The sequence below is a fragment of the Pleurodeles waltl genome, chromosome 1_1 (assembly GCF_031143425.1).
Source record: "Pleurodeles waltl isolate 20211129_DDA chromosome 1_1, aPleWal1.hap1.20221129, whole genome shotgun sequence".
NCBI classification, from domain to species: domain Eukaryota; kingdom Metazoa; phylum Chordata; class Amphibia; order Caudata; family Salamandridae; genus Pleurodeles; species Pleurodeles waltl.
Genome location: NC_090436.1, coordinates 981282713 through 981354801, shown reverse-complemented (window position 1 = coordinate 981354801; position 72089 = coordinate 981282713). Strand labels below are relative to the sequence as shown.

The following is a 72089-nucleotide window of genomic DNA, read 5'->3' as shown; positions in this document are numbered from 1 at the left end:
GGTCCATTATAACTAACAGATGCCTCCTTTTAACACCTGCTTTGAGCAGGTGTTAAAACTGCCAGAAAAAAATGACGCAAAGAAATCTGTCTAATGTCTTTTCGACATTTATTTGGCCCCCCTAATGGGCACTGGCACAATGTAGCACAAAGGGATACAAGTGGCGCAATGCATGCATTGCACCACTTTGTAAATATGGCACAGCGCTTTTGGCCTTCTAACGCCACAGCGTAAAAAATGATGCTAATGTGGTGTTAGAATGGCACTAGGGTCTCTTAAATATGCCTCTATATTTTATGTGGCTAGCTGAGTGGATTAGTAAAGCCAGTCTTTAGAAGTGCTTTAAAACACATGAATGTATTTAAAAGGGAAGCCATGTAGAGATGAGGTGCACATTTGCCGTGGTAGCGAGTGAAACCGAGGAGGAGGTCATGGGGTTGGGGGCGCCACAATAAACTGTTGCACAGGGCGCCATCAGTCCTAAAGGCGGCCCTGATGGGGGGTGAATGATTGGTTCTGCATTCCGTCGATCAGTTGTGCTGTTTGCTTACGGATAATACTGTCAGGTTCAGGGCCGGCCTTAGCGCTGGTGGGTCCTGCTGCAGCAATAGTTTTGGCACACCCTCCTTTCCAATGACCTCTTTCTCCACAAATTCCATCACTACCCACCTCCAACAGTGCCCCTTATCTTGCCATGGTCCCTCTCAGACATACAATTCATTTTTATAGCGCTACTCACAGTTCATTCACTCTCAGTTCTGTGATCTGCATAGCACCCATTTTTTACAGCAGTCACATTAACTCTCTGGGCTACTTTAGGTTGAGTCCAAACTGCCAGTAGGCAAAATTTCATCTATCTCCAGCAGGAAAATCAATCACCAGAATTGTACTGACATGTTTATTGTTGCCTGAAAACTGCTGGACATACAAGGAACGCTGCAGCACCAGCTTTTAAAGCCCTACCTTATTTTTAAGTACAGTGCTACCCCACCCCCAGGTTAGCACTGGGTGCGGCTGCACAAGTTGCATCGCTCTAACACCGCCCCTGGTCAGGTTCATAGCAGACCACCATACACCCATATACATAGGGACAATATACAAATACGGATCGTTTACAGCGTCATCATGCTTCTCTACATCTCAATGAATGCATATCAAAGGGTATACCTCACAATGCAGCCCTTTATAACTTTGGACAGTGCCAAGGCAGCCAGAAGATTAGCCATGCTGCACGGCTCACACTGATATTCTCTATCATATTTAGATTTGGTGCATTACTGGTCATCCAGTTCACCCCATGTTGCAGTTATGCTGCTAGGAAATATTCCATATCTATTGTCTATAGACTTCACGGAAGTAGTGTATCTATGACAAGGCCTCTAGTGGGCTGGGAAGGTGAGTGGGACACTACCCATCGTCAGGCTCGAGACGCAGGCTGGCAGAGGCCTTGCAGCAGTGCTTAATATGAGTCGGTGTTTTCCGGTGCGGAGCACCAGTGCTTAATTTTGAGGGCCGGCACTTATGTTTTTTTCCTCCAGCATTTACTGCACACAAAAGACACATCCATTACCGTCACTAAGGTGAAGCAGGTCCTTCATGAACTCACCCAAAACAAGACCCTGAGGCTTGACGGGCTCCCTATAGAATATTATGACGGATTTGCTGTTTTTTTTTAGCTCCACGCCGAGTCAAAGTCCATAACGAGGACCTTACAATGGGCTCCTTCCTGACCTTCATGGAGGAGTCTTTACTGGTCTCCATCCTCAAACCTGACAGGGACAACTCCTACCTGACCTCCTATCATGCAATTGCCATACTGGGAACCGATTATAAGAATTTTGGCAAAGTTCTAGTAGAGCGGTGCTAGAAGGTGCGCCCGATCTGATACACCTGGACCAAAATGACTTTTGGCGAGCACACAGCACGTTCAATAACATATGCCGCCTGCTCCGTGTCTTAGACCAAGCTTTGCTGTTGTACCCGCTGTGGGATGCAGCATCCTCAGCATTGAAAAGGCCTTTGACTCCTTATTGTGGGAATACCTTTTTGCAGTCCTGCGAGCACTTGGGCTGGGTCAGCGCCTATTAGCTCAAACCAAACTCCTATATACTAACCCCACTTCTAGGGTTCGAGTAGGGTGTCTGATCACACTCTCCTTTCCATTTGGATGCAGAACACCACAGGGATGCCGCTAATCCCAATCCTGCTTTTTATTACAATGGAACCTCTGGCTCACTGCCTCTGGAAGGAGGGCAAGTCATAGGGGATCCCGCTAAATGACATAGTGCATGCAGTATCCCTTTACGCAGATGATGTTATCTTACACATCCGGGACGTATTTTCTAACACCACCTCCCTAACGACAATCTTACATGACTTTGTGGCAGGAGCAAGTCTCCGTGTAAGCTGGGAGAAATCCTATACATTCCCGTTCTGCAGTGATGTTCTGCCACACTCGATTTCTAAAGGTCTGACCCCTTTGAGCAGGTGCACCACGGCTCCCCGATATCTGGGGGTTAGGTTCCATCATTCCCAGGTCGAGGGAAATCTGAAGTGAACCTTTACTGGTTTATGATCCCAGGTACGCTTTTGGCAGCAACTTCCCCTAGCCCAGTTCATGTTGTTTGCTTCTCTCCTATTTCACTTTATATCAAGATTTAAGCATGCAACGTTGCCAGAAACATCTTGCAATGCTCTTCCACGTGTTCTATAGTGTCAAGTCCTTAGAAAAGTGTGAAGATGTACCACATATTGATAAAATGCAATAAAATCTGTTTTTAAAAAAATGAATAACTTTCTGGCACACTAGTTGAGCACAGCTTGACACTTTTCCCATTTGCAAGTTGGAAAATCCGAGGCAAGTCACATTCCCCTTATAAAGTCATTATTCAGAGGGCCTGGTAGCAAGTCAAAGAAGGGCTTCTTGTCTTCGTCATCATGGTGTGTATCCACAAGGCTGGATGCCACCTCCACCCTGTAGGTTTCTCCACAAGTATCTGGGTCATCCAAGTAGTTGATCTCAATAATCTTTTTTCAGGATAGTCACAGCTCTATCCACATGCCCAGATCCTACTGGTTATTCTGGTAACCAGTAACTTCAGCCTTCCGGTCATTTCAGTCCTTCATCAGCTTCTGGTTGGCTTGAGGGTTGCCTTTCTCTTTGCTCATCATCAAGGCCATCTTCATCCACAGCCCCTACTTAAGTCCCATCTCATGTGTAGGTGATATCAGGTTCTGCTCCCTGCCCTATATTACCAATGCATGGGAGTCACAGATGGGGTGCCCTCAGACAAATCTAAATGGAGTAAAGCCCATGTCTTTCTGTTCCACTAAAAAAAGCATGTAAGCATACCCACCTGTGCCAGACCAAAGACCTCCTTACCTTCAGGAAATGTCTCAAGACCTGGCTGTTCGAGCAGTAGCAGCAGCTCCCCTGCCCCACCTTCTCCCCCTCCCCTCCTCAGCACCTTGAGACCCTCACGGGTGAGTAGTGCGCTTTACAAATCCCTGACTGATTGATTGATTGAATGTTAAATTATAAAATATTTTGTTTTAGCAATATCTGGCAGTACCACAGCACTATTGCAGTACATAGCGATGACAAGGGATTATCTGATTGGCTAATGTGTTATTTTCTAAAACAGGAAGCCAGACATGTTGTTTTATAGAGCAGTTTGCTTGTGTTTTGTGATACACAATAACAGTTCTGTGGTGTACTTTTATTTAGTTTTAGTTTAGTAAAGTGGTGATGTGAAGGAAATGATATATGCAAATAACTATTTTTTTTATTTAAAAAAATATGGTGTGCCACTGTAATACTGTGTGTCTCTAGAGAATACTGCAGTACTGTAAACTTATTTTTAATAAATGAACCCATATATTTAGGCACTTACTCATCTTCCTGTTAGGTTGCCTCTTAAAAGAGCCTTTGATTAGAAGTGTGTACTTTGAAGTTAAATATGCTTCAACAGCAAGTTAAATATGCTTCAACACATTAATGCCATCTGGGGTAGAAAGTACACCATCTGCACAATGTAGGTAAGTTTTTGAAACCACAATGTTTAGGTGATATATGGAAGGCATTGTGGTCTCCTAGCAAGGTAGACACTGTTTTGTTTATATGTCTGTATATTTTCTAATACTGTCCCACATTTTCTAATAAGCAATTCTATTTTATCCTTAATACTTTCTAATGCTTTGAGGGATGTCTATTAGATTTCTTATATATTTGTGTTTTCTGTTGGATTTTTTTGGATTCATTTACTTCCTTTTTTGTGGATTACTATTTTTTGTTATGTGGAGATGGTGAAAGATCTGCAGCTACGGAACAGTACGTTTTCTCTTTGGTGGGAAATGTGATAATATATTGTTTGTTATGTTTATGTGATCATTATGTGGAATTGTTTGGAATACGTGTTGATTTATTTGATGTGATGTTTTGAGTTTGCTTTTAGTTTTTTTGGTTGCTGATTGTTATTTATTTTTAAACAATTTATATACACATATATATATCAGCATATATATCAGTGATTATTAACATTGCAATTTTAAATAATTGTTTCACTGACAGGCTTTGGTAGATTAGCATTCATTTTATAGTTTGGTTTTGGCATTCATTTGCAAGTAGGTAACTCCTTTGTTAATCTGGAAGAGTATAAATATTGTATTTCTAATATTTGTGTAGTTTAAATGTGCTGCGTAATAGCGTAGTATTATAGTAACCCCTAACTATAACTGATTTCTTACCTTTGCTTATATATACCTGAATCCCCCATAGAACGTTGGAGAACACAGTTTAAATTGAACATGCCATAAGTAAATTTGTCAGCAAAACATACAAATCATAAGTGTAGAGAACTCCATGCAGTTTAAGCAAAATCCAGCATAGATTCACATTCTAAAAGGTGGGGAAAAGGGTGTCTGTTCAATACAGAAATCCACATCCTTTTATAGGACTTTAAACAAAGACATTCATACATTATACACAAGTACATGGTTCGCAGGTTATGAACCAATAGGTAACAAGCCAGTAGAAACAATTACTAAAGAATACATTTGAAGAATCTCTCAAAGGAGTAATGTTTGCAGACATTCTCACAATTTCTTCAAGCAATTCAATGGATACATTGTATAGCAATAGCCGGGGATAACTGAGATGTCCTTGGTTAGGTACAGTGACCAAATGTTTCTGGGAATGCTCTCTGTTTATTAGAGTGGACCCCAGTAATGCTTTATTTAGAACAAAAAGAACCACAATTTTCATCATGGGATATTTTGTGACATTGGTGCAAGATGGGTGACAGTGTAAACACAAGCCATGTTAGCAAAAGTTCAGTTTATGATGCGTTTATTATGACAGAAGAAAAAAATCTCGCATACCCATTCTGATGATTTAGAAATCATCACTCCAATTCTTTATTACAAAACATAATTGGTTAACTTTGGATTCTTCTTCTTTGTTTCTCCCAGATCTTTCAAAGTGTTGCAAAGTTAGTTCACTTTGTATTTCTTTGACTTTTATATCATTCCTCTTGTTTCTGACAGCTTCTTATAAATACAATCCACAGCAAACCATGATGAAATTCCTTTTCAAAACTTCAAGAAAATAAGCACACATGCAGTGCAAATTAATATGAGTAAAAGAGGCATTAGAAGCAATTTGAGGGCTCCTTCTACACCACTAAGCCATTCTCACTCTTAACAAATACCTTTCCAAGGGATCCAAATGTAGATTCTCGCCCTTTTCAGGCACCTGACTCTTCCAGCTCAATAAATTCATACATTATATTTGTAATGTTAGTGATATGGCCATTGAGCTGCACATCTATATGTGGTATAAAAGCACAACATTCTCGAGCGTGAATGCACTTGCAAACTCCCCCTTTCGTTGTGAGCAGTAAATCCAACGCAAGGCAATTTTGCATAATCATAGCTCTCATTGCAAGCAACTCTTTATTGATCACCGTTAAACCACCTGCAATGTTAATGGCTAGCTGATCAACTAAGGTGGACACCTTTCCAATATTTACATCATTCACTGCCACTCCTATGGATAGGATGAGCGTTCCAAGAATATCACTAATGATCTTTTTAAAGCTATGGTTAATCATCCTTATGTATTGCTCAAGAGGAAATCTAACTCATTGGTATGATAAATCCTAGGGAAAAGTAGTGATGCATAACCACTACCTGTCCAGTTGTGCGGTAACTGAAAATAAGCTGACTTCCCACATACATAAGACAATCCCTTTATACTTACCTCCAGAGTTGAAAATGCCTTTCCCTTAATTAAATAGCTGTGCTCACATTCACTCCATCTTAATTTCTCAACAGTTTAATTTACCCCTGGCTGCAGTATGATACATAAAGATTCCTTCTTGGTGGCATCAGTGCTTAACATAGGGGGTGGTTCCTTCAGAGCCTCTACACCTTTCCCATTGATGTGTTCTGCACTTGTCCTTCCTTCACCCCTTTCTTCATCTATCCTTATCCTCTTGTTCAGTTCATCTGTAAATACCCTCTTATCTTGGGTAATTTCACAGGTTACTTCATGCATGCTCTGATTAGTAGTGCTCATGTTAATCACAAGGGTAAGGAATGTAATCATATTCTCAAACTGATCCCTTGATTGGAACCTTTTGTAAGAGCAAGAAACATGTTTAGTGGCCAACAAATACAGATTTTCACTGCTGACAATTGGCACATCGTCTAATAGATCATCAGAGTAAGACTAAAACAATGTCTATCTTTGCTGATAGAAAAGATTTAAGTAAACCCAAAAGGAGGAGTGAGAAGATGGCAAGTGAATGTATGCTGCTCCCTCGGCTGCAGAAGCTGAAAAATAAGAGCAGACAAAGCAATTTTCCATTTCCATCACTTTCACATATTCAGCTAACATCTGATGATATATATTGTAACTATACACACGCTCATGCTGGGGAATATGTGACACCTTACTCTTGGTTAGAGAAGATTAAGCTATAGGTTGAAGAGTGGACATTGTCGAAAGATGAGCTATATCTCCTCCAAACAAGTAAACATCCAACAGCCATCCAAACCTGGAAACAGAAATGGCAACTGCCAGGCTCACAAGCAAAATTTTGCAGCTGCACTTTGCCATGTTAACTTAAATCAGATTAGGGAAATCTCTGAAACTTCACTGAAAAACTACTGTGTTCTTTATTCTCCATCACAACCCACAGGATCTATTGTCCTATGACCATTACCCTAACTCTCTGTCTGTCCTTCCAACATGTCAGTAGTTTATTGCGAAGAGGCTCTCACTGTAGCTTGTTGTAGTCTTCATGGTGGCTTGCCAATGTCTGTTAGGCAGTTGTCAGAGTCAAACTTGATTTTGGCAAGGTATGTCAAATTTGGGCCTGAATTCTTCAGACTAACCTTTCTCTCTCTCTTTCTGACCGTTTCATATTGATCAAGTCCGGACTTGTATCCACAATGTCAATTTGATCAACCTGTTCTTGTTCTTATAACTGTCTTCCATAATCATCTCAGGTCTCTTCTTAGGCGTCAACAGTTTTTTTTGAGCGGTTGTAAATTTCACACAACCGCCTTCAGGTGGATCTCAGTCAATGGAGGTGCTTGTGATTTCTGGCTCTAATGAGGCTGACTCACTCTCAGAAGTGGAGCGTCCTTGTCTCCCCCCAATAGCTACTCTTTGTGGGGTTTGCAGAGGCAGATTTGTATTGGCCTTCCATGAATTGTCACTATTCCGGTGTATGCGAATTCTCAATCAAGGGGTTGGTATCATAGTAGTCACTGGAACAACAGCACTCTCATCAACCTCTTGCTCCGAGTGAGGATCATCTGATGAAAACTGTGGACCCTCAGCCTGGTCTTTCACAGCCTGAGACACCTCAAACTTTAGGCACCCCAGAAAGGAATTAGGGGATGTTGGCTCCACTTTTTTCCTCTTTGTGCCTTTGCCCTCTTGGTATGGGAGGTGTGTATCCAGTTTGGCAGACCAACACAATTGACAGCAGTGTTGGTGACCAGGATCACCTGGTAGGGCCCTCTCCAGGGATCCTCTAAGCAAGACTTGCAGACATGCTTCTTGATGTGAACCCAGTTGCCGGGGTTCAGAGCATGTCCTGGAGCACCTTGGGCGGTTGGAGGATCATTGTCAACCTGATGAGTGATAGGATGCGCCACATCAAATAATCCCTTGCAGTACTCGAGGACCAGGCCATCTGTGATATTCACAAGAGCAGCTACTGCGATCAAGGGTATTCACATAGCTCTCCCCATTAGCACCTCCTGAGGAGACAGTCCAGTTCTTTTACAGGATGTATTTTGAATGCTCATTGGCACCAAAGGAAGAGTGGTGGGCCATTTGGGCCAGTTAAGCTTTGATTGTCCCGTTTAGTCTCTTCATGACACCTGAAGTCTTAGGTGTGTAACTGCACTGAAATCTCTGATCAATCCCATAAGGCTGTGCACAGTAACTGCATTATCTCACTTTTGATGTGAGTTCCTTCATCTGATTCTAGATGAACTGTCATCCTGAATTGCAGTATCACCTCCTGCAGCAATCGTTTGGCTACTGTTAGGCTGTCAGGTCTTCAGGTGGGATATGCCTCAACTCATCGTGAAAACAGAAACAATGAAGAGCTTATACCTCATATGGTTAAATTGGGGTATCTCTACTAAGTCAATTTGGAAACAGTTGAAGGGACCATCACACTTTCCAATGTTACTCACGGTCACGACAACTCTTTTGCCCATGTTTTATTTTTGGCAGGTAAAATAGCACTGGCAAAAATCTCCTGCCATTGTTCTGAATAGAGGATTATATCAATATTATCGAAAGGTGAACACCATTCCATCTTGGCCCACATGTGTTGGACCATGCATGTGTCGCACCATCGTGGGCAGGAGGGAATAAGGAAAGACTGGCTTTCCTTCACTGGACACCAAAAAGTGTCACTGGCGCCTCACACATCCCATCTTTTCCCATTTGGCTTTCTTTAGCTCTGGGGCAGGATGTTGCAGTCCCCTCAGCTCATTGAAAGTATGTACAGTATTCAGTAACATGTTGGATACAGTTTCTCTTTCTGCATTACATAGTTCATCCAATTGGAAGGTGCTGGACTCAAAAGTGCAGTACTGAGCAATTTCATCTGCTTAATGGTTGCATCTGGTAACAAAATCACTGCCTCTCTTGTGTTCAGCACATTTCACTACAACAATGTCCTTTGGCTTTTCTAAAGCATTCAACAAGCTTGAAACATACAGTCTGTTTTGAATGAGGTATCAGCTGATGTCAGAAATCCTCGCTATGACCATAGCTGGACGTGTTTGTGCACAACTCTGAAACCATACTGTCTTTAGTAACCACTAAATGGTGACTCACAAGCCTTCTGAGGTGCAGCAGGCTCAGATAGGACCAATGAGTTCAGCCACTTGCACAAATGTTACATGGCACAAGTTAGGCAATTCTACAACTCATTCTATGTATAGCATAAGCAGCTGCTAAAATACTACTTCCGTCTCTCATCCTGCCAAGGATTGGGTGAGTGGATGCATATCTCCACTGGTTCTGGAGGGGGCTTTGTACCCAGTGTGCTTCATCCTGCCAAGGATAGAGTGAGTGGATGCATAACTCCACTGGTTCTGGAGGGCGCTTTGTGCCCAGTTATGCAACACTTGGGGTGTGGCAGTTCACAGTCCCTCACCTGGGTGTCTGAGGCACGAGATTTGCAGGGACCAGGTTGCATGATAGTCCTTGAAAGCAGGGGTAGACTTCATCCAGCTACGGCTTCAAACTGGTGGTAGTGCTGGGGCCGGTGGGGGTGCTGCCACTGATGGAAGAAGGCTCCAGCCCTTCTCCTACAGCCTCAGACGGCTGCCCACTGGGGCTGCTGCTGCTGACAGTAGTGGTGCTTATGGTGGTGCAGGTGGCGGGGCTTGCGGCGGTGCTAGCGGCGGGGCTGCTGGCAGTGCTGGCCGCAGTGCAGGTGGCGGTGCTGGCGGTTGTGCTGGTACCCACCAGGCCTTCACCTGCAGCTTCGGACGGCTGTAGTGTCTTGGCTGGTGTTTTCTGCCCCTTCCTCACCTTGGCAGATGGTGGTGTGACCTTGGGTCTGGCAGCTGGAGTCTTTGAGGTGGCCTTGCTGGGTGGTTGTAGCTCCTTCCCCTTGCTGGATCCTGTCCCCCTCTTCACCTTGCCAGGTGGCAGAATGGTTTTGGCCTTGGCAGGGGTTGGTGGCACACTGGCTGGGCTGACGGGTGCCCCCTTTGAGCCTTTTATAGCTACAGGAAACACAGTGGACGACAATTTGGTGGCTGAGATGCTGGGCTGGGTTCTGGCCACCCTGCCCCGAAGGGAAGGGGGGGGGAAGGGTAGGAAAAAAGTCAAAGTTGGCCAGGAAAAGCTTCTTAGGGACACTGGGGCGGGAAGAGGGAGAGGGCTTAGGAGTGGTTGTAGGAGGTGTCTGTCTGCTGAGTTTGGGTGCAGGTGCATGGGCAGGATGCTGTTGTGGATGTTGGTGTGTCTGCATGGGGAGGGTGCTTGTGTGAGTGCCTGTGAGATGGTGTGGTGCTTGTGTTTGTCTGAGCCAATTTTGTGCAGTGATTTGGGCGAATACTGGTCTGAAGGTGTGCTTGGGATAGGTTGAGGTTGAGGGGGTTGGGACTGGGTAGAGTAAGTAGGAGGAGGGAGGCTAGAGACAGGGACAATGGCTGCCATCAGTGCTGAGGCCAGAGCCTGAAATGCTCTCTGTTGGCCCGCCACGCCAGAGTGAATGCCCTCCAGGTATGCATTTGTTTGTTGCAAATGCCTCTCGACACACTGGATGGCATTCAGTATGGTTAACTGCCCAACAGTGAGGGATCTCAGGAGGTCAATAGCCTCCTCACCAAGGGCAGCAGGGCTGACTGGGGCAGGGCCTGAGGTGCCTGGGGCGAAGGAGATGCCCACCCTCCTGGGTGAGGGGGCAGGGGAAACATGCTGAGGGGCTGCTGGGAGGGCGGTGCTGGTAGGGGGGAGGCGGCTGTACCTGTTGTTGGGATGGGCACAGAGGTGTCCGCCACTGCTAGGGAGTGTCCATCGGAGGAGGAGTCGCTGTCTGTGGTGTCCCTTCATGTCCCCGTTGTGGTGCTCCCCTCGCCATCCGTCCCACTGGTGCCCTCATCATCAGTGGATTCGGCCTCCAGACCCATGTGGGATGCAGCTCCCTCTGTCACCGGTGCCTCTGCTCCTCCGCCAGATGATGCTAATGCACACAAGGACAGGTTGACAAAATAGAAAGGGGGGGAGAGACAGAGGATACACTTGGTCAATGCCAGCAACAACACTACTGTTGGCGTAGACAACTCACAGGGAGCAGCCCTATGCACTAGGCCATGCACTACCAGTTACTAAGATAGTCACCAGCCCATGGGGTACAATGCCTAACGCCATTAGCTGCACACCTAAAACCCACAGGACCCTGCCACATAGTAGATGCCCACTAACACTATTGGGGGTGGAGTGCTTCAGAGCCTGCCCAACAAGGGACCTATCGTGCCATGTTCGCCCTGGCCTAGGGGCAACCACAGACCACATCCCCCACCCAGGTAAACCTTAACACGCGCACAATCATGAATCTGAATCTGTATTCACCCCCTTGTGGCTGCTGTGATGCCTTCAAGTGCACATCCAACTCTGGATAGGCCACCGCCAGGATGCGGAACATCAGGGGGTCAGGGTACGATGGGCACCCCTTCCTTGTTTGAAGCCCAGCCCCAGCTGGGCCTCCGCCGTCTTCCTTGCCCAGCGGTGCATGTCCTCCCACCGGCAGTGGGTGTTCCGCCTGTCAAAGACCCCCAGGGTCTACACCTCCCTGGAAAAGGCACGCCAAATACGATTTTTCTGATGGGCGCTGACCTGCATGGAAAAGACAGCAGAAAAGGGAATTAGTTAACCGTTCAGACTGTAACACTCATGGCCTACCAGATCCCTCCCATCCCCTGACGCACATACATTGACCACCATACATGCAGCAACCTTGGCCAAGAAGCCTCAGCCCCCCCCACACATGTGGCTTACACACACAGCAATCCATACATTCATGGCCCACGTATCATGCTTACAGTGTACTCACCTGTTTGTCTGGATGACCGTAGAGTAACGTGTACTGGGGTAGAACCCCATCCACCAGTTTCTCCAACTCCTCCGCAGTGAAGGCAGGGGCCCTTTCCCCAGACACATGAGCCATTGTGACACAGGTCACAGCAGCACTTGCAGTGTAGGTCCTCTCCTGTTGAAGGTCAGGTAGCAAGTGAGTGCACAGACAGAAAATGGCGGTCACGTCCGCAGCGGTGCGTATTGTCACCGCCGGCGTACATCACCATTGGCTCCTGGAACGCATAGGGCACAATGATAACCAATGCGAATTTGCGTGGAGGTCGTCGACTGCCTACCGCAACGGCGCACAACGCCAGTGGAATTACCTCATTTCCACTTGTCCCTCCTCACAGGTCAGGCAGCCGCCGTTTCATGGGGGCACAGGCCATGGCACCTAACTGCGTCACAGCAGACATTGGCACAGCAACTGACTCTCAGATTCACATACAGGTTCTGTAAAGGAAAAGATGCATCATTGCATCATTATTTCAATTGATGTGTGAATATGACCCTCTACTCACCGTTTTCCTCAATAGGCTTCTGCGGCTGAGGATGAATATGAGATGGCGACATCTTCTGGTGTACAGACCCCTGATGGACCTTGCGACTATGGAGGACAGACACATTATCCTAACCTACAGACTTGATCGGGCCACAATCCAAGGCCTGTGTGCCCAATTGGAGCCAGACCTGATGTCAGCTATCCACCAGCCCACAGGTATCCTCCCTCTAGTGCAGGTCCTGTCAGTGCTCCATTTCCTGGCAAGTGGTTCCTTCCAAACAACAGTGGCCGTGGCATCAGGGATGTCTCAGCCAATGTTCTCCAAAGTGTTGACCAGAGTGTTGTCAGCCCTTCTGAAACACATGCGCAGCTACATCGTATTCCCCCAGGTGGAGGATTTGGCCACAGTGAAAGCTGACTTATATGCCCTGGGACATATCCCCAACATCACTGGTGCCATTGATGGTACATATGTAGCATTTGTCCCCCCCAGAGAAATGAACAAGTGTTCAGGAATAGAAAAAGCTATCACTCTATGAATGTGCAGATGGTGTGTTTGGGCGGACCAGTACATCTCCCATGTGAATGCCAAGTTTCCTTGCTCTGTGCATGACACCTTTATCTTGAGGAATAGCAGCATCCCATGTGTGATGGGCCAACTCCAGAGGCACCGGGTGTCCACCCAGTATAAGTTGGTGTCTGGGTATAGGGTTGTCCCAAAGGGTTAGTGTGTGTCTAACAGGTATCCCTTGATATTTGCAGTTGACTCTGGTTACCCCAACCTCTCATGGCTACTGACCCCAGTGAGGAATCCCAGGACAAGGGCAGAGGAACGTTACAATTAGGCAAATGGGCGAACAAGGAGGATAATTGAAAGAACCTTTTGCTTCCTGAAGGCCAGGTTCCTGTGCCTCCATGTGACAGGTGGATCCCTGTACTACTCACCCAAGAAGGTGTGTCGGCCTTGAGACGCCAGGTGCCTTTTCTGCAGGAGGATGAGCGTGGAGATGGTCTTGTGGCAGCGTTGGAGCCTGTGGACAGTGAGGAAGAGGAGGCAGAGGAAGAAGATGTGGACAACAGAAGTAATATAATACAGCAGTACTTCCAGTGAAACAGGTAAGACACTGTAACTTCACTTTACATTTCAGTTTTCTGTTGGACATTGTACATGGCAGCCTGATTTCCCTATGTCTGTGGCCACTTACTGTACCCTTTGGCATCTCTATTTTCAGATCTCTGTGGCCCACTCTGGCTCCTGGTATGTTTACTGCTGCCCATTAAAGGTCCTACCAATGTATAAATGACTGTACATATGACTTGCAGTGTTTTCAGAATATTGTACTAATACATAATTCAATCATTTCACAGACTCAAGATTTGTATTTGTTCCAAGGTGTTTATTTAAGTGTTCATGCGTACAGGGGGATGTGCAATGGGCTGGGTTGATGGTGGAGGAAAGTTCAGGGTAGAGTCCAGTCTCTTGGTATCACAGGTGCATTGTCCAATGGGGCATAGGAAGGGGAGTAATGGCAGTTCAAGGTGGACAGCGTGACAGAGTGGGACAGAAGGATGACAATCAGGAGAATCTTATTTCCTGGTGGGGGTCTTGGCAATGTTCTCTGGCTTCTGCCTGGATCGCAGGGACCGTTTGTGGGGTGGTTCTCCTTCTGCAGGGGGTAGGGGGGCTGGTGGCCTGTTGGTCCTGTGGTGGGGCCTCCTGCCCACTAGAGGAGGTGGAGGACTGTTCATCAGTGTGGCTAGTGTCAGGGGCCCGTTGTTGTGCTACTGCCTCCCTCATGGTCTTGCCCATGTCTGCCAGCACCCCTGCAATGGTGGCCATGATGGTGTAGATGCTTTTGAGGTCCTCCCTGATCCCCTGGTACTGTCCCTCCTGCAGCCGCTGGGTCTCCTGCAACTTGTACAGTATCTGGCCCATGGTCTCCTGGGAATGGTGGTATGCTCTCAGGATGTTGGAGAGTGCCTCCTGGAGAGTGGGTTCCTTGATCATGTCCTTCCCCTGTCGCACAGCAGTCCTCTCATCTTCCCTGTTGTCCTGTGCCTCTATCCCCTGAACCGTGTGCCCACTGCCACTGACCCCAGGTCCCTGATCGTCCTGTGTTTGTGGGGTTGCCTGGGGTCCCTGTAGTGGTGGACACACTGCTGACTGAGGTGTCCTAGTGACAGTGGCATGGGCCCGCTGGGTGGGTGCTGTGCTGGTGTTTCCCGAGGGGGAGGCTCTGTGGTGGATTGGGACTGTGGCAGGGTAACTGACTGTCCAAAGGTCCAGGATGGGCCAGGTTGGTCATCGTGATCCAGGCGTGCAGAGCTGCTGCCATCACTGTGGGCCTCCTCTGGGGGGGGGGGACTGGATGGTGGTGGCAACTCCTCTCCGGTGAAATTGAGTAGGGGTCCTGTGGGGATGAAAATGTAGTGTTATTGTATCTGCGTGTGCCATCTTGTGCATGGGTTTGTTTCCTTGTGTGGTTAGGATAGCCCTGTCAGCTTTGCCTTGTGTGCGTTGTGATTTCGTGGTCTAGGTGATTCTCTCTAATGGGCATGCTGTGGTGGTGGGTGTCCATGCAGGTCTGTGATGGGGGTCCATGGATTAGTGTTACATGCAGGGCTTGGTTTTGGGATGGGTGGGGTATATGCGAGGTGGTGGAGTGGTGAGGGTAGGGGTAGGAGTTTGTGATGGCATGCAGGTAGGGTGGGGGATATAGTAGTAAAAAGTTGACTTACCAGAGTCCAGTCCTCCTGCTACTCCTGCAAGGCCCTCATGATGCATTATTGCCAAGACTTGCTCCTCCCATGTTGTTAGTTGTGGGGGAGGAGGTGGGGGTCCACCGTCAGTCCTCTGTACAGCTACCTGGTGTCTTGCAACCACGGAACGCACCTTCCCCCATAGGTCGTTCCACCTCTCCCTGATGTCATCCCTTGTTCTTGGATGCTGTCCCACAGGGTTGACCCTGTCCACGATCCTCCGCCATAGCTCCATCTTCCTTGCAATGGATGTCTGCTGCAGCTGTGATCCGAACAGCTGTGGCTCTACCCGGATGATTTCCTCCACCATGACCCTTAGCTCCTCCTCTGAAAACCTGGGGTGTGTTTGGGGTGCCAGGGATGTGGTGAGAGTGATGTGTGAGGATGTGTGGGGTGATGTGGTGTGGTGTGTGCTGTGAGATGCGTGAATGGTGTATGGGTGATGGTGTTCCGTGGCTCAGATTGAGTGGGTGCTCCTGGCTTGTGTCTCTTTGTTGCCAATCTTTTTTTTCATTGAAAGGGTTGTGGGTAATGTGGGTGGGTGTTTTATAGTGGTCTGAGTGTGTGGATAGGCTGTGTGGATGTGTGTCAGGTATGTGTAGTTTGAATAGTCAAATGTGGTGTAGTTTTGAAAGTGTGTGTGTGTATTTTGAGCACGGCCGTGTGTACCGCCAATGGTTTACCGCAGTTGAAAGACCACCGTGGTGATTCGTGGGTCCTGATACTGTGGGCGTATTCCTGTTGGTGTAAAGGTGTGGGTTTTGGTACTGCCAATTTATCACTGACCTTTGGTCTGGGGGACTTGTGTGGGTGTCTGTATTGTGGTGGATTTCTCTGTGTGGGTCATAATAACGTAGCGGAATACCACCGTGGTCATGGTATGTTGGCGTCCGTCAGCACGGCAGTAGGTGGCATTTACCGCCAGGGTTGTAATGAGGGCCTTAGTCTTCCTATGGGCTTGTGTTAGTACAGACACAGCACACCCATATCCTTCATGACAAAAGAGCACAAATTCTTTCATATTGTTTGGCATTCCCAGAGCGGGTGCTCTACAAAGCAAATGTTTGAGCTACTGAAAAGCTTCCATGCTTTTGTCATCCTTTGGTAGTGGGTTGCTGACATCAGTGTGCATCAGTCATATTGAAGGCTTTGCCACAGAGGAAAAGTTTGGGATTCATTGTCAGCAGTAGCCAACCATGCTCAAGAACCTTCTCACTCCTCTCTGAGAGGTGAGGAACTTCATCTAAAGAACTGTCTCGATGCGCTCATAGGACACCTGCCTCACTCACTTCTCTATCTGATGTCCCAGGTACATGACTTACCTCTGACAGTATTTTAATTTCTCAGAAGAGACATTGGCCCTCATTACAACATTGGCGGTAAAAGCCGCTTACCGCCGTGCAGAAGACCGCCAACACACCGCCGCGGAATTCCGACACAGCTATTATGATCCACATTTCGGAATCCGACAAAATTCAGACACCCACACAAGTCCGCCACACCAAAGGTCAGTGATAAACTGGCGAAAACAAAACCTCCACCGTCACGCCAACAGAAATACGCCCAAACTGTCACGACACACGAATCCATGCGGCGGTCTTTCAACCGCGGTATTCCATTGGCGGTACACACCGCTGCGCTCAAAATACACACACTCTTACAAAACACTACCACATTGGACAATTCGAAAGACACACACCTGATACACATACACACACCACTCCCACACACCCATTACAATATAAAACACACACCCACATCACCCACAAACCCCCACAACCACAAATTCTGAAAGAAGGCCAGAGAGAGACACCACCAGCAAGAACAACAGCATCCACAGGCACACAACACCATCACCCACAGAACTTCCACGCACCTCACACAACACACCACTACATATCAGCACACTTATCACCACACACTCCACCCCACACATCACCTACACCACCCCATGGCACGGCAAAGACACCCCAGGTTCTCGGAGGAGGAGCTCAGGGTCATGGTGGAGGAAATCGTCCGGGTAGAGCCACAGCTATTCGGATCACAGGTGCAGCACACCTCAATTGCAAGGAAGATGGAGCTATGGCAAACAACAGTGGACAGGGTCAACGCAGTGGGACAGCACCCAAGAAATCAGGAGGACATCAGGAAGAGGTGGAACGACCTACGGGGGAAGGTGCGTTCCGTGGTCTCAAGACACCACCAGGCGGTTCAACGGACTGGTGGCGGACCCCCACCTCCTCCCCCACAACTAACAACATGGGAGGAGCAGGTCTTGGTGATTCTGCATCCTGAGGGCCTTGCAGGAGTAGCTGGAGGAATGGACTCTGGTAAGACAAATCTTAATTATTAATTATTACATCATTATTACATCATTATTACATTACCCTACCTGCATGCTATCACATACCCCCACCCTCACCCCCAGCACCTCAACTCCTCACATATGTCCCAACATCACAAACCACCCATCCCAACACCAAGCCCTGCATGCAACAACAAAGCATGGACACTCATCACTAAAGCATGCCCACTGCATATACCCATACAACCCCCTAAACCATCATCACACAAGGTCCCACACAGGAATGCAAGCACTGGGGTACACGGTCACCCACCCATTGCACACCATGCCACACACAGATGTAATAACCATCCTTTTATACCCCTGCAGGACCCCTACCCAATGTCACCGGACAGGAGGGTCCACACATGTCCACACCACCAGAAGAGGCCCACAGTGATGACAGCACCTCTGTCCAACTGGATCTAGATGACCAGCCCGGCCCATCGGGGACCTCGGGACAGTCGGTTCCCCTCATACTGGCACAGGCCACCACAGACCATCCCCCCTCTGGAAACACCAGCACAGCACCCACCTAGCGGGCCCATACCTCCGTCCCCAGGACATGTCAATCAGCTTTGTGTCCACCACTACAGGGAACCCAGGATAACCCACCACCCCAACAACAACAGGGACCTGGGGGCAGTGGTAGTGGGCACGCGGTCCTGGGGACGGAGGCCCAGGAACACAGGGGAACTGGGTGGGCTGCTGTGCGACAGGGGGTGGACAGGCCAAGATAACCCACACTCCACGAGGCCCTCTCCTCCATCATGGGAGCCTACCACCACTCCCAGGAGACTATGGCAACGGTACTGGCCAAGTTTCAGGAGACCCAGCGCCTGCAGAGGAACAGTATTTGGGCTTCAGGGAGGAACTCAGAACCATCAGCTCCACCCTGGGCACCATCGTAGGGGTGCTGAAGGAAGTACTCAACACCAGGAGGGACACTGTGGCACTACAAGGGGCCCCTGACACTAGCATGGACGATGAACTGCCCACCACCTCCGCCGGCGCTAGTGGACAGGAGGCCCCGCCACAGGACCACCACACCAGCACCCCACCCCACCCCACCCCCTGCAGAGGGAGAACCACCCCGCAAACGGTCCCTGAGATCCAGGACAAAGACAGAGCACGATACCAAGACCTCTGCCAAGAAATGAGACCACCCTGATTGTCATCCTACTGTCCCACTTTGTCACCCTGTCCATCCTTAAACTGCCCCAGCTCCACTTCCAATGCCCATTTGGGCAATGCACCTGTGAGACTAATAGACTGGACTCTGCCATGGACATTCCTCTGCCATCACCCCTCACCATTTCACTACCCCCTCCAATATTGAGCACTAAAATAAACACACTTAAAGCACAAAACAGTCTTCTGGAGTCTGTCTGTGATTTAGAAATAGTGTATTATCAATTGCAGTGACAAAATGCTCTTTCAATTATAATGTCAACATACCTATGTCACACAGCTCTAGTCCATGAGGAATCTAAGCAGATGTCACACAGTGGGACCCACATCTGTGAAATCGTAAGGCAAAGTGACAACTCAGTGATCATACACTGGGTGAAACCGACAGACAGTAGACAGGTAGTAGTGTTAAAGTACATGTAGTAGGCAGGTCTGTACTCTTACCTGTGTCTCACTGGAAATATTGCTGGATCACTGAGTCCCTGTTGTTCATGTCTTCTTCCTCTGCTTCCTCGTCTTCACTGTCCACAGGCTCCACAGCTGTAACAACACTGCCATCTGGATCATACTCCTGCAGAAAAGGCTCCTGTCGTCGCAAAGCCAAGTTGTGAAGCATACAGCAGGCCACGATGATCTGGCACACCTTCTTTGGTGAGTAGAATAGGGATCCACCTGTCATATGGAGGCACCTGAACCTGGCCTTCAGGAGGCCGAAGGTCCGCTCGATCACCCTTCTAGTTCGCCCATGGGCCTCATTGTAGTGTTCCTCTGCCCTTGTCCTGGGATTCCTCACTGGGGTCAGTAGCCACGACAGGTTGGGGTAACCAGAGTCACCTGCAAATGGCGAGGCACAACTGTTAGACACGCACTAACCTGGAGGGATATACCCAGACAACCATTCCCACTGACTTGCCTCCAGGTGCTGACCTAATAGCCACACACGGTGCCTCTGGAGTTGACCCATCACATAAGGGATGCTGCTATTACGCAGGATGTAGGCGTCATGCACTGAGCCAGGGAACTTGGCATTCACATGGGAGATGTACTGGTCTACCAAACATGCCATCTGTACATTCATAGAATGATAACTGTCCCGGTGTCTGTACACCTGTTCACTCCTGTGGGGGGGGACCAAAGCCACATGGGTACCATCAATGGCACCTATGATGTTGGGGATGTGTCCCAGGGAATAGAAATCACCTTTCACTGTAGGCAAATCCTCCACCTGAGGGAAAACGATGGAGCTCCGCATGTGTTTCAGAAGGGCAGACCACACTCTGGACAATACATTGGAAAACATAGGCTGGGACATCCCTGATGCTATGGCCACTGTTGTTTGAAATGACCCACTTGCAAGGAAATGGAGCACTGACAGCACCTGCACTTGAGGGGGGATTCCTGTGGGATGGCGGATTGCTGACAACAGGTCTGGCTCCAACTGGGTACACAGTTCCTGGATTGTGGCACGGTCAAGCCTGTATGTGATAATCACATGTCGCTCCTCCATTGTCGACAGGTCCGCCAACGGTCGGTACACCGGAGGATGCTGCCATCTCCTCACATGTCCCAGCAGACGGTGCCTATGAAGGACAACAGCGAGCACAGAGTTAAACAACTCAGAGGTACGTACCCACAGTTTACCCAGAACACCAATCATACACAAAAGGTGGCCTGTATGTCTGTTGAGTCTAGGCCTAGGTATGTGTAACGCAGTTGGAAATGAAGCCATGTGGGCACCTAAAATGGCGACTGCCTGACCTGTAAAGTGGGACAATGGGATGTGAGGTACACCGTCGTGGTAGGTGGTCGAAGACCGCGGCGCAATGCTGCGTTGGGTATCATTGTGCCCTATGGGTCCCAGGAGCCAATGACGATGTACGCCATCGGTGACAATACGCACCGCTGCGGACGTGACCGCCATTTTCTATCTGTTCAATCACTCAATACCTGATCTTCGACAGGAGAGGACCTACACTGCAAGTGCTGCTGTGACCTTGGTCTGGAAGAGACAATGGCTCGTGCGACTGGGGAAAGGGCCCCTGCCTTCACATTGGAGGAGTTGGAGAAGCTCGTGGATGGGGTCCTCCCCCAGTACACGCTACTCTACGGTCCTCTAGACAAACAGGTAAGTACACAGGGAGCATGTTGTATGGGCTATGCCTGTGTGGAGAGGGCTGGATGTAAGAAGGAAGGGGGGAGAGTGCGGCGTGCATGAAAGACGGTGAATGCATGTGCCACATGGCAAGGGTAGGGATGGGGGCCAATCACTTTGATGGTGCAGCTGGTAATAACTTCTCTTTTACGCCTGTACATTTCATGTAGGTCAGCGCCCACCAGAAAAAAGATATTTGACGTGCCATCGCCTAGGACGTCCGGACCCTTGGGGTCTACCACAGACGGAGCACCCACTGCCGGAAAAGATGGGAGGACATTCGCCGCTGGAGCATGAAGATGGCGGAGGCTCAGCTGGGGATCGCCTCCCAACGTGGGAGGGGTGCCCGTCGCACCATGACCCCCCTGATGTTCAGGATCCTGGCGGTGGCCTACCTGGAGTTGGATGGGTGCTTGAGGGCATCACAGCAGCCACAAGGGGATGAGTACACTCTCATTCTGATGACTTTGCGCGGAGTGGAGGTGTCTGGGTGGGGGAAGTGGGCTGTGGGTTTCCATAGGCCAGGGCGAGTTCCGTAGGCAAGGCCTCTCCGTAAGGCAGGCCATGTGGCACCCCACCCCACCTCTGTAGAGTGCCAAGTACACCTATTCATGCCCCTGTGTCATCTATGTGTGCAGATGTCGTCCATAATCTTGTAGGCCATTTCCCAGGAATTGAACAGTGGAGCCCAATAGCGCGGCGTAGTGCAGGGGGCTTCTGTGTCTGTCGTGTCCGCCAACAGTAGCGGTAATGCATGCACTCAACATGTCTTTCTTCGGTCCCCCCCCCCCCCTTTTGTGGTCTCCCTGTTCTTGTGTGCATTAGCATCATCAGGCGGAGGAGCAGTGGCACCAGAGCATGAGGGAGCTGCATCCCACATGGCCCTGGAGGGCGAGACTAGGGACTCAGAGTTCACCAGTGGGATGGAGGGGAGCTTCACGGCGGGGACAGGAGCTGACACCAGCGACACGGACTCGTCCTCTGATGGGAGCTCCCTTGTGGTGGCGGCAACATCTGTGCCCCCCGCATCTATAGGTACAGCCTCCACCCCCCCTACCAGCACCGCCCTCCCAGCAGCCCCTCAGCCTTCGCCCCGTGCCCGCTCACCCAGGAGGGTGGGCATCACCTTCGCCCCAGGCACCTCAGGCCCCGCCCCAGTCACCCCGCTGCCCTCAGTGAGGAGGCCATTGACCTCCTCAGGTCCCTCACTGTTGGGCAGTCTACCATTTTGAATGCCATCCAGGGTGTGGAGAGGCAGTTGCAACAAACCAATGCATTCCTGCAGGGCATTCATTCTGGTCAGGCGGCCCTTCTGTGAGCTTTTCAGACTCTGGCATCAGCACTGATGGCAGCCATTGTCCCCGTCTCTAGCCTCCCCCCTCCAACTTCCTCCACCCCGACCCAATCCCCTGTACTTCTGCCTATTCCAAGCACACCTTCAGACCAGCATGCACACACGTCAACACACAAGGGAAGGTCAGGCAAACATAAGCACCACACATCCCACAGGCACTCATGCAAGCATCACACACATGCAGACACACCAACATCCACTGCCTCCAATGTGTCCCCCTACTCCCCGTCTCCCTCCTCCCTCCCAGTCTCGTCTACACTCACACCTGCATGCACTACCTCTACAGCTACTACATCCCTCTCCAGCACACCCACCATTACACACCGCTCACGTGCAGTCACCACCCCCACTACCATTCACACGTCCCGTGTCCTCTCCCAGTGTGTCTGTGACGCCCCCTCCCAAGATACACAAACGCAGGCACACACCCACCCAACAGCCCTCCACCTCACGACAGCCTCCAGCGCATGCACCTTCACCCAAAGTCACCAAATGTACACCTCCTGCAACCACCACCTCTTCCTCCACTCCCAAACCCCCTCCAGCTACCCGTCCCAGTGTGTCAAAAAAACTTTTCCTGTCCAACTTTGACCTCTTTCCCACACCTCCCCCACCCCGTCCGTCTCATAGGTCCCGAACTAGCACCTCAGCCACATCTCCGGGACCAGTGGTGCCTGTGGTCACCGGAATCTGGAGTGCACCGGCCACCAGGGCAGCCAGTGTGGCACGGAGCCACAGCAGACAGTCCCCCACCTGTGAATCATCAGAAGTTGGCCAGTGACCGGCGGGACAGGGGGAAGACTCCAGCCACCAAAGCCGCTCCCAGGGGTCCCGGTGGGAGTGTGGAGTCAGCTGTGACACCTTCCAAGGTGGGGAAGGGCCACAAGAAACCCGGCAAGTCTGGGAAGAGCAGCGCAGCGGAGAAGACCGCCATCATCCCCGATGCAAGGGCACGGACGCAACTGAGTCCATCACGGGGTGAACGATGCACTATGGGCACCAAGCCCCCTCCAGAACCAGTGGAGAAAAGCATCCACTACCCCAATCCTTGGCAGGATGAAGCACTCTGGGCACCAAGCCCCCTCCAGAACCAGTGGAGAAAAGCATCCACTACCTCAATCCTTGGAAGGATGAAGCACTCTGGGCACCAAGCCCCCTCCAGACCCAGTGCAGACTGTCATCCACTTGTGAGACTGTGGCTTTGCACTCCCCAGGATATGGCAGTGGGCAACACACCCACTGTAGAGATTTGAGAGACTGTGGCTTTGCACTCCCCAGGATATGGCAGTGGGCAAACCACCCACTGTAGAGACTTGAGAGACTGTGGCTTTGCACTCCCCAGGATATGGCAGTGGGCAACCCACCCACTGTAGAGACTTGAGAGACTGTGGCTTTGCACTCCCCAGGATTGAACAGTGGGCATGTGGCCCCCTCATGGATTTGGCGTTGTGCACTCAAGCGGCTGAGGTGCCCCCCCTTTCCCTCCCCCTGAGGTGCCTGTTTAGTTGCTCTCTGATGCCCCTGCAGTGTTCTCTCCGTCATGGTCAGGGATCTTGTGTGGGCCTCGCCCATACCGTGTGGTCCCAGTGTTCCACGAACTTTCTTAGTGCACTACCTGGACTACTATGCTTGGTATATATTATGTACATGGTGTATATATATATTTCTGTCTACTTGCTTTTAATATATTACAATGGTTACACTCATTTTCTATTGTCCTTGCATTCTTCCGGGGGGTTTGGTGGGTGTAACTGTGATGTATTGATATACATTAGTGTGTGTGTTGTAGTAGGTGAGGGTGGGGGTGTTGTGTGTGTGTGTCCCTGTTTTTTGCCTACCCCCTCCCCTGTGTCGTAGGTGCAGTACTCACCGTGGTCTTCGCCGCCGGCGTTTGTGCTCCTGGTAGAGAAGCAGGAAGACTATTGCAGGGAGAATTTGGAGTTCCGGGTCCATGGCGACCTTGTTCCTCGTGGGGTGTGTAGAGGTGAGCGTTTTCCCTTCGGGATTCCTGTTTCCGCCGTGTTTTTATCCGCGGTGAATCCGCCCCGGAAAAGGTGGCGGATTGGCCTGTCATAATAGTGTAGGCGGTACATTGTCTCCCGCCTGTCTGTTGGCGGTGACCGCCGCACTGTTTGTTTGTACCGCCGTGGCGGTCGGAGTGTTAAAGTGGCTGTCTTTGTTGGCGGTTTCCGCCACGGACATAATTGCAAATGTTTTACCGCCGGCCTGTTGCCGGTCTTACCGCCGCTTTAACACCGACTGCCAGGGTTGTATTGACCACCATTATGTCCATTCTCAGTCATTTGGCTGAGCAAGATAATTGTGCTTTGTTTGCAAGCTTCTTTAGTCACACAGGCGAATTGAAGATAGTCAATATATTGTGTTAATGTCCATTGTAACTGCAGAGACTAAGCGCCAGATGTAGCAAAATTTTGCAAGTCGCAAATGGCCCGAATCGCAATTTGCGACCCCGCAAAATCGGAAATGGGATGCAAAAATCCCATTTCCGTAGTGCAAATTGCGATGTGAGCCATTAACGACTCGCAAAAATTGCAACCTGATTTTGCGACCCGCAAATAGGAAGTCGCAATTTGCGAGTCGCAAACCATATGCAAAAGCCAGTCACAAATTGCGACTAGTCGCAAAAAGCCCATTTTGCACACCCAAATTACCACTACGTCAGAGCAGGTGGTAACCAGAACCAAAGTATAAAAGAAGACCCAGAAGTCATCTGGGTTACTCAAAATGGCTGAAATATATGTGATAGCAAGGAGGAGGAGAGTCCACGTGGCACAGCAGAGGAGGAGGATGAGCCAGAGACAGGAGAGGATATACAGAACCAGGCAGACACAATTCCAACAAACCGAGGAGGAGATATATGACTAATACAGACTCAGCAGTGGAGCAATATTAGAATTAATTGATCGACTCAATCCGCATCTTCAACGCCAGACTGTGCGCGGCAGCGCCATCCCCACACATGTGCAAGTGCTATGCTCACTGCACCTCTTGGCCTCGGATAGCTATCAGGGGGTGATTGCTGTGGCAGGTGGGGTATCCCAAAGTGCACTCTCACGATTCTTCAGATCATTCCTAGATGCCATACTCACAGACATATCCAGATACATATACCTACCCAGGAATGAGGCAGAAATTAACAGCACCAAGTTGGAATTCTACAGAATTGCCAACTTCCCCCATTTAATAGGGTGTGTGGACGGGACACATATACAAATATGCCCTCCTGCAAATCTGGAATATCTGTTCCGCAATCGGAAGTGTACCCACTAACTGAACATCCAGGTGGTATGTGACGCCCATTATGTCATCACTTACATGGTAGCCAAATTTCCAGGGAGGACACATGACTCTTACATTTTCAGGCACAGTGGGATACACCAACGCCTAGAACGTGGGGAGTTTGGAGACGGATATCTATTAGGTATTGCTGAAGACACCCAGAAGCCATACACACAGGTCACTGTAGAAACCATCCAGGCCCTGCTAACATTGTTAATACGACCATGGACACTACCTAACACCCAGCAATGAGAATGAGAGGCGATATAACAGTGCACATAGGCGGACCAGAAATGTCATAGAGAGGACCTTTGGACTGTTAAAGGCAAGATTCCGATGCCTCCACAGAAGTGGAGGTGCACTCCAGTATGCCCCAATACAGCATTCAAGATAGTTGGCGCATGTGCAATACTGCACAACATTGCCACCACACCTGGGCTACATCTCACCCCTGCAGACCCAGATTCGGAGGATGACGAGCAAGAGCTACCACATAGGCAGCCTGGAGATAGAAGCATTGCAAATCAAGGCAGACAGAGACGGGACCACACTGCAAACCAATACTTTGGAAGGTACGTGGCAACAGACACCACACTCACCAATGTCACACACAAAGAGCCCAGTTGTGTAGTGGATCAAACAAAACATTTTAATTAGTGAACCTAATAACTAAAGAACATAACTGTCCGTAAGGGGCTGCACATGTCCACCCTTAATGAGGACGCATTAACTGCATGTGCCTCATGAGTCCTGCAGTGTTTGTGCCTAACTCCTCCTCCTGGTTCGCCCAGCATGGCTCGTGCCAGGTGGGTCTGCAGACCCCTGACGTGCACTGCCACTCCGCAGTACACGTGTGTCTGTGGCAGATACACTGCTAATAGTGGACCCCTCCTCACTGTCCTGGGGGGGTCTCACCCGTGCCCCTTGCAACCTGCTTGGCCTCCAACATGTTCACAGCGTGGCTAATGCAGCCCAGTCCCCGCGCCACATCCCCTGCAAAGTGGCCCAGTTCCACCTGCAGACTCACGGTCCGTCGTGACAGGCCTGTGGTGTTCATGGCAGGACGGACAATACACGCTGCCATGCGGTCAAATCTCTGAACTAGTTGGTGCTCACGGCGCCTTGCGCTTTGTCTCTCAGCCACCAGTTCCGTCACCAGTTGGCGGATTGATTGTGTAAGGTCACTGACATTGTCATTCAGTCTAGTGAACTGTGTGTTCACATCAGCCAGGCCATGTGTGAAATTGTGTTCCGTTCTCTGTATTGCACCTGAGATAATCCTCAATTGCCTTGTTTGCAGGTGCTGACCAGAAAGGAGGGATGCCTCAACTGCAGACATGGATGCCTCCCCTATATCCTCCTGGCCCACCGCCTGGACCTGGACTCTGCCTCTGCGACGCGGTAGTGCTTCTGGCTCTTGCTGTCTCACAGTGTGGCTGGAGCCAGGTGTCGTGTCTCCTTCCTCCATGTCCAGTACTTCATCTGGAGGGGACTGTGGTGGTGTCGTGCTGGGCCCTGTATTGGCTGCTGCAGCCTCCTGCCCTGCCTGTGGCCTGCTGTCTTCACCCTGGATGGTGTGGCTGGTGGGTGTGTCTTGTGGGAGACCTGTGGGACATAGGGAACACACTGTCAGTCTATAACATCTGTTGTATGCCTCATAATAAACATTTGCCTATATGCTGCCTACTGTACTACATTGCCCATAATGCACCATTCTGGTGGTTGCTAGTCTGGAATGGAACTAGTCTGGGTGTGCATGCTGCTGTGTACTGGGTGAGTGTGGGTATAGCATTTATAGGTGTACATGCATGTTTTATGGTACTCACTTTTGGACGTCCCTTGCGCTGACGTGTCCAATGCTCCCATTCCTGACACAGCCTCAGTCTCCAGTGTCTGCTCCACCAATTCCTCCATGGCTGTGGGTGGTGGGATGGTGGATGGGCCTCCTCCTGTGCCCCTCCTCTCCCTGAGGCGCTCTGCCACCCTCTCCTTTGTCCTGGAGCGCAGGTCGTACCACCGTTTTTTTATATCTTCAATGCTTCTGTGGCTCACCCCAATGGCATTGATCCTCTCCTGGATTTCCTGCCAGATCCTCCTCTTCTCAGTGTCTGGGACACTCAGGGCTGCCTTTCCAAAAATCTGGTCATGGTGCTGGCAGCATTCTTCTGTCAGCACCTCAAGTTCTTTCTCTGAGAATTTTAATTTCCTCTTCCTTCCTGCACTGCCTGTGTCTTCCATGGTAGCAGCTGTTCCTCCAGGTAGTTGCTCAGCAGTTTGAAAAGGGTGTGGTCCTCCCTCCTCCCAGGTGTATTTGATGTCTTCCTGGCTCTGATGTCATCAGCAAGAGCCAGGAAGTGTTTTTCCAACTGTTTTGCTGCACATGCATGCAATTTGCGGCCCAGTCGCAATTTGCGACACTCGACTCGCAAATTGCGAGTTCACTTTTAGCGAGGTCGCAAAAAGCGACCTCGCTAACAGAAGACTCACAATCTGCGGTGCGACATCATTTGCGAGTCGCAGATTGATGTCGCTTTTTTTGTTGGATCCCATTTTGCGAGTCGGAAATTGCGAGTCGCAATGACTCGCAATTTCCGACTCACAAAATTTTACCTACCTATATCTGGCCCTAAGTTCTCTTTAAGTATCTGATTGAAGTAGGATGCATTTTCTGTATAGCCTTGTGGAGCATGACACCACATGAGGGTCTTCTCCTGGAACCAAAACGCAAAGAGAAACTGTCTCTCTTTGTGTAACAGAACGGAAAAGAAGGCTTGATAAAGGTCAGTGACTGTGAACCAATCAGCCTCTGGGGGAATTTGGAGCAGAATCAGAATAGAGTTTGGTACCACAGGGTAGCCTGGAATTACAATTTGATTGATCTTTTGGGGTTCTTGTATGATCCTCCACTTTTAGTTTGCTTTCTACAGGACCATGATTGGGGAGAGCCATGGAATCCTGATAACCTCCATCAAGATGCCTTGTTCTAACATGCTTTCAATGACAGGGATGATTTCTGTGATAGCTCCTCCGGTCATTTTATATGGTTGAGTCTGCGGAAAGACAGTGTTGGGACGAAGGGTGATCTTTAGGGGTTTAGCACCTTTAATCAACCCAATCTTTCTTCCTGTGAAATCCCAGATGTCCTCCCTGACTGTCTCTCTCAAATCCACTGGCAAGGCCTCCCTTGTAATGACAAGGTGTAGCCTGACAACAAGTTCTGGAGACTGCAATTTAAATTTCGGTTGGGTTTCAATTCTGACCCCATCCTGCGTGCAATAAGTGACATGGTTGAGTTTGCAGAGATGAATGCGTCCTAATAAATGTACAGGGCTAGAATCACAAATCACAAACTGATGTTGCTCTTTGTCTCCTATTTTTACAGGAGCAGTAATTTGGTTGGTACTCTGTTGATTTGTAATGCCTATGACTAAGGACTTCTTTTCTGAGGGGTGTAGGTTAGGGACCTTAACTGTTCTAACCGTTGAATGAGTGGCTCCTGTGCCTATTAGGAAGGGTATGGGATGTCTGTTATCATCTCTGTCCACATATGGTCTATTCTGACCCACTTCACGGACTGCACAAAGTACACACACCTCCTCCTCCCTCAGGCAACATCATTGGTCCTGGTTACAATTTATGGAAGTCTCGTACGTCACAGGGACTGTACCACCTTGTGACATCATCAGAATTTACAGTATTCTGTGACTTGGTTGGGGATGGGATTTACCTCCCTGAAACTGCATTAGGTGAAGGAATTTGGCAATACCTTGGATTTAGGAACTTTGGGGGTGCCAAAGAGGGTCTAGGTATTGGGGAAACTTTCCTAGGCCTGTTGGACTGACACCTTGAGATTCCGTCACAAGTCAGTCAGGATTGTAACAACACTCCTGCTTCCAATGGCCCACCCTCTTACAAATGTGACATAGGGTAACCTTCTTAAGGGCACTTATACTGGTCCCTGCCAAACTACCTGGACCTGTCCCCATTTGTGGGACATTCTCACTATAGTTCAGAGAGACCCCTTGCATTGCTGTACCAAAAACGAGGTCTAACTCTGGTCCTTGGAACAGAACTTTAAGTCCCTTAGCCCCTCCACTCTGTGCCAGGTCTGGGCTATCATGTACTTCTCCTTAAGCTTCTTTTATATCGTCTACAGGTTTGTTCTGCCAGCAAAGGACACCTTGAGTGATTTATTCGATAATATATGACCTCAGTCCATATTAAAATGACCAAATAAGCCCTCTGAAGTTATCTCCTAGCGGGTTGTTCATCCTACTGTGCTCTCTATACACCTGCATCAATTTCTCAAAGTAAGCATGAACCAACTCTTTTGGCTCTTGAGAGGTTCTGAAAATCTTGAGCCAATTCATCTCCTTTTGGGAGTCCTTTGTCATTAGATGCTTTATGACCTTGTCGTATTTGGCTTTAATGATGGGCAAAGGGGCCTTCTTCCTTGCCACTCAAGGCGGTTCCTCTGTTGGCCAATTAACTGCTCTTTTACATTCCGCCCACAGGTCCTTTGGGACCATTACCTCAAACAACAGATACAAGTCTTCCCACAAAACTTTGGAGATGGTCATAATATGTTCTATCTGGTTGTACAGTTGTCAGGATTTTCTCTATGTAATGGTAGGGTCTTAGGGTGTTTGTAAAGTAAAAGAGGACTGACTGTGACCACGGGACGAGTACATAGGCTCCTCCCTGCATCTCCCGCAAGTAGAGCTCCTTTGCCACTCTTCCTACATTTCCTTCCTCAGCTTCCTTTGATCCCTCTCTCTACTGCTTCACTTTGACCTTCTCTTTCGTGGACCACAATCCTCAGCTGGGTGAGGTTGATTTGTTGTGGGGTTTGCACTGCACTCAGTGAATTAACTGGTAACTCTGCTGGCTGTTTGACCTCCTATCCCTCCACTGACTGATTTTCCTCCTTGTAGTGGTACTAATGCCATCCCTCCAGGCCTTGGTGCTGAGTCCTGAGGTAAACCTGGGACAGGTTAGCTTGGGATGGTACTGACAAGTAACTTAACTGGGGAAGTGGTTACAGCACTTTTTGAAGGCAGGGTGCTCACTGCTATGGGTGCGTGGGTCTGAGCAAAGGATGGGACAGCAGTTTCTGTATAACTTGGAGGGGTGGGGACTTCCATGGAGGAATCTGCAACCATTACTGTCTCTGTTGTTACCGGAATGGTAGTGCTTGGTGCAGCAGCTGCAGCGTTATACGGGAGTGGTCTTGTGCTGAAGAGCTCATCTTTGAATGTGTCTTTCTACTCAATCTCTGAGTCTGTTTGCCTCTTTGCTTTCTGCTTGTCATCCTTTGCCATGGGATTCTTAATTTTAGCAGAGTCTCAGTCACTCCCTGTTTCAATCTCTCAGTTACTCTGCATCAAAAGCTCACGATTCATCCACCAATACCAGCTCGTCCCTTTCAAAGGTCAACTTATTGCAGAGCAGCTGTGGCATCTACCAGCCAATTCCTGTGTGGCACCTTGATGTCGCAATGCTCCAATATCACCAGACCGCTTCTGAACAACTTCACAACCTTTTCACCATTTACCTACTTCTACTACACAAAAGGTTTATAGTAGTAAGAATGCTACGTACTTTCATACTACAGTGAGCACTCACCCTGCGAAAGTCACAATACTCAGCACGTCCACTCCCATGCACTGAGGAATGAACCACCACCAAGCTTAATTTGTACACTTGTGCAAGAAAAGATTATCTCTCTATCTTGGTTTAACTGTAATTGCCTCACAGTACACCTCACTTAGCGGGCAAGTTCAACGATTCAATATTCTGACTTGAGGTACAGCTCCTTAACTCTACAGTGTATATAAGTACTCCTATTCTCACCAATTTCAAAAGTCCAGGAACATCATCAAGAATGCAATAACTATTGCTCCCACAAATCCAACGATCAAAGCAACATGATAGTTGCTCTTAAAATCCATCCACTGCATTCTGCTAGAACTACAACTCCCAATGCACTGCTCCATAACTACTTTTATCATTTCTCCATTTTGCATGTAATCCCTATTGATGCTCACATTGTTATTTTTCATCAGCCACTTTGGCCCTTATAATGAACACGGCGGTCGAAACCGCCGTGTCCATGGTGACGGTTATACTACCCCCGGAACCCGCCGTCCATATAAAGAACATTCCTGTGGGCCAGAAACATTGTTTCTGCCCGCTGGCCCACAGGAATGCCTGGCCTGGACATTGACAGCAGCTCCACATGAAGCCGCTGCCAATGCCTCTGTGCGGCGGGTGCAGCTGCACCCGTCGTGCAGAGACCCGCGCGATGGGGCACTGCACAGGGGCCCCTGCACTGCCCATGCAAAGTGCATGGGCAGTGCAGGGGCCCCCATGGGTGCCCCGGTGCACTCCTTCCGCCAGCCTTTCTCTGGCAGGGAAACCCGCCAGGGAAAGGCTCGGGATTGCAGGATCATTATCTGAGGGGCAGCACCGCTGCCCTATTGGATAATGATACCGACCACCGTCAGGCTGCCTGACGGAGGCGGCCTGCCTCAAAGGGTTTATTATGTGGCGGTGTGGGCCGCCATGCCAGCTGGCAGGTTTTCTGGCCACAGCCGGCATGGCGGCCCACACCGCCACGATCATAATGACCACCTTTGTCTCTCTTAAACCAGGATCGGGTTGGCACAGGGTCAGTTTAGATCTTGAAGGAAGGTGTCTGGACCATGAAGGTACAGTACTCGGTTCTATAGCCAATTAGTTTGTCAATTATAGGTCGACTCCCATCAGAACCATCAGCTCTAGTACTATATTTGTTGGTGTGCAAACTTAACCTAAATCTAATTTATGGAGAATGGGATGGAGAATGCCAATGCCAATGGGATGGAGAATGGGATGGAGAATGCCAATGGTTAGCACTGGGGATTGTGTATTTCCTATACGGACTATAGTGCTATAAGACTGAGGCTGTCACTTTGTTTATTATATTGGTCTCAACAGCAAATGCTGAAACATTCTTGCAAGAATGATAGACAAGGGTTTTTGTATCAAAGCTTTATATAAAGAATAGGCAGATTCCATAGAACATGCCATAAGTAAATTTAGCAGCAACGCATACACATAATAAGTACATAGACCTCTGTGCAGTTTGAGCACAATCTGGCATAGATTTGCCTTCTAAAATGTGGGGAAAATGGGGTCTCTTCAAGAAAGAGATCCATGTCCTTTAATAGGACTTTAAACAAAGACATTCATACATGCTACACAAGTACATGGTTCTGAGGATATGCACCAATAGGGAACGTGCAAGTAGAAACAATTTACTACAGAATGCATTCAAGATTCTCTGAAGATAGTAATACATTAGGTTTGTAGGCATTCTCACAATTTATTTGAGCAATACAATTGATACATAGTTTAGGGATAACTGAAATGTGTCCTTTGTTAGGAACTGTGAAAGAAAGTCTCTGGGAACGCTCTATGTTTATTGGAGTGGATTATAGTAGTGCTTTATTTAGAACAAAGAGAACCGCAGTAGTCATCACATGATATTTTGTGAAGTCAGTGGAAGGTGGACAACAGTGTGAACACAATTTAGGTTAGCATAAGCTCAGATTATAATGAGTTTAATATGAAGGAAGGAAAACAACTCCCACAATTGTGTTCTCTGCCCGGGACAGTGCAGACACGTTCAGTGCAGATTTCTATTCCCTTGCCACACTCTCCTGGACAGAGAATCGCTGTGTGGCAGTTGATGGGGTCCTCGGCCACTGCAATAATGTGCCAGAGTAAGGGGTCCTCCGAGCTGACCATCGGGGAGAGGGCCTTAGGCATGCCCCTCTCCCCAAAAAAAGAATAATGGCCTGGGGGATGAGGTCCTTGGGACCTCCTGCAGGCTTGGGGAGGCAACAACATTCCCTCCTCCCCATATAGAAAAGGGCCCCGGTGATGGGGTCCCCAGTGCCTGTTTCAGGGTTTGGGAGGGAGGATGCACACCCCCTCCCAATAATAATAAAACGGTCACAGGAGATTGGATCTAAGGAGCTTGTTTGAAGCTCGGGGAGGATAGCCGCGAGCCCTCCTCCCTTTAAAATGAAACAGCAGTGGGGGATGGTTCACCAAGGACTGGGCAGCTCACCACCCTCCCCCAATATGAATAACAGCCTTGTGGGATGGGGTACCCAGAGCCGAAATCAGTTCGGGAGGGGTGCATTCCCTATCCCCATTATTTAAAGAAAAAAACAAAAAACAGATATTTGACCACTGGAACATGGCCCACTCCAGAGGTTATTTATTTAAAAAACAAAACAAAATGGATGCCATGTTTTTTCTTTTTTTTTACCACAGTCCCATGGGAGATCTGCAGGACTGTGGTATGTGAAAAGATTTTTAGAAACTTTTAGGCCCGGGGAGGTACTCTCCCCCCCCCCACCCACCCCTTAACAAGGGATAGGGGGGCAGGATATCCCTACCCTGCCCCCTTATTGTTTTTATTTTTTTAAATTTTTTCAGGAAAGGAGACTAACAGCCTGATTTAGATGTTGACGGTAAGTCCTGCTGTTGAGTTTTCCTGCAGTGACAGTCCGCCTGCAGTATTTAGTTGTTGGCGGTCCCGTAGCTGAAATCCTGCATTCAAACCGGCGTCTTGGCTAAGAGAAAATGCCCGCATCGACAGTTGGAAGGGGAAAAGTGGCTGCCGGCGGGACCCCACCCACACTTCCCGCTGTGCAGATTTGCATGTGCCTTACTGCCAAGCAAAAAGTGGCAGTCTGACCTCCACTTCTGCCGTATTAGGGGGAAGGGGTGAAAACTCACCTTTTTCCCTGATTTCACCTCTGTCTTCAAATGGACATGGTGGGTCACACCTGCCATCACTGCTGCCACCGTCCCACTGAGAAAACACGGTCCCTTCCCCCCCATTGCCGGATTTGAAGGTAGGAATGCCATATTGCCAGGATACATTGAGTGCGCACTGCACTGTAGGTTGGGACAACTGTAGGCATATATAGGTCACAGTAATTTTTTTTAATCACTATGACATACATATGTGGGGGAGGCAATTATGTCACATGGCTGGAGACACACTGGCACGACACGCATGTCGCACACATACACAAGTCATTGTGGTGTCATCATTCATTACCAAATAAATGCTGGCACTACAATGAGTGTACATTCACACTTGAAAAAGGTGTCCATGTGTGCGCACTGCAAGGGGACCTGTACTGGTAGGTTTGTGCTATCTGTTGTGTATGCGAATCAGTGAGTGTATGTGTGTGTGTGTATTGGCTGCCTGAGATGGAGGCAGCTGGAGTGGGTGATGTGGTTGTGTCTGTATTTGTGTCCCTTGCATGAGAGACTGATGTTGTGTATATTGTATTGCAGTGTGACACATTCAGGTGAATGTTGTGTGGCGGACCTTGTTCTGATGTGTTTAGTTGTGCTTGAGGGTGAATTTGTTTATGTAGTTGAGTGTGTAGTTGTGTTGGTTATTGTGTCATTTTTGGGTGCAGTGTCAATGGTGTGTGTGTGTTTTGTAATGGATGTATGGCAATGTGTGTTTTTTCATGTGCGTGTTGTGTTGAACTGTAATGAACGATGGTGTGTATGTTGTGTGTTATTTAGTGTGTAGTGCAGGGGGACACATATGGCTAAAGTACAGTGTGTTTGTGTCACTTACCTCTGTTCCATAGCCCCTCCCACTGTACGAAGTCCATTCGGTCCTGCCGTCGTCTCCCTCCATCAGCAATCGTGGCTGCTTGCAGAGCTGTAACATCTAAATACAGTGAGAGGAACACAGTCGACCTGACAGTCTTCTCTGATCCATTGCAGCTTAGCGCTAACACTGTGAATATCTAAATCAGGCCCAAAGTGCCTGAGTCATGTAAGGGCCACCAGAACATTTCCTTTTATGTGTCAGCCAGACAATCAGAGTACCCAGCCCCGCTGGAGTGAGGTTGCCGAAGGGAAAAAAAGCCCAGTCTCTCAATTAGAAAGCTCTATAATTTTGAAGCTGCAAGTCCCAGCTGTCAAGATGTACCACATTTTTCAATCTTACGTTCTGAAAAACTACTGAATGGATTTACGTCATATCACAAACATCATGTTTTCTGGACCAAGATCTAGCTTTCTGCCAAATTTGGTGCAATTCAGTTTAGCCATTTTGGCTGTAGAGTTTTCCAAAAATCCCTAAGAAAATTGCACTCGGAAATAGCATTTTGTAACTCCCACCTTTTATCTCAGCCTCCACTTGATGGATCACCCAAGACTTTCCAGGAAGGAGTTCTAACTAGAACTACCCAAAGACGACCACCATTATTGTTATTTATATATATATATATATATATATATATATATATATATATATATATATATATATATATAAATAACAATGAGGCTTCGATCTTATCACAATGTTTCTAATGTGCTCACAAAGTTAGTCATTAACAAACGATGCCTCTGTATTTCAAATTTCAAGCAGTACCATTAACACCACGACAATTACATGTCAACTTTCCAGTTCCAAGCTGTTTGAGAACAAAAACATTATTGTATTGCGCACCGCCTCCAAGCCCTCACTCAATTAAAGGGCTGCATCGGTATCGCTTTGTTAATGGTGCTGCTTGACATACAGAGGCCCAGCTTGTTAATGACTAACATTGTGAGAGCATTAGAAACATTGTTATAAGATGGGAAAGTGAAGTGGCAAAAGGATACAGTGCAATCAAACTGAATTATCAAAGCCTCATTGTTTGAGAGATAAATAGAGCGGTGCTGAGTGTTAAGAATGAAATTAGTTATGTCACAGTGCATTGAAAAGCACCAGGGGGATTACATTGTGAACTACAAATCCCAAAATGCCTATGCATAAATTACAAGTCCTAAAATGCTTTTGCACCAATTAAACACGCGACTTTTCGAATAATGTGAGAATACAGACCAAAACCACTTGATAAAGACCAGAATAAAAATGTGTTGTGGGGTCTGCTTTCATGCTGTCTGAACAAATAAATAGGAATTGCAAAGAGAAACCTCTGGGAGTGCAGCGCTTGTTGTGGAATATATATATATATATATATATATATATATATATATATATACATATATACATATATATATATATATATACATATATACATATATATATATTAATTAAAAACCAAAGCCTAAAGTGACGTTATAGCTAGGAATTGTAATTATGTCTTACTTTGCAGAGCAATTCACTGAAAAATCAAAGGTTAAAGGGATGTTATAGTTAGATGAAAATGTCAGCTAAAACAAAACCACTGAAATTTACCAGTTATAGTTATCTCAAGTAACTATAACTCGATCCCTAAAGTAACTATAACTCGTGCCATTAATTGCTCAGGGAGAGGCACTGCATGGCACCCTTCCCTTTTACTTTAGATTTATGGCCCTGGGGGGTGGTATCCCTGGGGCCTATAGAGCCTCCCCTTCAGAAGTATGCCAGGCTTTGGCGGATGGGGTTCCCAGGGCCATAACGTTATGGGGAGGGGTGTTGCATGCCCCCTTCCTCCTTCCAAATGCACCAGGCCCCGAGGATGTGGCTCCTGTGGCTTAATCAGCCTGGGGAAGGGGGCCATGTGCACCCAGTAAAAGCTGTGCAGGCCCAGGGGGATGGGGTCCCCTGGTCCAAAATTGGCCTACCCTTCAAACCAGCACCAGGCCCCAGGGGATGGGGTCCCTGGGGCCGAATTCCGACTGGGGAGTAGGGCCTCCTGAGCCCTACTTCCTTAAAAAATAAAGGCCCTTTCCCCTGACCCTTGCATACCTGGGGGAGGGGGGTTGAAAAACAAGCATGGAAGCTGGAGCTTTTTTAAACTTTTGCAGGGGGTTTGCAGCAAAATCTAAAAAAAACATTTTGGCCGCAGGTGAGGTCCCTTTGGGACCCCGCCTCTTGTGTCTTTTTTTCAGGTTTTTAAGACTCAGACCGAGTCCTAAGATGGATGCCACCACTCTCTGGTTGAGGTGGTGGAAGCTAATCAGATCTCCATATGAGACCTGGTAGGCTCCTCAGAGCCTCCCCAGACCCTGCAGTCAACCCTGCTCCCGAACAGCCAACCTGTGTGTCAGTAGTTTTCTAGGTTTCTGATTGGGTGTGTGAGTAGGGGTGTGAATGTGTGGTGGGTGTGTGTATGATAGGGTGTGTAAGTGGCTGTTTGAGTCTCTGAGTGGTGTTTTAGTGTCTGAATGGTTGTATGAGTGGGTGTGTCAGTGGTTTTGCTGTATGGGTGTGTACGTGGGTGTGTAAGTGGCTGTGTGGGTCTTTGAATGGGTGTGTAAGTAGCTGTATAGGTGTGTGAGTGGGTGTGTCAGTGCTCTTTCTGTGTAGGTGTTTGAGTGGGTGTGTGAGTGGCTGCGTGTGTCTGTAAGTGGGTGTGGTAGTGGTTTGTGAGTGGGTGTGTGAGTGTGTGAATGGATATATGAGTGGGTGTGTGAGTTGGTGTCGTAGTGATTTTGTGGGTCTGTGAGAAGGTATGTGTGTGTGATTGGGTGTGTGAATGGGTTTGTGAGTGGCTGTGTGTGTTTGAATGGGTGTGTAAGTGGATGTGTGAGTGGCCGTGTGAGTCTGAGTGGGCGCGGTAGTGGTTTTGTGAGTGTGTGAATGGGTGTGTGAGTGGGCGTATGAATGTGTGTGTCTGTGTGTGTGTGTGTGTGTATGAATGTGTGTGTGTGTGAATAAGTGTGTGAAGGTATGTATAACCTACTCTATGAGGAAAGGATTGGTCCTTATATCACGGATAAACCCTGTTGGGCCCAAACAAACACTATCCTTGTGAGGACCAGTGTGTAATGATTGTGTGAGTGTGTGAGTGGGTGTGTGAGTGTGTGAATGCGTACGTGAGTGGATGTGTGAATGGCTGTGTGGGCCTGTGAGTGGGTGTATTTTTTTTTTTTTATTTAGGGCTGAATCTGCGGATTAATCAAGGATTCATAGGGGGCTACGCTGAGCATTGTGGTGGATCTGCGGATCCTCACGTGCCCAAAAGACGAAGTTTGCTTGGGCAATTTCTAGGCCATGAGGGATCGATATATAGAAAGATTTTATTGTTTAGTTACTTAACAACATAACGCAAAAAATAAAAATAGATAAGCACTATATAAAAAGGTGAAAAAGAAAAATCATTGTTCAGTCATTTCAGTTCGGCTCCATAGGAACGCGCTTTAAATGGTGGTTAATGTTGCTATTTAAAAAATTTACATTGCTCCAGTGTGAGTAGAGCAGCGCTTAATGCCATTGTAGACCATTGTCAGGCATTAAGCCTGTCCGCCTCATTTAGATCGACAGGGGGGCAGTGCTGCTTGTTTAACTCCTGCTTTTGTGACACCTGCAGTAGAAAATTTACCAAGGCACAATTCAGCTGTAGGTCACCAGGTGCAAAGCACGCCATTACTCCTCGTCTCCGTGTCTGTATGCCTTTTTCATAAATTTGTTCTTCTGTAGGGCTTTTCATTCTAGTGTGAGATGATTGCATGAACAAAGGACATGGAGGATATCTTCTGTGTCCTCACCGCACAGGTGGCAGATAGAGTTGGTTACGTCCCTCAACCAGGGGGCCGCATATAAGGCAAGTGGTAGGAGACCAAGTCGGTACTTTAAGAAGTCGTCCTTTGTTCGTTTCGAGAAGCCCTGGCCTAGGTATGGCTGTGGTGTTGAAGATGTGTAGGTGTGCAGGGTCCTGTGACTGGAGCCTAAGTGATTTCCTAGCTGCTTTCTTAAAGGCATTGTGTGGGATTTAGGTCCTCCACAAGTCCATTAGTCCGGTCTTCTTGATAGAGTCATCTAAGTGAATTCTGAATGGGAGGTGTTCTTACGTTCAAGCTCTTGCCACAAATAATAGTTGAGAGTGCCGGGGGAGGCACCACGGGCTTTGCTCCAAAAGTTTATGTAGGCGACAGGTCGAGCCACGGATTGGTTCAGCAGACCAAACTCCAATCTCAGTTGGGCAGGGGAGGTGAACCTGGGGATGTTAAAGATCATCCAGTAAGCTTTGCTCACTGCACGATTTAAGATATCAGAGTCCCTGGCTCTTTGAGCTTCACTCCCATATGTTATAGTGGGGAGGAGGTTGGCCTTTAGCACTTCTAAGAGGGGGGTGTATGAGGGCCCATTCAGAAGGGTTTTTAGTCTTTTTAGTGAGAGTGCTATGGCTAGACTTTTTCCCGTTAGGCTTTTCCTTTGATGCACGAAGTTCCCCGATTTGTCAACAGTGACTCCACAATATTTGTACTTATCTGTGTGGACCAGTCGTGTCTCACCCCAAAACCAGGCTCTCGCGGATAGCTTTGACCTGATTGACAGAGTGCGTGTTTTGCCAAAGTTTGCTGTTGAGGCATTTGTACCTGTGTAGAGCTGAGTGGTGTTGAGTAGTCTCTGAGGGCCTACCTCCGTGTGGCTGAGTAGTACGCAATTGCTGGCGTACATGAGGCATGGTAGCTCGAGGTCCCCAATTTTTGGAGGGTGTGAGTTAGTAAAGGTGAGTGCACCCACTAAGTCTGCTAGATATAGATTGAACAGTGTGGGTGCCAGAATGCAGCACTGTTTTAGGTCTTTGGTTGTAGGGATCTGCCTTGAGAGATAAGTGCCTGTGCCTAATTTTATCTGGACCCATGTGTCTGTGTGGAGAGCAGTTATTAGGTGCAGAGGTGGATGGGGAAGCCCCCAGGTGGCAAGCTTCTTCCACAACCGGTTCCTGTCCACATGGTCGAATGCCACCTTGAAGTCAACTAAGCATAGGTGGCGCTGACGTTACAGTGTTTTTGCTTTGTCACTTAAGAGGTCAATGGCCGCGATGTTCGTGATGGTGATGGTGCTGGTATGTTTGGAGAATCCTGTTTGAATCGTTGGAATTATTTCCTTTTCGGTAGCCCATGCCAGCAGATGATCCAGTAACAGGCCTTCAAAGTACTTTGCGTTGTTGTTAATTAAGGCAATCAGACGATAGTTATCGGGGAGCGACCTGTCTCCTGTTTTATAGATGGGAGAGATTATGGACCCCTTCCAGGACTGCAGGATCGTTCCTGTCAGACCTATTTCCAGGCAGAGGGGTTCAAGAATCTTTTCCCAGAAGGGTCTATTGTGCTTGAAGACTGCAGGCGGGAGGCTATTTGGTCCCAGGGCGCCATCTCTTGGGCCCTTGGCTAGCTGGTTATGTATAGTGACAGAATCGGTGAGTAATGAATGGGTAGTCTATGGTGCAGGCCTTTGTGGAGGAAGACTTCTTGGTGTGATCATGCTTTGTGTGTCCATGCTAACTGATATTGGTCCGTTGAAATGCAGTCCGAGATATTTGGCCCAGACAGCTTCTGGTATAAGTGCTGTAATGGCACCATGGTATGGGGGTGTGAGGTTGCATATTGTGCGCCAGAAGCATACGCTGTTGTTGCTCCTTGCATCCGAATGTGGCCTGGCCCACAAGTTTTCATTGCTGCTCCTATTGATTGCCCATTTTAGCTTTTTCAGTTCCTGTTTGTGGTGCCTTAGGTTTGTCAGAAGTTCTGAATTACCTGGGCTGCCACAGAGTCGTCTTATGCTGGAGTTGATTTTTCTCTTTGCATCTCGCAGTGCTGTCCTGTGGGCTTGCGCCAGGTGAGTTGCTGCTGCAGGAGGTGGTGATCGCCTGTTGGTAATTGGTACCGCAAACATTCAGCTGAGCCTAGTTGTGAGTTCCCATTTCTGCACTTCCCTCACAGACCCCTACGTCAGATCCATGGGATCAGGGTACCTCTACCATGACCCCTTCTATCAATTTTCAGTTTTACTTTTTCACCCCTGGACCGAGTGCCAATACACACAATGGCGGCGGCAACTTTCCTCTCTGGTTGCAGACAGCCAATCATGGCACTGCTTATGGGTTGTGGATCCACAGTGGATCCCCATCTCTTGACATACATATAAACAACGTTTTTCTTTCATAACTCCAAAAATACTGAACAGATTTACCCCAAAGTACAAAAAGGGCTCTTTCTGGACCAAGAACTACCTTTCTGCCAAATTTGGTCTAATTTGTTTCACGCACTCTGGCTGTAGTCATGTCTAAAATCTCTATGGGAAACTGCATTTGGAAAACGAGTTTGGGACCCTCCCTTTTTCTCTGCCCCCATGTGATAAATCAGCCCAAAACTTTCCAGACAGCAGCTGAAGTGAGTGGCAAACTAGTTTTGAAAATTTCGTGAAGATTCGTCAAACCAAAACAACAAATATTTTACCTGTGGAAAGTAGGTCCTATCTATAACTACCTACTGACAACCGCCAGTAGGTAATGTATGGTTAGCAGCAGCTTCAGGGCAATCTTTTGACTATGCCAACTATGACGTTCACAGAGGATACTCTCTCGCTGGAAGTTCACAAATGCGAAATTGTCAAGACATGCGCCAGGGGTTGCCACCTTTCTGAGAGGAAATACCAGCCATGTCGTTTGATGCTCTGGCTAATGGATGAAAATTAAATAACAGTTTCTGCAAAATCCTCAGTATTATTTTTAAAAATGGCAATTCAGTCTCTGTTTACCTTAGACATCAAATATTATTAGGTTAGCTAGCTCTATCAAATACTTTTGAAGTGCTTCCAGCTTCTGTTTGTTCCCTTGAGCTTGTATTTCAAAGATGAGCAATTCAAATACCAGAATTTTGCGATGTTCTTATTTTTTTTACTGGTAATATAAAGCCGCCAAGCCGGTATCATATAACCCAGGAATGCCAAGCCACAAACAAAATACTATATCCACAAATACACAGACACACTATGAAATGTATGTTTTTTCTCGTACCTCACCACTGCAGTCTCCAATCGCGACTGGACTGTGGGGGTTTGAGGGCTCATCTACCCGGGTTTGGAAGATTGGCACAGAAAACATGACAGAAATAAGAACGAAGAATGAAAGCTACAGTAAATAAATGTAGCTCTCCCGCCCCCTACTGGCTCGCGGGGGAACTAAATTGAAAGCAATGCAGGGAAGAGGAGGGCTGCTTTCTCTAGTGCACAGGAAGCAGACAGCCTGGCCCACCCCATCCCGGAAGCATTGCATGTGGAAGCTGTGTGCGTGATCGTCCTCTGCTGGTAGACCATGCAGGGTCTGGGCCTGGGCCTGTGCAGGGGTGTGCTTGTCGCTGCTGCTCGGTACCGTAGCCTCCAGAACGCCCATCTCCTCTCTGTTGCCACCCCGCACGTCGCAGCACCACGTAGAGCAGTATCCGGTGCCTCCAAGGACACCGGCGAGAGGCAAAAGGGGTTCGACCTCTCCCTGCTGGATTTCCTTGTCTGCCCTCTGTCAAGGAAGCCGCTAAGGTAAACGTGTCTCCTGCTCTTCTTAAGTGCATGTATCTTCTTATTCACATCCCAGTCGTCGTTGTCCGACACTTGGTTGACATTGGGCTACTATTTGTTCTTTCTTCAGTGTTTAGGAAAGTTAGGAAGGTTTGGACCAGGGGTAATACTATTGTTTTTTCCCCGAGATAATGGAGAACGTTTCAATTTGTGTTTTTACGATGTGGGTTACATTAAATTGTCTTAATGCTTTTAATAAATTATATAAAAAATGCAGTTTCGGGATATTTGACCTTTCTGTAATAATCGGTCAGGCGATACATGCCTAAACATGGCTTCTAATGTTTCTGTTGCTGTATAAACAGAGCATCTGCGATGCTATGCAGTTTGGCTAAAGTAACAAAACACAAAAAAACACAAAACACGAAGAAATTAACGCAGCTGCCCACAAAATGGCCTGAGTGTTTTATTTTTCCTTTTGAAGTTACTGATCCGAGTTGGATCTTTAAGTGGAAGAATCGGGCGGGGGTCGGTGGGGCGAATGGCGAAGAACATGGGGAATAATGGAGGAGAACGACAAAGCAACACGAGCAGAACGCACAGTTGCACGGGAGGGGTTGCAAAAGCAACAGGAGGAAGGGTTACAAAAGCAAAAGGGGGGGGGGCGAGAGTAAAAGCAACACCGGGGTTGCGTTAAAGAAACAAGGGCACGGTTGGGGGGCGCAATGGAGAGACGCTGGAGAGTGAATATGGTAGGAGGGTAGGGAGAAGCAGTCGAGCAAGTGATGGGAGAGAGACTTCCACTATGGAGGCTGCTTGAAACATGCTTTCCTATGAGCGCTTCATACAAAAGAAAAAAAGCAATGTTTGAAAAGAAAGCAGTGAAAACAGCGGTGACAGATAATCAAAGGGGCTGTAATGAGGCCATTCTCCATGGGAGGGCAAATGCAAGATTGACAAGCTGGGACACAAGAAGTAGGCAAATGAGTGACGGGGAAAGGCAGCCAGTGGCAAGCAGCGGGCTGATTCCAAGCTCCTATCTTTTTGGTGAGCCACAACAAAGACAGCACATGTACTGTCTAGTAGAATCGACCTAGAAGGAGATGTACCCATGCAGATAAAATCACTGCACCTCCTGGTAACAGTACATTGTGGGAAGGGGGGCGGGGGGCGCGCATATGACCGGAAGATACGTGTTTCATGAACTAAGTCTTGGCATACAAGTTGCTGCCAACAGTGCCTTTTTAACTGAGCTTTCATCTTTCCATATCCCTTGCATTGATATATATATATATACACACACGCGCACACACACAGCCAAGGCAGATCTGAGCCATTTTAAATTACAACATCTGATTTTGGGTGTGTCATAAATTAAACACACCTACCTTTGAACATCACATGAAGTATAACGGGCCTCTGATTTACTTATGTTTGGGAGAGAGGGAATTTATTATTGCAGTATCTTGATGTATTTAAACCATAAATGCAAATAAATTACCACATAGTGTGCTTTATATTGAAATATGGGTACTGGGTTCGAGGCAAGACATCCTCTATTTATTACAGCAGCTTAGTTGTGAAATGAAACTTCACAGATTTTGAAGGGGTGCAAGCCAACGTGACGAAAATTTTGGCCTCAGCGACACCCTGGTTGTTCCTTTTAATACTCCTGTGGAATCTTGAAAAACGTTCTTAAAAAGTTGTACATCATATTAGGAATGCCGCCATTGTGCATGTGCTTTTGTCGGAGGTGTTTCTGCTCCCCTAGATAAGCTCATCCATGGCATCTAAGATCTCAGGAGTTAGTTGACAGTGATGGTTTAGAGTCGCAGCTGCTATTTTCTAGAGCGTTATATGCTGCTGACTAGCGGCTCCAGATAGTTTACCGAGGTCCAATTTAAGTTCCCATGGTGATTTTTGCTCTGGGGATGGTTTTTGGAAAAAAGCATTTTAACATTTTCAGAAAGGTTTATAACTATTGACAAGGCTTTTTAATTACTGTTGACGATCCAGTTTACAATCCAATTAGTTGTAAACGCCATGATTGTCTTTAGCCATGTGCAGCTCTCCAGTGCCTTTTGCTAGGTGTACCCTTTAGAAATAGCATGTACGTACATACAGTCAACACATAATTTTGGCTAGTGATCATTCTAAAGTTGCATTTCTTGCAGCTGCACTCACTTTCCACCAAAGTTTATTAGATGGCATTTTCTGATGATGATGATGAACCCACAAAACATGGTTTAAAGAGCTTAAGAAGACAATGGTATAGCATTAGGAGTTCTGATGTGGTCTGATATACTATACAGGGTGCTCTTTGCGTATTAAATAATGTTTGGAAATGGATGGGTGATGAGTACTGGGTAAATGTGGTCTTTGTTTAAAGCCATAGAAATTTCCAGCTGAAGTTTCTCTAGCAAGGGTGTTAATGGAACTGGAATAGCATTCCTTTTTAGGGCTCGCCTACCAGCCAGCTTTTGGTGCCTGATTGCGAAAGACCTCCCCTGGACAATCCCAAAAATGTACAGTGCGCTTAGAACCCCCTGTTGCTTCCATTGGCTGGCTTTGAAACTCATATTTCCTTGCTTCTTTTTCAATGGCCTTCCTTCCTCTTCTTGTGTTTGCCTCTCCCCTGAGTCATAGAATCTACCATGTTTTTGATTTGTTGATATGTATCATTCTACTGCTTTTAGAGAGCTACTTTTCGATATTAGTAAACACGCTGTGACAGTGCATGTGTTTACCAGCTTTGTCCTTCATGTTCTTCCCCCACCCTGCCAAATAACTGCCGATATGCTGTTTCTTTCTCCCTTGTGTACTGCTCTCTCTTATGTGCTTCTTCCCCATACACTGTGTTGCGTTCAGAATGTGTGATGCTTTTCTCTCTTTTGTCCCTTTCCCTCCTTCCAGCTTTATTTTCATTTGAATGCCCCATCCACAATCCGTTGCTTTCCCCTCACCAGCTCCTCCATTTATCGCAAGCTCCTGAAGTCCTTTTCACATTGTTTGTTTAGTGTTTTACATTTCTCGTAGTGCCTGGCAGCCCCCCATTCGCTGCCGGACTGCTCCACTCGCTGGGATGCTGTATACTATTGGCAAAGCCAATAGACCCCAAAGATGACACCTGACGTCTTTGCCAATGTTTAAGTTTGTTAATTTATGCTAGGTTTGAAAGATTGGAAGGTTAAAACTTTGTTCCCAGTTTGCTTACTAGTTCCACAACCTGTCCCCGCCCGGTAAGTTCACCAATGGTCAGGCTATTATAATGCCAAGGACTACACAACTGTGGTTTCTGCATTTCAGGTATCTAAATTACTTTAGAAAGAGCTAATTGGTAATCATCCAGGAATGTCTACGTAAAGCTGTGCCACATGACACTTCAGATTTTACAGTCATTTTTAACCTGAAATTGAATTTGTCCTGTCAGCGTACAGTTCGAACGGTGGACTGTATTTGACTAGGCTTGCTATTTGTGTGCAGAAATAAAATAAGGATGAATGAGACAAAGAGCAGTGTAGGACCACGTTTGGTAGCCTAATTGTGTCAGAGACAAGATCCTTTGTATTGATGTTGTAATTTTCTTCACTTTGCATTGTCAGATAGGAACGGTTTAACTGGGAAAAGGACTACATTTTTACTTTTTTTTTTTTTTTTCTTTTTCTTTTTTTTTTTTTTTAGACCAGGCTCCTGCACAACTTAGTTTATTGTGCCAAAATGCAGTAAAGCGGCCCAGACTTATTTTTCTATTTGAAGTGCACCTTTAAGCCCCAAAGGATGTTATTTGCTTGTAGGTGACTTTGAAGTCTATGATTGTGGTAGATTGGCCATGGATCAAAAGTTGGAGAGTACTTTTGGATTATTGTCACTTTTCCATTTTTTTTCTTCTTCTCTTTTTGAAGTTTGACAGTTCTGGTGTTTTTTTTGAATTGGTAATGACATTTCTGCTATTTGTTTACAATTGAGTGTTGACATTATTGGCGGGGGTTGGCTTTGAACAGTTGTGGCTGATGGTAGATGGTCTGGATTGCTAATACGGTCATAAGTGCAGCCATGTGTTTGACCTCGGTTTGAAAAAGAGAAGCAACTTCTTTAATTGAGTGGACTGGGGAATCTTTGGGATCTGTTAGTGGACTTTTCTTGTGTGCTCGTTTGTTTTGCTGTGGATGTTGTCATTTTAAACTACAGTTTGCTTATAAATAGTGTAAAGGCAGATGCATTGTGTTTCATTTTATAGTTTTTTGTCTTGTCAACTGAAAAATTCGCCGTTGGTGTTATTTCAAGAGCCTCTCTTTCTCCAAATAATTTCCCTATCCTTGCTTCTCTTTTAATTCGGTCAAGATTCAAGTTAACCTGTTTTCCTATAGGGTTTTGTTGGCGAGCTCTTTCCTTTTTAACCCCTTAGCTGCTGGGCCTTTTCCCCCCCAGTGCTGAGCCCTTTTTTGGCTATTTGGGGTAGTTCGCGCTAGGGCTTCATAACTTTTTGTCCACTTAAGCTAACCACGCCAAATTTGCGTCCTTTTTTTCCAACATCCTAGGGATTCTAATGGTACCCAGAGTTTGTGGTTTCCCCTGGAGGAGACCAAGAAAATAGCCAAAATACAGTGAAAATTTTGTTTTTTCCAAAAAAATGGGAAAAAAGGGCTGCCGAAGAAGGCTTGTGGTTTTTTCCCTGAAAATGCCATCAACAAAGGGTTTCTGGTGCTGAAATCACTATCTTCCCACCTTTCAGGAACGGGCAGACTTGAATCATAAAACCACATTTTTCAACACAAATTTGGCATTTTACTGGGACATACCCCATTTTTACTATATTTGGTGCTTTCAGCCTCCTTCCAGTTAGTGACAGGAATGGGTGTGAAACCAATGCTGAATCCCGGAATGCTAAACATTTCTGAAAACTAGACAAAATTCTGAATTCAGCAAGGGGTCATTTGTGTAGATCCTACAAGGTTTTCCTACAGAAAATAACAGCTGAAATAAAAAAATATTGAAATTGAGCTGAAAACAGCCATTTTTCTTTATGTTTTACTCTGTAACTTTTTCCTGCGATGTCAGATTTCTGAAAGCAATATACCGTTTTGTCTGCTGGACTCTTCTGGTTGCGGGGATATAAAGGGCTTGTAGGTTCATCAAGAACCCTAGGTACCCAGAGCCAATAAATGAGCTGCACCCTGCAGTTGCTTTTCATTCTATCCTGGGTATACAGCAATTCATTTGCTGAAATATGAAGAGTGAAAAAGAGGTATCAAGAAAACCTTTGCATTTCCAAAATGGGATCAAGATAAGGTTTTGAGGAGCAGTGGTTATTTGCACATCGCTGAATTCCGAGGTGCCCATACTAGCATGTGAATTGCAGGGCATTTCTCAAATAGACGTCTTTTTTACACACTCTCTTATATTTGGAAGGAAAAAATGTAGAGAAAAATAAGGGGCAATAACACTTGTTTTGCTATTCTATGTTCCCCCAAGTCTCCCGATAAAAATGATACCTCACTTGTGTGGGTAGGCCTAGTGCCCGCGACAGGAAATGCCCCAAAACACAACATGGACACATACAAATTTTTGGAAGAAAACAGAGGTGTTTTTTGCGAAGTGCCTACCTGTAGATTTTGGCCTCTAGCTCAGCCGGCACCTAGGGAAACCTACCAAACCTGTGCATTTCTGAAAACTAGAGACCTAGGGAAATCCAATGAGGGGTCACTTGCGGGGCTCGGACCAGGTTCTGTTACCCAGAATCCTTTGCAAACCTCAAAAAGTGGCTAAAAAAACAAGTTTTCCTCACATTTCGGTGACAGAAAGTTCTGGAATCTGAGAGGAGCCACAAATTTCCTTCCACCCAGCGTTCCCCCAAGTCTCCCGATAAAAATGATACCTCACTTGTGTGGGTAGGCCTAGCGCCTGCGACAGGAAACGCCCCAAAGCGCAACGTGGACACATACACATTTTTGGAAGAAAACAGAGATGTTTTTTGCGAAGTGCCTACCTGTAGATTTTGGCCTCTAGCTCAGCCGGCACCTAGGGAAACCTACCAAACCTGTGCATTTCTGAAAACTAGAGACCTAGGGGAATCCAAGGAGGGATGACTTGCGGGGCTCGGACCAGGTTCTGTTACCCAGAATCCTTTGCAAACCTCAAAAAGTGGCTAAAAAAACACATGTTCCTCACATTTCTGTGGCAGAAAGTTCTGGAATCTGAGAGGAGCCACAAATTTCCTTCCACCCAGCGTTCCCCCACGTCTCCTGATAAAAATGATACCTCACTTGTGTGGGTAGGCCTAGCGCCCGCGACAGGAAATGCCCCAAAACACAACGTGGACACATCACATTTTTTCATAGAAAACAGTGCCTACCTGTGGATTTTGGCCTCTAGCTCAGCCGGCACCTGGGGAAACCTAGCAAACCAGCACATTTTTGAAAACTAGAAACCCAGGGGAATCCAAGATGAGGTGACTTGTGGGGCTCGGACCAGGTTCTGTTACCCAGAATCCTTTGCAAACCTCAAAATGTGACTAAAATAACACGTTTTCCTCACATTTCGGTGACAGAAAGTTCTGGAATCTGAGAGGAGCCACAAATTTCCTTCCACTCAGCGTTCCCCCAAGTCTCCCGATAAATATGATACCTCACTTGTGTGGTTAGGCCTGGTGCCTGCGACAGGAATAGATCACACAACGGTCAATGTTGGTCCTTACGTGAGGCAGCTGTTGACCCTGGGGTGATCCATTCCTGACACAGGCACTAGGTGTAGGCACTCAAGTGGGGTAGTGTTTTTATCAGGACAGGTGAGGAGTCACTGGGTGGTAGGAATGTTGTGGATCCCAGCATATTCCTGTAGTTTGTGTGACAGAAATGCGAGAAAAATTGAGTTTTTTTCAACATTTCATCTTTGCAGGGTATTCTGGGTAAGAAAACTTTGGGGAATCCACACATCACACCTCTGTGGACTCCCCCGAATGTCTAGTTTACAGAAATGTTTGGGTTAAGTGTGTTTCTCTATATGGCCGCCGAATCCAGGACCAAAAACACAGGTGCCTGCCTTACAAAACCAGTTTGTTTTGCCATAGACAATTTTGAGGTCTCCACAATATGATTTGGGTGGTGGAATTTGGGGCTGAACTAAATTGGGGAGCTCCCAAGAGAGCACTCTCTCTCTGCTTGCCGCCGCATTCACCTGCTCTCTGGGTTGGCCTAACCCACTATTACCCAGTTGCACGAACAGCTTGCGAAGGGACAGCAGGACTGTCCTCATCACCTCCCTCATAATGTACTGGAAGAGGAGTTATCGAATGGGACTCCTCTGACTGAAAAATCACTCCCAGAGTCTGCGCCATTGTCCTATCCCTCAGATGCTGTCTCAGTATCTGATGTCTCAGTCTCTGATCCTATGTCAGAGCGGTCCTCTATAACCCGAGTGCAGGCAGCAGTCATCCATCAAAATGCCATCTCTGCTATTGGCTAAACTGTTGCTCTAAAAAACTAGCCTACGTAGACAGTCACAAAATCGATGGTGTGTGTGAGATACGTGCAACAGTAGAGGCCACCTTACCTGCGCTTCTTCCCTCAATCAGCACGTACTTTCAAGACACTCAAAAAACACCTTGACACATACCATTCGTCACAGTCTTTAGCACCTCCTGCGCCCAGTCCAACAATCATTATTGGTGCTCCCACTCCCTCCTCCTCGGATTCCCTCATTACCACCCAGCAAAAGTGCCCTTCATCTCTCCATAGACTTTACTAATGTACTCAGCTATTTACATAAAATACAGATTTGCTCTTTGCAGTAGGCATATAAACCATCTGCGCTTTTTTATGGCACTAAAACTGCCACTAGACAAGTCGGAGCCTTTTCCCCCCAGGGAAACTACACACATATTGACAAAAGTGATATATATATGACAGCCAACCACCTGAAACTCAACTCAAGCAAAACCGAAATAATCCTCTTTGGCCCACACAAAAACACCTGGGACCCCTCATGGTGGCCCACCACGCTAGGCCCTGCACCCACCCCCGCCAACCATGCACGCAACCTCAGCATCATCCTAGACTCCTCCCTCTCGATGACCCAACAAATCAACGCTCTTACCTCCTCATGCTTCAACACACTCCGTATACTGAAAAACATTCAAATGGATCCCCACAGAGACCAGAAAAACTGTCACTCACGCACTCATCAGCAGCAGGCTTGATTACGGAAACGCCCTCTACGCCGGCACCACTCTAAAACTCAAGCGCAAACTACACGCATCCAGAACTCAGCAGCACGACTCATCCTCAACCTCCGCGGACACGAAAACATCTCTCCACACCTCAAATCCCTCCACTGGCTCCCCATTGACAAAAGGATCACCTTCAAGATCCTCATCCTCGCACACAAATCACTCCACAACACAGGCCCTGCCTACCTCAACGAGAGTCACCTTCCACACCCCCACACGAAACGTCCGCTCAGCTGACCTCTCTCTCGCCTCTGTCCCCCGCATCAAACACACCACCACCGGGGGCAGATCCTTCTCCTACCTTGCACCCAAAACCTGGAACGCCCTCACAACCCACCTTCGCAAGACCCAAAACCTACTTCTTTTCAGGAAGGGCCTCAAAACCTGGCTTTTCGAACAGTGAACCTCCCAGCCCCTTTCCCTCCCCTGTCACCCCCCCAGCGCCTTGAGACCCTCACGGGTGAGTAGCGCGCTTTATAAATCTCTTTGATTGATATAGATCTACCTCTATATATATATATATATATATATATATATATATATCTACATAGATATATCTATAGATATATCCATGTACCTAGATATATCTATCTACATAGATATATATAGATCTATATCTACATCTATTTTTTTTTAGTTGTTGTACGGTTTCCTTGGGGGCCAAAATGGCCCCCAGGGAAACCCTACAACATCTATAAAAAAAATATTGCCCCCACAGGGGGTCACCCTGCCCACGGGCGACCCCCTGTCATTTTATTTTATTTGTATTTATTCTTTTTTTTGAAAAATAAAAAATCCCCTGGGGGGGGGGGGGGCAGGAGGGCACCTACCTTTTTATTTTTTTTAGAAAAATTATGCCGGGGGTGGGTGGGGCGGCCCGTTTTCCGGGGGGGCCGCCCCCCCAAAGTGAAATCCCTGGTGTCTAGTGGTGTTTCCTGGCCCCCGATCGCAGCTGTGCTGAGGTCGGGGGCCAGGAAACACTTTCAGAAGGCCTCGTAAGAAAGGGGAGACTCTCCCCTTTCTTACGAGGCCTTTTCAAAGTGTTTCCTGGCCCCCCGATCGCAGCACAGCTGCGACCGGGGGCCAGGAAACACTTTCAGGAAGGCCTCGTAAGAAAGGGGAGTGTCTCCCCTTTCTCACGAGGCCTTCCTGAAAGTGTTTCCTAACCCCCGATCGCAGCTGTGCTGCGATCGGGGGCCAGGAAACACTTTCAGGAAGGCCTCGTAAGAAAGGGGAGACTCTCCCCTTTCTTACGAGGCCTTCCCGAACATGGGAAAGGCCGTTTTCCCCCATCAAAGCAGGAAGCGGCCGCAAGGCTGCTTCCTGCTTTGATGGGAAAACACCTTTGAAACGTCAGCGCGCCTCGCGGTGCGCTGACGTCACAAAGGGGCAGGTGGGGGGGGCGGGGGGGAGACACGGAAGCTTCCGTGTCTCCCGGGGGGAGATAAAAAAAAATAAAAAAATCCTCGGGTGCGACGCACCAGAGGATTTATTAATACCCTTCCTGGTTTCGGCCACTGGTCGTGACCCGCACCAGGGAGGGTGTGTGGGCGTCGGCCAGTGGCCGACGCCCGCACCTAAGAGGTTAAAGTGCTTAGAGGTATTTGAGGTTGTGTATGGTATATTGTTTTATATTAGGGTGTTCGCTTGCTAGTTGGGTCTAATTAAATAAGTGGTTATCCCAGAGCTAGAGGGTTATTGCGATGCTCGCGTCTGGAAAGTTGCGTTTGAAGAGAAGTCTTTTGCCTGCCTTGGTAGTAGCATCAATGATTTGTGTGGAACCTGCGATGACACTGGAGACTACCTGTGCTCCATATTACCTTGACATTAAGCCCCAGGCTAAAAAGTTGGAACCTTTAAACCTTTTAAAACTAATTTTGTACACTCTCAGAAGTCCAAAGCAAAGTATCTTTTGCGAGATCATAAAATTTAAGTGATCCTTTGTGTCTGGTCACACGCACACACTTGTTATTGTACGATTGAACTCTTTACCAAAGGCCTTGTAAATAGGCTTAAGAAGGAAGTCAGAGGCCCCCCTTTTCCCAGTCTAAAGTTTCTTTCTCATGCCTGGTGTTCGTCCTTTGTTTTGTGTTCCATGGCCATAGAGGTGAGGATGTTAAAATCTCTGGATCCTTACTTTTTAATTTATATAGTTTTAGAGTAAATGTATTTTCTTATGCATGCAACATAACCGTGCTACGTCGAATTGACACAGCTCCTTTTTCTAGTTAGATATGACTCTGACAATATTTAGCCACTGTCTCAGAATAGGCTGCTATAGAAAAGCTTAGGTTGTGATAGCATAGGCCTGAAATACTCACACTTGTGTTTTTCACTTATTAAAAATGAAATGCTTTGAATAGTGTTTTAAATTGGTAGGATTTATCAGCGCTTTGAAAGGAGATAATGTAGTTGCCATTCTCTGCTTCCCCTGATGAAACTCTTTACGATATTTGCAACTGTTTTATGTCTCATCAGATATGAAGAGGCCACCAATGAACTAATCAACGAGGACCTGGGCATTGCATATCCCATAATAGATGGAATTCCCAACATGATCCCGCAGGATGCAAGGATGATCCAGAGAGAGACAACAGGCCCGGAAGTCAAGCAAACATAGGGTGATCTCTCGTGACTGCGCAGTCCACAAAGACTATATATAATAGTATAGGAGAGCAGCTTCCTATAAAGAAAACCACCATGTTTCTGTCTCTACCGACCTTAACAGTGCTCGTCCCGCTACTGTCCCTAGCTGGGCTTTTTTATTCTGCCTCTGTGGACGAAGACTTTCCCCGCGGATGCACAAGCATGTCAAGCCTGTGTTTCTACAGCCTGCTTCTTCCCATCACCATCCCTATTTATGTATTCTTCCATCTCTGGACTTGGATGGGCATTAAACTCTTTAGGCACAATTAGATGCCTCCCTCGTAACCCATTGAGTATAAAGAAATTAAGATATGGACATATCACCTTTGCATTTGTATTAACCTTTGCTTCCTACTATAAAATTTTTCCCGGGAATATCGTGAAATGAGGCTGTTTATTTAATATCTAAAACTCTGCAATTAGCAGTGCTGCAGACATCTGGTTAGCCTGCAGTGTAAGCATAACTTTTTTGTAATAAGTGCAAATAAAACTGTACCATGTTCTCATAACTTTGTGTAAAGGGCTAAAGGTGCAGTCTTGGCATGAACATATACACTTTTGTAGCTTTCCCTAGACTAGTCACGTGTCTTGGCACCCAGGTTGCACAATCAATATTGATTTAACCACTATATTATTTAGCCAATTTTTGTTCTTTCTTAATTTACATATTTGAATATATTAATGTTATTTTTCATATATCAGTGTGAAGACTGAGATCAACAGTTATATATAGCTCTTTATTTCCAGGTTGATGCGTGGTACATTACAGGAGCAGTGTTGGAACAGCCCTCCTTCCTCAACCGCCGCCTAACTGAACCCCTCCGTCTTGTGTCGTAGATCAGTTTGCTACTCGCTTTAAACAAACTCGCATGCCGTAAATTATGTACTCTTCCATCCTCAAGTTGGACAGCACCATTCAATACCTTCACAATTTTCATAGGTTGTGATCATCTAGCCTTTCCTTTATTTAGTAACCCATGATTTTTCACACGCACATACTGTCCAACCACCAACCTCGGCATAGTTTTTCCGTTGTTGATTTTTTAACACGCTATTTTGATGCTCTTGCACCCGTTCTTTCACAGAACTAAAATCTAACCCATCTGAACTTCCTTGTTTTCTGTTCTTCAACCACCAAGGAATTAACTTAGAAGATGGTTTCACACCTCTCAATAACTCAAAAGGTGTTTTGCCAGTGCCTGAATGTGGTGTAATTCTGTAAGATAACATATTTTGGATGGCCTCCTTCCAGGACAAATTAGATCCCAAAACTAACTGTATAGCTTCCTTGATTACCTTATTAAATCTTTCGACCTGGCCATTACCTTCAGGATGATACAATGATACCCTCACATGATTTGCACCACAACCTTTCAAAAAGGATCTCATGTTATTAGAGGTAAGTTGTACTCTGTTATCCGAAACAATAGTTTCAGGAATACCTTCCCTCGCAAATACATCCTTTATAAAATCAATAACTGTATCAGTAGTTATATTGCCAACCATACGAACTTCTGGCCATTTGGAAAAATAATCAACTAGGACAATGGCATACGCTTCCTTAGCAGGTAAGTTAACAAACTGACCCAAAAAATCAATCGCAACCTTGCGCCACAGGCCATCTGGTAATACAACCATCTCTAGTGGTGCCACTAATGGTTTCACAGACTTATCACTCAATACACATTTACTACACTCTCTTACCCAATGGCCCACTGTACCACCTAACCCAAGCCACCAAAAGATTTCTTTGATCTTCCTCCTGGTACTCGTCCTGCTACCATGGCCTTCATGCTCCAACCTGACAATGGTGTCACGCATACCATAGGGAGGCACAATTTTATCACCGCTTAATATAATGTCATTCGAAACAGACAGTTCCTCTTTAACCTTCCAGTTTGTACTACACTCGCCTCGCAAATTCCGTTCCGATTGCCATTCCTTCAAAATAAATTCCTTCACTTTCAACAAAACCTCATCCATCTGCATTTCTCTCATCCACACACATTCAGATATTCCACCATCCACATTCCCGTTTTGCAGGAACATCACATCCTTATGAGTGAACGCAACATCACACTCACCATCTTCAAACTCTTTACCACTTCCATGAGATAGTGGTAAACGAGAAAATCCATTTGCCACACAATAACTCTTTCCCGGAAGATGCAAAATCTCAGTGATACATTTTGTAATTTCGAATCCAACGTTGCCTACCTAGGAGTAAGGTTCCCTCCCACTCCTGTACTCAAAATGTTAACCAAAGGTTTGTGATCCATACAAATTTTAAATTTGCGCCCCTATATATATATATATATACACACATTCTAAATCGTTGTACAGCCCAAGTAGCGGCTAACAACTTTCTCAATTACAGAATAGTTCCTTTCTGCTTGAGACAAAGTACAAGAGGCATATGCGACCACCCATGCGCCTCCTTTCCTTCCTTGAGACAAAACTGCCCCAATACCATATGCGGAAGCATCCACTGCTATGGTACATTCAGCAGTTTCATCAAACAATTTACGGCAAGACGCATTAACAATTTCTTCCTTTATGGTCGCAAACTCCTTGGTATGTATCTCTTCCCAGCAAAACATCGCATTTTTCCTCAGCAAGGCACGGAGGTTCTCTACTTTGTATGCAAAGTTTTCCACAAAACGATAATATAACTCTGCTAAGCCTAAAAATGATAACAATTGCTCCTTGGTCTGGAGCCTCATTAATAGCTTTGACATGACTAATCTTAGGTCGAATACCATTCTAAGAAATAATATGACCTAAATATGCCACATGGCTCTCACCAAATTTGCACCTCTGATCCTTAACAGTTAGGCCATAGTCTCTCAATGCTTGCAATACTGCTTTTAAATTTCTGTCATGCTCAATTCTGTCATTTCCATATACTAAAATATCATCTTGGAATACCTTTGCACCCTTAACATTTGAAAGTATTTTGGATAACTCCCTCTGGAAAACTGCAGACGCACTAGCCAATCCAAATGGCATCATTTTATACTGGAACATTCCTTCTGGTGTAATAAATGCTGTACAATGTTTAGACTCAGGGTTCAAATGTATCTGATGATACGCACTTGCCAAGCCAATGGTTGAAAATACTGTAGCTTCTCCGATGGATGACATCAGTTCCTCCAAATCCGGCAAGGGAAATGCATCTATCCAAATTGCATCATTGAGTGCCCGCAGGTCAACACACAACCTGAGGTCCCCACTAGATTTTACTGAAATTACAATCGGAGAAACCCAATCCGAGCATTCAGTTGGTTTGATGATATCCTTATCACACAAGTCCTTTAATATTTCCTTCAATTTTCCTCTATAATTTAAGGGAACATTTCTCAATTTCTGCCTTACAGGGATAGCAATCTCCTTTAATACAATTGTATGTTGGAAGTTTTTCATACTCCCCAAACGACTGCTAAACACAGTGGGAAACATCTTCTTTACATCATGATACAAATCATTCTGTAGTGTATCCATATTTACAGTGTACACTGGCGGACTGGCACTAGGGTCCACTTTCAACCCTAATTGACATATATGCGGCCAACCCAAAATTGTTGCCCCACTTTCTGCTACGAGAATTTCTCCTGAACACTTAGGCCCTCATTACAACCCTGGCGATAAATGTCGCTTACCGCCGTGCAGAAGACCGCCAACATACCATTGCGCCCGTGGAATTCCGCTACAGCTATTACGACCCACAGCTTGGAATCCGCCATAATACAGATACCCACACAAGTCCGCCACACAAAAGGTCGGTGATAAATTCGCGATAACAAAACCTACACCGGCACGCCAACAGGAATACCCCCACACTATCCCGACCCACAAATCCACGTGGCGGTCTTTCAACCGCGGTATTCCATTGGCGGTACACACTGCCGCGCTCAAAATACACACACATTTACAAAACACAACCACATTGGACAAATCGAAATACACACACCTGACACACATACACACACCACACCCAATCCAATATAAAACACACCCACATTACCCACAACCCCTTACAATGAAAATGTATGAAGAAGCAGAGAGACAGAAAAGCAAAGACCACACCAGCATACAGAGGCACACAACACCATCACTCATACACCATCCACGCACAAAACACCACACACCCCAAAACATCACCCCACACATCACCTCACACATCACCTCACACATCACTCACACCACATCATGGCACCTCAACAACACCCCAGGTTCTCTGAGGAGGAGCTCAGGGTCATGGTGGAGGAAATTGTCCAGGTAGAGCCACAGCTATTCGAATCACAGGTGCAGCACACCTCCATTGCAAGGAAGATGGAGCTATGGCGTAGAATCGTCGACAGGGTCAACGCAGTGGGACAGCACCCCAGAACACGGGATGACATCAGGAAGAGGTGGAACGACCTACGGGGTAAGGTGCGTTCCGTGGTCTCCAGACACCAGATTGCTGTACAGAGGACTGGCGGTGGACCCCCACCTCCTCCCCCACAACTAACAACATGGGAGGAGCAGGTCTTGGCAATACTGCATCCTGAGGGCCTCGCAGGAGTAGCAGAAGGACTGGACCCTGGTAAGTCAAAGCTTTACTTTTATATCCCCCACCCTTCCTGCATGCCATCACATACCCCCACCCTCACCACCACCCCCACCCCCATCACTCCAACACCTCACATATGCCCCACTATCACAACCCACCCATCCCAACACCAAGCCCTGCATGCAACACCAAAGCATGGGCACCCATCACCAAAGCATGTCCACTGCAGATACCCACACAGCCCCCAAACCAAATATTACACAAGGACCAAGACAAGAATGCAAGCACTGGAGTACAGGGTCACTCACAGATGCAATAATCATGCCTTTACCCCCCTGCAGGACCCCACCCCAACGTCACCGGACAGGAGGTACCAGACATGTCCAGTCCCCCCCACAGGAGAGACCCACAGTGATGACAGCAGCTCTGCACAACTGGATCAAGATGACCAGCCCGGCCCATCCGGGACCTTGGGTCAGCCGGTTCCCCTGACACTGGCACAAGCCACCACAGAGCCTCCCCCCTCAGGAAACACCAGCACAGCACCCACTGGGCCCATCCCTCTGTCCCCAGGACACATCAATCAGCAGTGTGTCCACCACTACAGGGAACCCAGGCAAACCCACCAACCCAAGAAAATCAGGGACCTAGTGGCAGTGGGCACACGGTTCAGGGGACAGAGGCTCAGGAAAACAGGGAAACTGGGAGGACTGCTGTACGACAGGGGGAGGACAGGCCCAGGGAACCCACTCTCCACGAGGCCCTCTTCAACATCATGGGAGCTTACCATCATTCCCAGGAGAGGATGGCAACGGTACTGGCCAAGTTTCAGGAGACCCAGCGGCTGCATGTGGAACACTATCTGGGGATCAGGGAGGACCTGAAGTCCATTAACAACACCCTGGTCACCATTGCAGGGGTGCTGCAAGACCCTGTCATCACCAGGAGGGACACTGTGGCACAACAAGGGGCCCCTGACACTAGCCTGGGCGATGAACAGCCCTCCACCTCCGCCGGCGCTAGTGGACAGGAGGAACACAACACCAGCACCACACCCCCTGCAGATAGAGAACCACCCCGCAAACGGTCCCTGAGATCCAGGAACAAGACAGAGAACATTGCCAAGACCCATGCCAAGAAATGAGACCTCCCTTCTGTCCCACTTTGTCACCCTGTCCATCCTTAAACTGCCATTGCTCCACTTCCTATGCCCCTTTGGACAGTGCACCTGTGAAACAAATAGACTGGACTCTGCCATGGACATTCCTCCACCATCACCCCTGCCCATTTTACAACCCCCTCCACTTATTTGCACAGAAATAAACACACTTCTATCACACAACAATCTGGAGTCAGTCTGTGCTTTCACAAACGTGTAATTGCAATAACCATGGAATATAGCAATGCCAATTAAATTGTTCACATACCGATGTAAGACAGCTGTAGGGCTGGAGGAAATATAGCAGAGGGCACATAGTGGGGCCCACATCTGTGAAATGGAAAGGCAAAGTGACAAGTCAGGGTCCATACACTGAGTGAAAATGACAGACTTATGCTAGCTCCAACAATAGTATGAGATGTGGGCGGCAGTGACATCTTACCTGTATCTCACTGGAAGTATTGCATGATTGTTGTTTCTGTTGTTGATATCCTCTTCTTCTGCCTCCTCTTCAATGTCCACAGGCTCCACAGCTGCCACAAGAGCACCTGCCGTTGCAAAGCCAGGTTGTGCAGCATACAGCAGGCCATGATGATCTGGTATACCTTTTTTTGGTGAGTAGTAGAGAGAACCGCCTGTCACATGTAGACACCGGAACCTGGCCTTCAGGAGGCCGAAGGTGCGTTCAGTCACTCTTCTATTTCGCCCATGTGCCTCATTGTAGCGTTCCTCTGCCCTTGTCCTGGGATTTCTCCCTGGGGTCAGTAGCCATGACAGGTTGGGGTAACCAGAGTCCTCTGCAAATGTCGAGGGACAACTGTTAGACACACACTAACTCGTAGGGACAACCCCATACCCAGACAACTATTCACATCGTATAGGGTCCTTGTCCTCACCTATTAGCCACACACGGTGCCTCTGAAGTTGCCCCATCACTTAAGGGATGCTGCTATTCCTCAGAATGTAAGCGTCCTGCACTGAGCCAGGAAATTTGGCATTCACATCGGAGATGTACTGGTCATCCAAACACACCATCTGCACGTTCATAGAATGGTAGCTCTTCCGGTTTCTGTACACCTGTTCACTCCTGCGGGGTGGGGGGGAACCAAGGCAACATGTGTACCATCAATGGCACCAATGATGTTGGGGATATGTCTCCGGGCATAGAAGTCACCTTTCACTGTGGGCAAATCCTCCACCTGAGGGAACACGATGTAGCTGCGCATGTGTTTCAGCAGGGCAGACAACACTCTGGACAACACGTTAGAGAACATTGGCTTGGACATCCCTGATGCAATGGCCACTGTTGTTTGAAAGGAACCACTTGCCAGGAAATGGAGTACAGACAGATCCTGCACTAGAGGGGGGATTCCTGTGGGATGGCGGATAGCTGACATCAGGTCTGGCTCCAACTGGGCACACAGTTCATGGATTTTTGCACGATCAAGTATGTAGGTGACTATTACGTGTCTCTCTTCCATTGTTGACAGGTCCACCAGCGGTCTGTACACCGGAGGATGCCACCATCATCACCTGCCCCAGCAAGACGTGCCCTATGGACGAGGACAGCGAGCAGAGAGTCAGCCAACACTGAGGTATGACATGTAATTTGCACACATTTATTAATCCACAATGTGCCTGTTACTGTGTGTATTCAAGGACTACATTGGTGTGACGCAGTTAATATTAATGCCATTTGGCCCCCTGAAATGGCGGCTGCCTGCCCTGTAAGGTGGGACAAGGGGACATGAGGTAACTGCGCTGGCATTGTACACTGTCGCGGTAGACGGTCGAAGACCGCGGCGCAATCCAGCATCTGTTAACATTGGACCCTATGGGTCCGATGAGCCAATGACGATGTACGCCGGCGGTGACCGTACGCACCGCCGCGGACGTGACCGTAATTTTCTGTCTGCTCACTCACTTGATACCTGACCTTCAACAGGAGAGGACCTACACTGCAAGTGCTGCTGTGACCTCAGTCTGGAAGTGACAATGGCTCATGTGTCTGGGGAAAGGGCCCCTGCCTTCACTTCGAAGGAGTTGGAGAAACTAGAGGATGGGGTCCTCCCCCAGTACACACAACTGTACAGTCCTCCAGACAAACAGGTGAGTACACTGTGAGCATGCTGCATGGGCAATGCCTGTTTGGAGTGGTGTGGATGGAAGATACCTGGGGGGGAGGAAGACTGAGGCCTGCTTGTGTGGACGGTGAGTGTATGTGCGTCAGGGCAAGGGTGGGACCGGGGGGCAATGAGTATGACTGTCCAGGTGGGTAAAGATTTTCCTTTTCCCCTGTACTATTCCTCTAGGTCAGCGCCCACCAGAAGAAGGCTATTTGGTGTGCCATCGGCAAGGATGTCTGGACCCGGGGGGGTCCACCACAGACCGAGCAACCACTGCCGGAAAAGATGGGAGGACCTTCGCCGCTGGAGCAAGAAGATGGTGGAGGCCCAGCCGCCGCCACAGACCCTGCCTCCACAGACCCTGCTGCCACCACAGACACTGCCGCCAGCACTGCCGCCACAGAACCCCCCGCAAGCACCGCCACCAGCACTGCCGCCACAGACCCCCCCCCCGCAAGCACCGCCGCGACTGACCCCCGCCGCAAGCACCGCCAGCGGCCCGCGACATCCTCAGCCAGTGGCACCACCGCAGACATGGCTACCATCCCCAGTGGTCAGTCGCCCGAGGCTGGCGGTGAGTTCCAGGACCCTGGGCAGCTTCCATGAAGCATCACTGTCATCACAGTTGCCACCTGCATATGGAATGCGAAGCCGCAGCAGTGTGGGGTATGTCGCTGCCTCCATGGCGTATCTTATCATGCTACCTGTACCTCGGCAATCTCATGGCACACACACCCAGGTGAGGGAATTGTACCGGCCACAATGCACGTGGAGCACTCTGGGCACCAGGCCCCCTCCAGAACCAGTGGAGAAAGGCATCCACTACCTCAGTCCTTGGCAGGATGAAGCACTCTGGGCACCAAGCCCCCTCCAGAACCAGTGGAGTATCACATCCACTACCTCAGTCCTTGGCAGGATGAAGCACTCTGGGCACTAAGCCCCCTCCAGAACCAGTGGAGACTATTATCCACTTGAGAGACTGTGGCTTTGCACTCCCCGGGATAAAGCAGTGGGCAAACCACCCACTGAAGAGACTTGAAAGACTCTGGCTTTGCACTCCCCAGGATACATCAGTGGGCATGGAGCCCCCTCGTGGAGCAGTGGCGTTGTGCGTTTATCAGGCTGAGGGCCCCCCTCCCCTGAGGTGCCTGTATATTTTCTGTGTGATGCCCCGCCAGTGTTCTCTCCGTTTGGAGTCAGGTATCATGTGTGGGCCTCGCCCATGCATTTTGGGCCCAGTGGTCCACGGACAATGATTGGTGCCCTATCCGGACTTGTGTAGTTGGTGTACATATTTGATTATACTGGATTTTGACTTTCGACGAATGGATTTTTATTGATTACAATCGTGACAATCATTTCCTTTTGTCCTTGCGTTATTCAAGAGGGGGCGGGGGGTGTACATGTAATGTTGCAGCATGTATTTGTGTGTATGGTGTTTTGGGTAATGGTGGGAGTGTTGCGTGTGTGTGTCACTCTCTTATCCCTCCCCTGTGTTGTAGTTGCAGTACTCACCGTGGTCGCCGCCGCTGTCGTTGGAGCTCCTGATAGAGGAGCAGGAAGACCATCGCCGGCAGGATCTGCAATTCGGGCTCCATGGCGTCCTGGTTCCTCGTGGGGTGTGGAGAGGTAAGTGTTTTCCCTTCTGTGCACTGTTTCCGCCGTGTTTTTATTCGTGTTGGTTCTGCCCCAGAAAAGGTGGCGGATAGTCGTGTTGTGATAGGGTGGGCGGTACATTGTCTTCCGCCTGTCTGTTGGCGGTGTCTGCCGCCCTGTTTGTACCGCCGTGGCGGTCGGATTGTTAAAGTGGCTGTCTATGTTGGCGGTTTCCGCCACGGTCGTAATCCCTTTTTTTTTTTTTTTCGACGGCCTGTATGCGGTATTACCGCTGCTTTAACACCGACCGCCAGGGTTGTAATGAGGGCCTTATTCTCAGCATATTCAATTTCTGCCTGCATGTTTCCTACAATTGCAATTTTATGACCAGAATAACTACAAGGGCTGGTTTGTGTCTTGTAGATTCCTTCCAGGCCATAACTGATTAAATAGTGATTTTCCTATTATAGTGTACCATGCACACGAGTCAACCATGACTTCTACTTGTGCCCCATCAGTATTTACATAGCACTTGGGAAATTGAAGGTCTCTTCCCTTAATGTTACTATTCTGAATACTTAATACAATATTCTGCATTCCTTCCTCAAACTCATCATCATCCGCATTCTCCACAATACAACTCACTTTTTTCCCCCAAAACTTCTGCATACTCGTTCAAAATACCCCTTTTTCTTACATACACTACAAATTTTCCCAATTGCCAGACAACCACTAAAATTTGCAAAATGTGAGCTGGCACCGCATCTAAAACTCAATTTAGTATTGTTATTTATCCCAGATTTCTTATCCCCACCAACAGAACGGTATACCACTTTTTTTTCTCCCCCTTGCAGTCCCTGTCTTTCCTTATGGTACACACAGTGTCATTATCTTTGACTTCCTTTCTCATAGTTTGTATGCAATCCTCCGTAATCTCAATGCTCCTTGCCACTTCAACAGCTGTTTTTAAGGATATTTCCCCTGAAGACCATAGTTCAGAGGTCTTCAAACTGGAGGGTGTGGGCCCCCTCTAGGGGGGCCTCAAATGATCACAGGGGTGGGGCGCCAAACTCTGGCCAAAAGAAATATTATACAGATAACATGCCTTTGTTTTAAGCAGAAGCGTGTTACTGCAGTTTTAAAAATGTAATAGTACTTTAACTGCAATGTTTAAATAGGTTTAGACGTATTTAAACATTGCCATTTTTCTAAAATAATTGTGAAAAATTCACGGGGGGCCCAATGATTTTTATTTTTCAACTGGGGGGGGGGGGGGGGGCATTAAAACGTTTGAAGACCACTGCCATAGTTTCTCCTGTATTTATTTTTTTAGATTTAGTCTTCATTAATAATTGGTCCCTTAAAACATGATCATATGATCAAAAGCACAAGTAACCGCTAAGCCTCTCAACACCGCCATATACTGGACAATGGATTTATCAATTTTCTGTTCCCTGGAATAAAATTTAGATCTGTCCATAACTACATTTATTTTCCTGCCATACCTATCCTGTAACTGTTGTAAAGCACATTTGTACACATCTTCCCCATTCACATTACCTACAGGTGGCAAAATTTTAAATTCCCTTAATCCAACAGCCCCCAAGCTATGTTTAAGTAATGACAGACGCCTATCAGGCGAACATTCGCCTCCTTCCAACAAATCTATGTATGTCTCAAATAAATCCAACCACAATTCCCACTGAATAGGTAGGTCTCCTGGTTCATTTAAAAAATAAAAAAAAATGGTAGAGGTTGAATACTAGACATTTTGCAAATAACAATCTCCAATGTTAATGTGTGTGTATATATATATATATATATATATATGTGTGTGGTAACCTACTATATAACAAAAAAATATTATTGTGGTTGAACAATATTGGCACAAAATGCCTAAAGTGCAAAATATGTGTCTTATATATATCCATAAATATATTTTCTACTCCTTTCTTCAATTTTTTCCTTTTTCCTTTTTTTTTTTTTTTTTTTTTTAAATTTTATAAATGTTGAAGTCCAAAATGGAGTCCAGTCACAGTAAATTCCGGCACTTTCAACAAACACAGGTGTGCCTGTCACCACTGTATTGCTAAATGTTTTCTTTTGTAATTATAGGCACAAGGTGTGCCTATCACCGTATCTCAATGGAAAGGATTAAAGAACTTCCAACCTTCTTTAAGATGGCCGCTGCACACTACGTAGGGTGTTTTCTAAAGGAATTTGGGCACACTCCAACCCATAATTCCATGCGTAGTTGCTGTTTCAGGTCCACTGGAAACCAGCACAACAAGCAAGAAAACGTTGCCAAAGTACTCCACACGAACCTGGAAGCACGTTCCCCACTCGCCGCTAGCAACGCATCCTCAACTGTTGTAGGCAATGACATACAACACTGGTCCTAGCAACACGTCACGATCGCCGAAAATGAACACGCAATCGTTATCTCGGCATCAACATCGCTCCTGCCCGTCTCGTCGCCACTGTGAAGACGGAGACCAACAGGTATATACAGCTCTTTATTTCCAGGTTGATGTGTGGTACATTACAGGAGCATTGTCGGAGCAGCCCTCCTTCCTCAACCGCCGCCTAATGGAACCCCGCCCCCCCCGCCTTGTGTCGTAGATCGAATGTCACTCACATTCCACATTCGATCCATGCACTACAATCAGTTTATTACCTTCTATAGCAGATAAACATAACACATTAAATAAAGAACAGTCAACTCATAAAATCTTAGTGTGATTTTAAATCAGAAGGGTCTGCCAGATGGGTGGTTTTATTCATCCATAAATTATTTGAATGAGCATTCTGCACATGGATCCCTGGGTTCCAGGAGAAAGCAAAGTGTGTGATGCACATCTGTAATAATTTCTCAAATATGTAAAAACGCTCTCTCGGCTGATATAAAAATAAAACAGGAGTAGAATATTTGACTGCCTCACAATGGCTTTTGTTACGAATGTGTTTAGATGTTTACCTCTTGCCTTTTATTAATATGTCATTGGCAGGCAAGAAAACTAAAAGAGGAAAGATGAAGAACCAATCTGTGTAGTGTCATAAATGTGTTAATATCAGGGTCAGCGACTATTTTTTGAGGCGGTCTTAATAAATGCGTACCCTCAAAGTGTCTAGCTGTTGGGAGAAGGCGTTGGTAGCTGGAAAGAAGTAAGACAAACTTGACTTCACTTTTACAACCTCTAGCTTAAAAATGCTTCTTTTCTGGAATAGTGTGATCAAGGTTGAGGAAAACTCCCACATCACTGCCCACATGGTCACGAGTGCTGTCCATCCGGGTAAAATGTTTTTTTCTTAAACTGACAAGGGATTCAGGAGAAAAATAATGATGTGAGGTCACCAGATTCTTTTATAGCGCTACTCATTCCAGTTAAGACTGTCTGAGCACTTTACATCACACACACGGGGACCACACAGCCAGAACGTAACGTGTTAAAATACATTTATTACTTCCTCAAGGAACTCTTATTTGCAATCTTAGAATAACATCAGATTGAAAAAAAACGATAAGGATCTAAACCCATGACTTACAGTTTGCATGCAGCTCCTTGATACCCAGAAACAGACCACTGTTCTATATTAGAAGGCTTGCGACTTATGAACTGGAAGTTGCCTCTTGAGTTTTTTGAGAGGAGTCCTGAATGTGTTTTAGTTCATTTCACCCCCTCGCCTCTGAATTCCTCACCACCAGGCTTATCGAACTGCTTGCTTCCTTCACAGGGCAGGTAATTTTTACCCCCATTAGCAGCTGGGTTCCTTTATCTTCCTCGAAGTACAGCCCAACAAGAGATGTGGCGCCTTTCAAAGGCGAACCTTTTTAAAGACGTGCATTTTCAACAAAATGTTCTTTAATTGTTTTTCGATTGGCATGGGGTGCACCATAAAAGACTGGGCGATTCGAGGAAGCAAGGTGCGCGCGCACCCTAAAGGGAAACTAGGTGTTAACCCCATTACCACAGATTTCTCCATTCACAGATTTTGAGCAAAGCTGTAATGTTGCATTAATCAACATTTTTCCTCGAAGATGGGCCAGGTCAGAGGAAAAAAATTGTGAGGGCCCCCTTGTCTGACTTTAACTTTTGAAAGTATTGATTACAAAAAAACTCATAGTAAATTCGTAGCATCCTCCAAAGACAATAGAAATATCAGTATTTTCTGTATTATTTTTTTACAGCAAATATCGCACACACCCACCCAATTAACCCACCATTACAGCACCCTCCCTCCGTTCCTCTAGGCCGGTGCATCGATTGTGGACTAAATATTTCTGCGCCATCAAGGGAATAAAATAGATGGGGGGCATGGCCTGCGAAGCCAGCGTGGGGTACACGCTTTAATCGGCTCTGCCATGCGGCCCAGTTAATCCTGGAATTCCCGGTGCACAGACTCTGCATGGGGAGCGGAATGGCTGAATGCGGTGGCAGAGATGTGCGAGTCCTATATGGCGGACTGAGGCCGATGAGGCGGCCAGACAGTGGAAGGTTTAGCGAAACGGCCTAACGCCACATAAGCAAATGAAGTGGTTGGCCTGCGGCGAGAGGGAGTGGAGAGTGTGAGAGCCCGGAGATGCGACTCGGAGGTCGTAAGAAAGAGCTACAGGGCTGCGCTGTAAGAGTGGGGGTGCCCTCTGTGGGATCTGTTGCGCCTGAGTGGTGCCCCTCCCCCACTCCACCCAAGGGGCTCGGAGGTGAGCGGTGGAATAATTGACGATGAGGAGCCCATTGTGGTGATGACATCGGGCTGCTGAGCATGGTCCTGTGAGGTGGTGAGGGAGCGGCTATGAGCAGGAGGCAGTAGCTGCGTGCAGGCTCCCTTGCTAGTGAGAAGACACCCTAGGGTCCTGTGGAGGATATGCGCCCTCCCCTCTCATATTTGATGCGTGTGAGGGTGGCAACAACCTGGCAATGGAGAGGAGATGGCCCTACAGGATCGAGAACTAGCAGAATGACGGACCCGACACAGTGGCACTTGTGATACCACCACCTTACGACGCCGGCGCCAGTGGAGGTGAGGAGGTACAGATTTGAGCGGCAGAGAGGGTCACAGAGTGCGGTTGCTGCCGAGGCATTCCAAGGAACAGGATGTGGAGCGTGCCACAGACTGGGATCTGTCCCCCCACTTTGGGCAGTGCATTGCGGTGTTTTTGGGGGGAAGGGGTGGATGCTGGTTAATGTCTCCCCAATGATAACAGCCTGGTGAAGGAGCTGGGAAGCTACTAATGCCATTTTCAACCGGAAGCAGAACTGACGCCCTAATATTGGGGCGCGGTTGGAGGAATAGACCCCGTAGACTCCTCCATATGCTCTAGACACGTGGGATCTACAAATCGGAGCTGGGACCTCGCAGTGGTGTTTGGTTGAGTCACGCGGCTGCCACATTATACCTCACACACTGCCCTCAAGAGAAGGTAAGGGCATCTATTCCTGACCACCCGCAACATGGGATGGTTGCACACTGGGATGAGTGGTGGCTCCTTGGCTAGAGGCGCAGGCTCCTCGTCCATGCTGGACAACAAATTAGACTCCGTACTGGAGGCGATGGAACACCTTGGATCCTCACTGGACCAAACCAGAGTGTCTCTGGAGCAAAAGATGGACAATGTGGCAACAGACCATACCCTGCTACATGAGGACCATTGGAAATTGGCGGACAAATCACACTCCATGGAGTGCACCGTACTCGAACTTACCCCTAAAACTAAAAAAATTGAGACCTCGATGGATCCCTGCTGGACAGAGTGGCGTTCTTAGAGCCCAGGGTAGAGGACTCCGAGGGACGCACTCGGAGTAACAACATCTGAGTGGTGGTGCTGCCAGAGGGGGTTGAGGGGCACGACCCAGTGTCCTATGTGGAAAAATGAATAAAAGAACTGGACCTGCTGCACAGCTTACACCTTTTTTCACGGTTGAACGGGCGCACAGGGTGCCAATGAGACTCTTGCCACCTGGGATGGGCCCACGCCCTTTTTTGTTTCGCCTATTACAATATGCCGAAAGAGACTCCATCTTGCGTGAGACGAGATCCCTGCAAAGTATTCAGGTGGAAAACATCAAGGTGATGCTGTTCCCGGACTACACGATGTCTGTGCAAAAACACAGGAGCTCCATTGTGGCGGTGATGCGCCAGCTCCGCGCCCTCGGCCTTAACTACTCTCTTCTTTTCCTGGCGCAGCTTTGGATGGTGGCTCAGAGGCAGACAAAAATTTTCAATACTCCTGAGGTGGCGTGGGACTGGCTGGAGGTGACTGACTGAGCCCGCCAGCCTGCAACGCCATAGGCACCAGATGGGGAGCGTGGGGCGGGCCCTGCAGCCATCGAGGCCGGGGAGGAACGGCTGTGCAACGACTATAGCATGGTCAGACCTTGAGCAGATCATAAGGGACTGGAGAAGCGCACTACAATCGGCGGCGGCCATTGGGGACCCGGCCCGTTGCTCGGACCAGGACCAGGAGGGGGAGGGGACTGACACGGCAAATGGGGATGCAATCTCATTGAGTAGGAGCCTATCTGAAACTGTGACAGTTACCTCACCGGTGGTGACACCACAGACAGCAGATGATGTTTGAGTAACAAATTGGTGTAATGTTATGCAGGGTGGGTGCACTGCGATTTCACAGAGCCGCCAATATGCACCAGTCAACTGAAGGTCAGTGATACGTTTAGGGGCAATTGCATACTCTTATTGAATCTCTGCTTCCTCCGGTCGCTGTTCCCCTTGAGGGGAGCCCCTCCTCCTTTTTTTTTGGGGGGGGGGATCTTTTTTGGGGGGGGGGCTTTTCTTTCCTTTTCTCCCCACCCCCTGCTGTGCCAGGACCCCCTCCCCCCTTCCCTGTGAGTGATGGTTCACTGGTTGAACAAGCGGAAACTGGATGTTTTGGCTACTGGGGGACGGGGTTTACAGGGAGCCGTCTTTATGCCCACTTGCGGCGCCGACCAAGCAGCAATACTGGACTTGGCCTTCTGTGAGAGTTCTCCCTGCGCGGATTCCCCCACAGGTGTGTTTTTATCCGCTGTGTGAGACTAAACATGATAGTATGTTTGGAAGTTTGGGCGGCGGCAGTTTGTCTCTCCAATCTTATGGTATTTGTAATAGTTATGTTGGTGCTTCTTGTTTGCGCTTTGTTTTATTGGTCCGTTGTTGTTAAGAGCCTCTGTTGTCACTCTTGCTCTGCGCCCACCCCGTCGCGTGTGAGAGACATAGTTCCCCACCCCCTTCACAATTCTACATTTGATTTCATACACCGTACACATGGCACCCATTAATATCCTCACATGGAAAGTAAGGGGCATGCATACACCAGCACGCCGCTACGCAATTTATTCCCGTCTCAAAAGACATTCAGTACATATCGGGTTCCTACAAGAAACGCATCTCGTTTTGACGGAGGCACCAGGCTACAGACGCACTGGCGCGAACAACTCATTGCCACGCGTTACTCCTCCTTTGCCAGGGGGCCGCTTATATGGATTAGGCCAGATACACCCTTTCTAGTTGAGGACAGGCAGTGGGCGCCGACGGTCGTTATGTCGTTGTACGAGGCCGTTTAAATGGTTGTGCATTAGTTTTGGGATCCTTATATGCGCCAAATACAGAACAAGCGTCCTTTTTGCATAAGTTGTCTAGTGTATTGTCCCGATGGAGTGCTCTACTATGGCTTCTAGGTGGAGACTATAACAGTGTTCTCGACCCGGACTTGGACCGGTTCTTTCTGCCGTTGCCCACAGTGACAGCAGTATACGCTGCTGCATCGCTACGTAGCTGTCTCCAACATTGGCACTTGATGGATATATATTGTTATGACCGAATATATTCCTATTATTCAGCCCCGCATGATCTCTGTGTTCGATTAGTCAGGATCCTTTACAATGAAAACTTACTGTCCACCATATCCCATACGGATTACTTAGGTCGCATACACTCTGATCATAATCCGCAATATGTGCGGATGCTGGAGGAGATCCAGATCCCAGCTATCCCTACCTGGCGAATGTGGCCGGAGGCATTGGAGGATCCGCCCTTTTGTGAATTGCTCGGCCGGGCTATCGAGTCATATTTTGATAAAAATGCCCAAACGGCCTCCATGAGACGCCTGGAATGGGATGCGTTTAAGGTAACGCTAAGGGGCCATTGTATGGGAGTGCGGTGAAATATGTGCAAGACAATTGAGACAGAACTGGCGAAGATAGAGGAGGATTTACTGGGGCATGAGACGCAAGCATTGTGTGATCCGGTGGGGCGCTGCTCCCTGACGGATTGTCACCGGCAACGAGAATCTCTGTAAGAGCGCCTGCAATGTCTTAATTATGCTGCTCACTTGGCTCACACACATGCTGCAGTGGACTGGTCTGGACGACTGTTGGCTTGGCTGATACGGCAGGAGAGTGCTGCTGCCCCATTGGTGGCATTGCGTTCGGCAACAGGAGTTATGTTACACACCCAACGAGAAATACACACTGAGCTTACGTATTACTACAGACAGTTATACTGGTCAAAAGTATCAGCTAGCCCTGAGGAATGCAATGCTTTCCTTACTCCGATACATCTGCCCCATCTCACGGATGATCAGCGACTGGACTTAGAGGAGCCGCTGACGTTATCTGAATTGCAGTAAAGTATAAGTGCTTTAGCCACTGGCAAGAGCCCGGGCCCTGATGGACTCCCAACTGAGTTTTACAAGACTTGTGCGCATCTGCTTGACCCCGCCTCCTGAAAGTGTATGAGGAGGTGCTCATTGTGAGTGAGCTCTCTCCTTCGCCGTGAAGCGCTGCTGATCTC

General features: G+C 47.6%; 2 protein-coding genes across 2 annotated transcripts; both read left to right on the top strand.

Moving 5' to 3' along the window:
* Window positions 1-42793: 42793 nt before the first annotated feature.
* PYURF (PIGY upstream open reading frame) lies at window positions 42794-53837 on the top strand. Its single transcript, XM_069244716.1, has 2 exons — window positions 42794-43014; window positions 53696-53837. The coding sequence occupies exons 1-2, from the start codon at window positions 42794-42796 to the stop codon at window positions 53835-53837; spliced, it is 363 nt and encodes a 120-aa protein (XP_069100817.1).
* On the top strand, window positions 53778-54238 carry PIGY (phosphatidylinositol glycan anchor biosynthesis class Y). Its single transcript, XM_069230255.1, has one exon. The coding sequence runs from the start codon at window positions 53918-53920 to the stop codon at window positions 54131-54133; it is 216 nt and encodes a 71-aa protein (XP_069086356.1). The 5' UTR covers window positions 53778-53917; the 3' UTR covers window positions 54134-54238.
* The last annotated feature ends 17851 nt before the right edge of the window (window positions 54239-72089 follow it).

Coding starts and splice junctions, on each gene's coding strand:
- PYURF (XM_069244716.1), top strand. CDS start 42,794: ATGCAGGGTCTGGGCCTGGGCCTGTGCAGGGGTGTGCTTGTCGCTGCT. Junction 43,015..53,695: donor CTGTCAAGGAAGCCGCTAAG/GTAAACGTGTCT, acceptor ATGTCTCATCAG/ATATGAAGAGGCCACCAATG.
- PIGY (XM_069230255.1), top strand. CDS start 53,918: ATGTTTCTGTCTCTACCGACCTTAACAGTGCTCGTCCCGCTACTGTCC.